The 72,089-nt window shown below is 38.3% G+C and overlaps 4 protein-coding genes and 1 pseudogene across 4 annotated transcripts; 2 read left to right on the top strand and 3 right to left on the bottom strand.

Annotated features, from left to right (window-relative positions):
* Positions 1-17,381: 17,381 nt before the first annotated feature.
* Or51t1 (olfactory receptor family 51 subfamily T member 1) lies at positions 17,382-18,389 on the top strand. Its single transcript, XM_048429446.3, has one exon. It carries the CDS (start codon positions 17,382-17,384, stop codon positions 18,387-18,389), a length of 1,008 nt encoding a protein of 335 aa, XP_048285403.1.
* A 4,693-nt stretch (positions 18,390-23,082) lies between these two features.
* On the bottom strand, positions 23,083-23,966 carry LOC125397262 (olfactory receptor 51A7-like; annotated as a pseudogene).
* A 10,637-nt stretch (positions 23,967-34,603) lies between these two features.
* Or51a7 (olfactory receptor family 51 subfamily A member 7) lies at positions 34,604-35,542 on the top strand. The gene has a single exon (XM_048429544.3). It carries the CDS (start codon positions 34,604-34,606, stop codon positions 35,540-35,542), a length of 939 nt encoding a protein of 312 aa, XP_048285501.3.
* A 6,410-nt stretch (positions 35,543-41,952) lies between these two features.
* Positions 41,953-42,891, bottom strand: Or51g2 (olfactory receptor family 51 subfamily G member 2). Its single transcript, XM_048429529.3, has one exon. The coding sequence runs from the start codon at positions 42,889-42,891 to the stop codon at positions 41,953-41,955; it is 939 nt and encodes a 312-aa protein (XP_048285486.2).
* A 7,955-nt stretch (positions 42,892-50,846) lies between these two features.
* Positions 50,847-51,806, bottom strand: Or51g1 (olfactory receptor family 51 subfamily G member 1). The gene has a single exon (XM_048429543.3). The coding sequence runs from the start codon at positions 51,804-51,806 to the stop codon at positions 50,847-50,849; it is 960 nt and encodes a 319-aa protein (XP_048285500.1).
* Between the last annotated feature and the right edge of the window lie 20,283 nt (positions 51,807-72,089).

The raw sequence follows: 72,089 nt of genomic DNA, 5'->3' as shown, positions 1-72,089 counted from the left end.
CAGTCCTGTGCTCCAATGTGGGTCTCCGTCTGTATCGCCATCCAACGCCAGATGAAGGATCTATGGTGATAAGCAAAATATTCATCAGTATGGTTATGGGCCAAGGTCGGTTCAGGCACCCTCTCCTCTGTCCAGAGAACAATCTGGGGATCTCTCCTTGGACCTGGGATCCCATATATAATCAAGTTTCCTGTAAACTCTAAAATGACTCCCTTAGTTGAAATATATTCTTCCCTGATCCCATATTCATCCTTCCTCCTTTCCCCCTATCCCGGTCAACCGAGCTTTCTCCATTCCTCCCCTGCTCCCTTCTCTCTAACCCTCTCCCCTTCCAATAACCCTCCCACCCCCCCATGCACCCAAGGTTACCTGGGACTCTTGACTATTTCCTACCTCCTGGCGGATAGCTAAATAATCTTCATCAGGTTCGTCTTCTTATTTAGCTTCTCTAGGATCACGAATAATAGGCTCAAAGACCTTTAATTATGGTTAGAATCCACTTATGAGTGAATACATACCATGTTCCTCTTTTTGGGTCTGGCTTACCTCACTCAGTAAAGCGTTTTCTATGTCCATCCATTTGCATGCAAAATTCAAGATGTCATTATTTTTTACCGCTGAGTAAAACTCTAATGTGTATATGTTCCACACCTTTTTTAACCATTCTTCTATTGAGGGGCACCTAGGCTGTTTCCAGGTTCTGGCTATTACAAATAGTGCTGCTATGAACATAGTTGAACAAACACTTTTGTAGTATGTTCGGGAATCTCTAGGGTATATTCCCAAGAGAGGAATTGCTGGGTCCTGAGGGAGGTTGACTCCCAGTTTCCTGAGAAACCGCCACACTGATTTCCACAGTGGCTGCACAAGTTTGCATTCCCACCAACAATGTTCCCCTCATTCCACATCCTCTCCAGCATAGGCTATCATTGGTGTTTTTGACTTTAGCTATTCTGACAGGTGTAAGATGGTATCTCAAAGTGGTTTTGATTTGCATTTCCCTGATCGCTAAGGAGGTTGAGCATGACCTTAAGTGTCTTCTGGCCATTCGAAGTTCATCTGTTGAGAATTCTCTGTTCAGATCAGTACCCATTGTTTAATTGGGTTAATTAGAGTTTTAGTGTCTAGTTTCTTGAGTTCTTTGTATATTTTGGAGATCAGACCTTTGTCTGATGAGGGGTTGGTGAAGATCTTCTCCCAGTCAGAAGGCAGCCTTTTTGTCTTACTGACAGTGTCCTTTGCTTTACAGAAACTTCTCAGTTTCAGCAGGTCCCATTTATTCATTGTTTCTCTTATTGTCTGTGCTACTGGGGTCCTACTTAGGAAGTGGCCTCCTGTGCCTATATCTTGTAGACTACTTCCCAATTTCTCTTCTATCAGGTTCAAAGTGGACAGATTGATGTTGATGTCTTTAATCCATTTGGACTTGAGTTTTGTGCATGGTGATAGATATGGATCTATTTTCATTCTTCTACAGGTTGACATTCAGTTATGCCAGCACCATTTGTTAAAGACGCTTTCCTTCTTCCATTGTATACCTTTAGCTCCCTTGTCAAAAATTAGGTGTTCATAGGTTTGAGGGTTAGTATCTGGGTCTTCTATTCGATTCCATAGGTCAACTTCTCTGTTCTTATGCCAATACCAAGCTATTTTCAATACTGTAGCTCTATAATAGAGTTTGAAGTCAGGGATAGTAATGCCTCCAGAAGTTCTTTTATTGTATAAGATTGTTTTGGCTATCCTGGGTTTTTTGTTTTTCCATATAAACTTGATTATTGTTCTCTCAAGGTCTGTGAAGAAGTTTGATGGGATTTTGATGGGGATTGCATTGAATCTGTAGATTGCTTTTGGTAGAATTGCCATTTTTACTATGTTGATTCTCCCAATCCAAGAGCAGGGGAGGTCTTTCCATTTTCTGGTATCCTCCTCAATTTATCTTTTCAAAGGCTTAAAGTTCTTGTCAAATAGGTCTTTCACATCCTTGGTTAGAGTAACCCCAAGATATTTTATGGTGTTTGTGGCTATCGTGAAAGGTGATGTTTCTCTGATTTCCCTCTCTGCTTCTTTATCCTTTGTGTATAGGAGTGCCACTGATTTTTTGAAGTTGATCTTGTATCCTGCCACGTTACTAAAGGCGTTTATCAGCTGTAGGAGTTCTTTGGTAGAGTTTTTGGGGTCGCTTATGTACACTATCATATCGTCAGCAAATAACTAAAGTTTAACTTCATCCTTTCCAATTCGAATCCCCTTGATCCCCTTATGTTGTCTTATTGCTATTGCTAGAACTTCAAGCACTATATTGAAGAGGTATGGAGAGAGTGAACAGCCTTGTCGTGTTCCTGATGTTAGTGGAAAGGCTTTGAGTTTCTCTCCATTCAATTTGATGTTAGCTGTCGGCTTGCTGTATATTGCTTTTATTATATTTAGGTATGATCCTTGTATCCCCAGTCTCTCCAACACCTTTATCATAAATAGGTGTTGAATTTTGTCAAACGCTTTTTCAGCATCCAATGAAATGATCATATGGTTTTTTTCTTTCAGTTTATTGATTCAATACCTCCAATAGATCTCTCAGTTCTCTGTTTGGTTTCTGTCTGATTGACCAGTCCATTGGTGAGAGAGGAGTGTTGAAGTCTCCTACTATTAGTGTGTGTGGTTTGATGACCGCCTTGAGTTCTAGAAGAGTTTCTTTTACATATGTGGGTGCCTTTATATTAGGAGCATAGATATTCAGGATTGAGACTTCCTCCTGATGAATTGTTCCAGTTATGAGTATGAAATGTCCATCTCCATTTCTTCTGATTGATTTTAGTTTGAAGCCGATTTTGTTAGATATTAGAATGGCCACGCCCGCTTGTTTCTTAGGTCCATTTGCTTGGAAAACCTTTTCCCAACCCTTTACTCTGAGTAGGTGTCTGTCTTTGTGGTTGAGGTGTGTTTCTTGTAAACAGCAGAATGTTGGATCCTGTTTTCGTATCCAATCTCTAAGTCTGTGCCTCTTTATAGGTGAACTGATGGTGCAGGAGAATTATCTGTATTCTGTCAATCATATTTTAATAAAACGCTGATTGGCCAGGCAGGCAGTATAGGCGGGAAAGCCAGACAGGAAGTAGGGGTGGAGCAAAGAGACTGGGAGTATTCTGGAAGCAGAAACTCTCTCAGCACTCCTGCGCAGATAACTGAAGAAGCAACATGTAAGCTGCCCCTGCTGGAAAAGGTACTGAGCCATTATGGCTAACATAGATGAGAATAATGGGTTAATATAAGTTATAAGAGTTAACAAGAAGCCTGACCTAATGAGCCAATCAGTTTATAACCTTATGGAGTCCTGTGTGTAATTTCTCTTTGGGATTTGCCGGCTGTTGGGGTACCGGGCGGGACGGAAATCCCAACAAGCCGGCCCTCATGTTACAAACTGAGTCCATTGATATTAAGTGATATTAATGACCAGTGGTTGTTGACTCCGGTCATTTTTTTTTTTTTTTTTTTTTTTTTTTTAGGTAGTAGAGTGTATGTGTTTTTCTTCTTTGATTTGTGCTTGTGAATGGTCGCTAGATGTTCGAGTTATTGTAGGCCGTGTTGGGAATGTTGGATTCCTACGGTAGTGATTTTCCTTCTAATATTCTCTGTAAGGCTGGATTAGTAGCTACGTATTGTTTAAATTTGTTTTTATCCTGGAATATTTTGTTTTCTCCGTTGATAGTGAACAATAGCTTGGCTGGGTATAGTAGTCTGGGTTTGCATCCATGGTCTCTTAGTTTCTGCAGTACCTCTATCCAGGATCTTCTGGCTTTCATGGTTTCCATAGAGAAATCCGGTGTAAGCCTGATAGGTTTACTTTTATAAGTTACTTGACCTTTTTCCTTTGCAGCTCTTAAAATTTTTTCTTTAATATTTATGTTTTGTGTTTTGATTATTATATGGCGAGGGGATGTTTTTTTCTGATCCAGTCTATTCGGTGTTCTGTATGCTTCTTGAACCTTCATAGGAATATCGTTCTTTAGGATGGGAAAGTTTTCTTCTATAATTTTGTTGAGTATATTTTCTGGACCTTTGAAATGCAATTCTTCTCCTTCTTCTACTCCTATTATTCTTAGATTTGGTTTTTTTTATTGTGTCCCACAGTTCCTGAATGTTTTGTGATGAGAATTTGTTGGATTTGCTGTTTTCTTTGGTCAGAGTGTTTAATTTCTCTATGGTGTCCTCAGAGTCTGAGATTCTTTCTTCTATCTCTTGTATTCTATTGGTTAAGCTTGTTTCTGAAGTCTCTGTTCGTTTACCCAGATTTTCCATAGCCAGCCGGCCCTCGGTTTGTGATTTCTTCATTGACTCCATTTCAGTTTTCAAATCTTTAACTGTTTCTATTACCTGTTTGATTGTTTTTTCTTGGTTTCCCAGAATTTCATTTACGGATTTACTCATTTCTTCAAACTTTTTGGTATATTTCTCTTCCATTTCTTTACTCATTTCCTCAATTTTTTTGTTATACTTATCTTCCATTTCTTTACGGCAGATTTTCACCTCCTGTTTAAGTTCCTCTATTATTTTCATAAAGAAGCGCTTAGAGTCAATATCTTCTATTTCTTCTGGAGTAGGGTGTTCAATTCTTCTAGTTTCGAGCTCCCTGGATTCTGGCGATGTCATGTTGCCTTTCAGGTTGTTGGAGGAATTCTTGCATTGGCACCTGCCCATCTCCCCCACTCTGGATGAAACTCCTCAGCACTTTCTGGATAGAACTCCTCAGCACTCTCTGGGTAGGACTTCACAGCACTCTCTGGATAGAGCTCCTCAGCCCTCTCTGGGAAGAACTCCTCAGCAGGGCAACAGGGCTAGCTGGTCTTCCCAGGACCCGGGAGACAAAGGGCCCGCAGCAGTGGGGGGAGGGGAGGGGTCCCTTGGAACACTGAAGACCCTGACGCAGAAGCTGAGGGGGGAAGGGCTGTGCTCCCTTCCCGGACAGGCAGGCAGGCTGCCCAGGCTAGCACCCACTCAGCTCTCTGGGAAGAGCGCCTCAGCAGTGCAACAGGGCTAGCTGGTCTTTCCAGGACCCGGGAGGCAAAGGGCCTGCAGCAGTGGGGGGGAGGGGAGGGGTCCCTTGGAACACTGAAGACCCTGCTGCAGAAGCTGGGGGGGCTGTGCTCTGTTCCTGGGCAGGCAGGCTGCCCAGGTGAGCACCCACTCACCTCTCTGGGAAGAACTCCTCAGCAGGGCAACAGGGCTAGCTGGTCTTCCCAGGACCCACGAGACCGACCCACCGCACTCTTAAGGCTTATCTGCACAAAACTAAAAGGGGGGATTACAGTTCTACCCCCAGAGAGCATCTATCTTTCATTTTATACATTTTAAACTTTCTGACTGTAAATGCTGGCTCCCGTACGGCGGCTGAGAATCATTGGCAGCCTAGCTCCCCCAGGAAGCCCTTAGTGAAGTGGAAAAATCTGGCAAACGGCACTTGGTGTGGTCCGGACCGGGTCTTAATTTGGGGCAGAGGGGCGGTTTGCATATTTCCACAGGATGCAGAGCTCCCGATCTGGGTCCCTGAACGTCTGGTGCGGACCGTGGATTCCTCTGTTCAGAAACCTGAGGACGAGGCGAGATCTAGAGATCCCACGGACATGACGGCAGAGGCGGCAGCGGAGTTGGCAGATTCCTGAGAGATGATCCAGCGCCTGATTTTATCCCTTTCCCAGCTTTCTGTCTCTCTGCCTGATCTGTCCCTTTCAGCCAAGGCTGCTTGACCCCCTGAGGGGAAAACTGGTATTTCCCCTGCCCTGATAGCAGCTTTGGATGCTCAAGGCTAAAACCTTGCCAGATACATAGAATTACCATACTATTCTAGTATCTAAATTCACAATTGGACGTTGTAGTCAATCTTTACAACTGGGTGTGGATTTTAACCTCTGCTGGTCACAGGTTAAGATTTTGCTGCTTTTTCTTGGACCCCGGAATACAAAATTGCTAATTGGCTCTAATTTAGTTTGGCTAGTCATACCAGGGGTCCCATTTGCCGGTGCTGTAGCCGTACCCAAGGGCGCTATACTGAGCCAACGTTTCAGATATTGTGCAAGCACTGTCTCTTCCAGGAATGCTTATGCATGCATACGCTGGAGTGTCTTCTCCTGGCCAGTGGCTTCAGGTCTGCCACGGCCTGGCCCTAGTAGGCGTTTGCCTTGGAATATCTTTCAGCAAAATCTAGCTGGACTCAATGTATGACTAATAACCAAAGACGGGTAAGGATTGAATGGGAGGAGACTCTGACCTAAGACAGAAAGGTATTTTGACCTGGAATACTTTTTCCAAGACGGGTAAAGAATCTGCCTGGCCATCACCACCTAAGACAAGGTGCTAGTCATCATATTTTATATAAAAAGGGAGACTTGTAGCTACCAAGGTTTTTCCCTTCTCCTGGCGATTTGCAGGGCCGTGTGACCTCCGGCTTCCTGGAGACTCTGCACTAGCTCTGGCTTGAGGGGATAACTTAGCAAGAACCTGGTTCTCTTTGTTATGGTGATTCCACTTGTATTCAAGGTCTTAGCAGTGGGCCAATAGCCTGCCTCCCCTAGCTGACCCTGCCCGAGGGGCCGGGAAGCTTTAATCTTCTTCTCCTGCTCCTGGATGGGAGGAGGCTTTGCATTTTCGATCCTTCTAGCCCACTGGTATATATACCCGACTTGAGTTTAATAAAGTGGCCATTTACTCTGGTAAATGAGCAAAGGTCTCTTTTGTGTGTGTGTCTCTTTTCCAACCCTCAGGACAATCGTCCATTCTCGTGGGCTCGAGTTTGGGAAAGCGCACAGCCTGAACCGGGTGTGGGTATCCATTGGGAAGTGCAGACTCTTACACATAATAGACAATCTTTTTAATGTATTCTTGGAACCAGTTTGTAAGTATGTTATTGAGAATTTTCCAACTATGTTCATAAGGGAAATGGGTTTATAATATCTCTTCTTTGCTGTGTATTTTTGTGATTTGAGTATCAGGATACTGCTCCTTAAGTTTCTTTTTTGTGGAATGATTTGAGGAATATAATATTGTCATTAACACTTCTTTGAAAGTCTGATAGAATTATGTGCTAAAACTATCTGGACTTGGGCTTTTTTTGTTTGGGAGGCTTTTCCTGACTACTTTTATTTCACTGGGGTTTTTAGGTCTGTTTAAATTTCTTACCTGGTCTTGATTTAACTTTGGTAAGTGGTATTCAACATGAAAATTACACATTTATTTTGGATTTTCCAATTTGGTGGAGTACAGGTTTTTAAAGTATGTCTTTATGATTCTCTGAATTTCTTCAGTGTTTGTTGTTTTTTCCCCCTTTCATTTCTAATTTTTAAAATTTAGACATTCTCTCTCCACCTTTTAGTTAATTTTGGCAGGGGTTTGTCAATCTTATTGATTTTCTCAAATAATCAACTTGTTTCATTGACTCTTTGTATTCTTCTTTCTATTTTATTGATTTCAGTACTGAGTTTGATTATTTCTTACCATTTACTCTTTTTGAATATGATTTACACTTTGAGTTCCATAATTTTGATTACATTATATATGTATTTTCACTCAATTCTAGAAAGTCTTTAATTTCTGTCTTGACTCATTTTTCACACAATATTGGTATGTGAGGGTCAATATGAGATTTAAGCTGTAATAGTGTTTCTTTTACAAACACGGGTACCCTTGTGTTGGAGGCACAGATATTAAAAATTGTAATGTCCTCATTATAGATTTTTCTTTGATGAGTATTTAGTGTACTTTCTCATCTCTTCTGAATAGTTTTACTTTGATAGTAAAACAGTTGCTTCTTAGGCCCATTTTTCTTGGAATATCTTTTTTATCCTTTAACCTCAAGGTGATGTCTATCATTAATGTTAAGCCGTGTTTCTGGTTGCATCCATTCTGTTAGTCTGTGTCTTTTTATTGGGGAGTACATACTGCTGATATTAAAAGATGCTGATGAACAGTTTGTTTGTTCCTGTTACTTTTTTTTGTTGATGATGATGATGATGATGATGTATGTGTGTGCGTGCGTGTGCGTGCACGTGTGTGTGTGTGTGTGTTTTCTTTTGTTTTGATTACCTGGTCTGGGATTATTTATTCCCAGTTTACTTGTTTGTATTTAACCTCTTTAGGTTAAAATTTTTCTTTCAGTACCTTCTGTATGGATACATTTGTAGATAGAAATTACTTTGTTGCAAGGAGAGGCCTGCTTGTTTGTCCCAGTCACCCAGACAGCTTACACCAAAAAGAACCACACAGAAACTGTATTAATTAAATCACTGCTTGGCCCATTAGTTCTAGCTTCTTATTGGCTAACTCTTATATTACTTTAGCCCATTTCTGTTAATCTGTGTATTGTCATGTAGCAGTGACTTATCAGGTAAAATTCCCAGGTCTGTCTCTGGTGGATACATGGTGTCTCTCTACTCTGCTTTCTTCCTCCTAGAATTCAGTTCTGTCTTCTTTGTCTTTCTAAGTTTTGCCCTATCAGGCCAAAATATTTCTTTATTAACCAATAAAAGCAACCCAAAGACAAAAGGACCTCCTACACCATTACTTAAATGTGGTTTTGTTATAAGATGTCTTATTTTCTCATCCTATTGTCATAGAATGTTTCATTGGGTTTAGTATTCTGAATTGATATCTGTGGTTTCTTAAAATATGTTGACTATCTGTCCAGGTCCTTCTGGCCATTAGAGTGTCCATTGAGAAGTTAAATGTAATTCTAATAGATTTTCCTTTAACTATTACTTGGTCTTTCCCTCCTTGCTTTCTTTGTTTATTGTTTTGATTGGTATGTGGTGAGGGGACTTTTTTTTTATTAGTTCAGTCTATTTTGTATTCTGTATGCTTCTTGTACTTAGATAGACATCTTCTTCTTCTTCAGGTTAGGGATATTTTTTTAATGAGTTTATTGAACATATTTTCTGTCCCTTTGACCTGGATTTCCTCTTCTTCCTCTATTTCCATTATTTTTAGATTTGGTCTTTTCATGGTGTCACAGATCTCCTGGATGTTTTGTGCCAGGAGTATTTTAGATTTAACATTTCCTTTGACCAATGTATCCATTTCTTCTATCATGTCTTCAATGCCATATCCATTATTCTGTTAGGCTTGCCTATGTGGTTTCTGTTCAGTTCCTAAATTTTTTATTTTCAGATTTTCCTCGGTTGGGTTTTCTTTATTGACTCTGTTTACATTTCAGGTTTTAAACTGTTTTATTCATGTCCTTCCAGTGTTTGCGTTCTTTAAGGGTTCATTCATTTCCTCTTTAAGAATCTCTATCATATTCATAAAGGCTCTTTGAAGGTCTTTTCTTGTGACTAAGCTGTATTAGAATACTTGTCTTGCTGTGGTAGGATTGTTTGTCTCATGGAGACATATTGTCCCAACTGCTATTGATTTTGTTATTTTTTTATTGATTATGTTTTTATGTTAGTGTCTAGGCATCTGGAATTTGGAAGATTGTAATTCTAGGTGTTGATATCTTGTCTTGTCTTTGCTGGGTGAGTGGGTGTTTTGTTTCCGTTTCCTCTCTGGTTCTCAAGAGTGTGGTGACTGTGTGTTGTCTGGTAGGAAATTATTCTGGGATCTTGATTGGTGTGTCTAGTAGGGATTCAAGGTGAAATTTCTTTTTCTGGATTTGAGAGCCTAGGAATGGAGTTTCTGAATTTAGGAATGTGGATGAACTGGTGGTGTGCTGAGTTTGTGCACAGCAGAAAGCAGAATAGGGCCTTACACCGGGGTCTACTTATTCTCCTGATAATGGAACACCGAGTGAGGAGAGGCCACAGCAGAATGTCTTCTATGGAGCTCAGAATAAGACTGTGAGATTGGACTTTGAGGAATGCAGGGAGAGGTGGAGATTTTCAGTTTGCCTACCTACTTCCTTAGCTGGATTAGCCTGTGGGTTCCAAGGGAGTGTCTTCTGGAGTTGGGGGCTGGGGTAAAGCAAGCAGTAGGGGGATGGAGGGTAGAAGAGGGAGCCCTGAGGGATCCACTGGAAATGGGGCATGGGGAAAAGGTGGCCACCCTTGGTTGTCTGCTGTAGAGCTGGGGATGAGAATGGGGTGCTAGATTTGGAGCAGCCGGGGGAAAAGTAAAGAATCTATGGGTAGCTTAACTGCTTCTCTGGTCAGAGTCAGAAATCTGTAATAATTACCGAGAGAGGGAGAGAGAGAGAGAGAGAGAGAGAGAGAGAGAGAGAGAAGTTTCTCTTGTGTATCTCTCTGGGAGAGACACTCACACTCACTAGCTTGTGGCTATAAGGATAAAAATGTAGGTGACACTTCAGTACTACGTTCATTTGTCAGAATAACAGTACTAGGCCCTCACCTGGAGCCTGTGTTCAAACAGCCTCAGCCTTAGGTGGTTTTTTTTTTTAACCAGATATATAGGTTTTATCTTGTGGAGTAGGCTTTATATCCAGCAAGATTGGTTACTCCCCTAACAATAATGGCCCCACTCTGACCTGACACAACAGAAAGATTTAAGCCTCTGCTTGGTAGAGTAGTATATGGATTAAAACTCATAGTGAGTGGATTCAGTTTTATTGAATGATCTGACATATCCAAAGAAGAAAATTCAACACTATTTCAATGTTCTTCTAAGTGTCTCAGTCTCACAAGAGAGAAAGGAATGCTAATATCAGGAAGTATGAAGTACTGATAGATTCTGTTAAAATAAAGGGTGATTTGGTCCAGGACATGGCAACATAAAAATACAGCTTTGAAAGATGAGGTAAATAAATGCAAGTAAATTTCTATTATTTTTTTCTCTTAGATCAATGGAGTAAAATAATTTCTGACATTTTCTTTGAGGCTTGTTTCCCACTCATATTGCATCAATATTGAGTCCTTGCTTAAAGTAGAATAATGTTTAATAATCTCCATACACATACAATCAAAATCTTTGTGAATCAGGCATTGTTAGATAAATTTGGTGCCATCATAAACTCAACACTTCAGGATTACCCTTAACTGACTCTGCCTAGTTTATCTAGTTGAGGTGAAGCTATTGCCTAAAGCTTCAGCAGTGTGACTGCTCTTGCTTCTCTGCCATTTATCGTAGGGCCAGAAGGTCCTTTTTCTCTTTGGAATATGCTTGTGAGTCCTGGAAACCCTGAGGCATGGGCCAAATCTCAGCTCACAGATTTCAGGGCAGTAGCTCGGCATTTGAATCCAGCTATGCCACTTAGAAGTGGCATGACCTGACAAGTTACTGCTCTGGATCTCATTTTCTTCTGTAGAAAATGCTTGTCACAACTCTTTCAAAGACTGTTGAAGAATTCAGTGAGATAACAGGTAAATGATGTAGCTGTATTAGTTAACTACACATCAAATGCAGAATTCTAATATGATCTTGTTTGCATTGGAATCGTCTGAGTGCACTTGTTTACAGAGAAACATTACAGAATTGAGAAGAAAATTGGGTACGTTTCTTTGTATCCTTGGGGTCCAGCATAATTACTGGTATTTCTTAGTGTTAAATACATATTAATTTATGGTTAGATGGCCTAACAAATTAGTTGCCTGATATTGAAGTACTGTTAAAACAGATATTAGCATAAACACAAGAACATGCAGCATATTCTTCTGAAAATGTGAACACTGCGTTTTAAATCTTTCATTTATGTTCAGTATTTCCACTAGACTTACGCAAGTCCTGAAGTGGCTTTATTCTTTCAACTTTTATCAAAACCTCAGTACACAGTAATATTGTCAACAGTCTTGCTAGGTTGAAAGAATTCTGTTTGATTGTATTAAATATGTAAAGGAAATTATATATTTTTAAAGAAAAGGTATGTACTAGGAATAATATGTCTGATTTAATTTTATCACAGAACCCTTTGAAAACATAAATACCTAGACATAAAGGTAATTGAATTGCTGTGTTATGATATTATAGCAATTTTTTATTCAAATATAATATTTCATAACCTAGTTATTCAGTAGCATTGTGGGAATTATTAAATCATTCTTGATGCAACTATTGCTTAACTAATACATCAAATATTACTTAACATTGAAAGAATAAATGATCAAATACCTAACAGAAAGGACAAAGAAAACACTTATAAGTGTAAACAGTAATGATTGGTGCTCATCCCCACTTTTATGGACAAAAGTATAATATCACCAAATTAAATTTAATTTATGATGGCAGATATATAAATACATGCTTTCTAAATTGAATACAACTATGACAAAAATGATGTGTTTTATCTTTGCCTACAGCCTCGTTCACTCCTACACTATATTCTAATCAGATTTTAAAATTTGATTGTATCATAGCTGCTGAAAGTGGAAATATGAATTACTCCAGTGTTAACTTAATTTTTATTTTATTTATGATTCCATTTGACTAGGCTCTGCTCTTTCTCACCTGGAACATTCTCAGGACCCGACCTCTTATCTGTTTCTTCACACTGTACACAATGGGACTCAGCACAGGGGGAGAAGGTAGAGTGCAATAAAATAATTAAAAACGAGAAAAAGGAAGATATGAAGGCAAAGAAGGAAGGTTTTAAGGGTCCCAGAGGGAGTAGGAAAGGGATTTGGGATGTAAATGATGAAGATACAGTGTATATAAAATCTTCAAAGAATAAATAAAAATATCCTTTTAAAATAAAAAAGGGAGTATTTATATCAGCCAAATTTAAAGACAGTGTGAGGAAATAAAGTATACAGTGTCTCTGCGTGGCCCACACAGGAGCTCTACCCCATATCTAGTCCATATCTAGCTTTTGATGTTTTGCAAGATTGCTTGCAAATGAGTTGCAGATTTCTCATTTAGCTCCCATGATCTTTAATTTGTGTTTCTTACTCCAAACCCATCATCTAAACATCTCTGCTGTTTGATTTGCATTCCTTTACTATGACACACCTGCCTCCTCACTCCTTTCTGTGTTCCCTGCTTTCTCTTCCTTCCATCTCACTTTTCAACAGTCTTTCCCCAACGTGCTTGGTCTACCTGGTCCTCGCATCTTACCTGGCTCTGACCTCTGCTCGATCACTGTCCAGTCAAGTATATGTGCACATGGCTCCTGCTTGTCTATAGGAACCAAGAACACAGGGAACACCGTCGCTAGATGTCCTTGGTATAGTAAACTAGGTATGGCAATTAGACATTCCCCAGATGCTTCATACACTATTCTGAAGAAAGTCAAAATAATAGATTAACATCTTCAATTTAGTTACCTTTTCTTTATAATAGTTTTCAGAATCTGATTAATATGTCTTAATTGGCACACTAATGGGATTTAATGGGCTACTTCAACACATGCCATAGTGTATGCTGATTAGGTAAGGGCTGGAAGCAACAACCTTTTACAATTGGTATGGAGGCTTTAAGATGTCTCTCTTCCAGATTTTCACAAAGCAGATAAAATAATATTTTAAGTTATGATCATCCCACTGGGGTGTGGAATATTAATATAGTAGTTTCCTCCCTCTCTTCCTTTTCCATGCAGTCAAACCTATTCCACATTTGAGCTGGCGTCACTCCATCATAACCACGCTGCATTCAGTGGTTAATGTAGCTCTTTGTTTTCTCGTGTCTTCATTTATCTGGAACATAGATATTATAAAGCTTGTGGTGTAGAGGGAGTTATAAACAAGAGACAAAAATGTTTTAAAAAATGCATGAGCAAAGGACAGCTCATGCACTGAGCTAGAAGAAGCTGTATCTCCACACTTTGATGGGTTTGTTTTTATGCCGATGCCATACCCTTTTTATTACTATAGTTCCTTAGTGCAATCTCAGTTTGAGGATGATGATACCTTCCTCAGGTCTTTTGTTATTCAGGATTATTTTTGTTATCCTATGTTTTTTGAATTTTTATATTCCAGGCTGGCCTTGAACTCACAGAGATCCTCCTGCTTCTGCCTCTAAAGTGCTGATATGATATTTTTGTTAGGTTAATCTAACTGATCCATGAGCATGGAAAATCTTCCCATCTTCTGATATCCTTTTTAATTTCTTTCTTCAAAGGCTGGAACTTTTTCATACAAGTCTTTCATTTGTTTGGTTAGAGTATAATATAAACAAGACAGTGTATATTATTTGAGGCTATTGTGAAAGGTGCTGCTTCCCTGATTCCTTTATCAATCCAATTGTAGTTTGCATATAAAAAGCTGTTACTTTATTAAGACAGATGAGACATATTTTTTTATATATTTCCTTTCTTTTCTGGAATCAATATTTTAAGTCTAGTTTGAAATCTCAGTATTTGTGGGGAATCATGCATTTTCACACAAATTGTGACTTTTCCTAATGTGTAATATGTGAAATTATTCATTTCTAGGTTCTTATTGTGACACAACTTTTTATTGTGTATTCATCATGCAAGAAACTATGAAAATGTTTAAAAGAAGCAAAATCCAGGAAAAATTAGTTATTGTAAAGATTATTAATTTATTCGCAGCTATAGAAAGTCAAATTCTAGTCAGAATAAGACTTAAATTGAATGTGTTCTTGCATCTGGAATCAGGGGAGCTAAAGAATGGGTCAGTTGAGAATGAAGCATTGAAACCTTACTTGATGTGGATAAAACAGTTCACTGAAGAGGGTGTCAAAGCTGACCGAGGAAGCGCCAGAACCTTGCAATAAGGTGTGCACCTACATTCCTGCTCTGTAATGTGCTAGCTTTTGCATAAAGTTTGTCAAACCCTCTGTGGTCTTTAATTCCCTCAGATGTGACAAAATGAAGAATACCTCTTGACCCACCAGGCTGATGACAAATGCACATAACAATGTATATAAAGTTATGGTATAGTTTCTGTACTCATCAAATAGTAAGTTGCTTATACTTCTAAGCTTAGTAGAAAGCAGGCATGAGTCGAGTATTATGGATTCTCAGGAAGCGTTCCAGTATTAGAGGAAAGACCAGGTAATTGTTAGTGAGGCATTAGAACCTGTTAGACAAAAGGTGTATTAGCATCATAGAAGAGAGGGACTGCGTTTTCAACCATGTCCTAATTAATCTCTGACATTTAGGGTGCTTCTTTGGCTGATAATCTGTAGCCCAGAGCTGGGTGAAGAGAAATAGATGCAGTTATCTGACACAGGCAGGCTGTTTCTGTAGACATTTATTACAGTCAGCCTCCAGGGCTAGGCCTTTGCTCTCCGCTTTGATAGATGGGGTTTGCTGGAGCCTGAAAGCCATGTGTTAAGTTATGCCTGAGCTGCTTTGGGGGGAACATTTCATATTGATCTCATCATTCTTGTTTTCATCTAGTGTGCTTCAGTAATCAAGATTACTGCAGTCTGGTGACTCTATGAGACTCCCTATATAGTCTCCTCCTTGGCAACTGGTTTATCTCAGCTATGTGAAGAGACTCAAGAGATGTGACCAGGTAAGTGGAGTGTGCATATGGGGAAGGATTGAAGTGAAAAAAATGAAAGAGTTAAAGATGGGAGGAGGGAGATTAAAGAAAACTCAAGAAAAATGGTGAAGAAACAGAGGGATATTGTTAAATACTCATAGAAATTGAGACAAAGAGACAGTACAGGGAGACAATAAAGAAAGAGAAAAGGAGCTAGAAGCCAGAACTCTTTATTGTGATCATAATTATTCTGCAATTGGCATTATTAATCAAAGTTTTCTGTTGTTCCAGATTGTGTATCACTATCTAGCATTGAAAGATGTATGACACACATGCCATAATTATCAAGAAACTCACACCCCAGATTGAAAGAATGGCACTTGCTTATACCAATTTTCAGTTTTATTTCTGCCTTATAATTAAAAATTTAATTCAATGCCCAAGCATTGTGGGACAGTTTTTAGTAGCAAAGGAGAATTTCCAGTTTAGCATGCTCTGGTGCTGTCTAAGTATGTTGTGGATTGTGAAATAAATATAGAGTATTGACAAATGAAATTTCATGTAGTGTCTGAGAACCACGGAGGTTGGGGTCTGTCACTGTTGGTGCTGGAGGCAGTGATTTAAGCCTTTGGATTACTAAAGAATAGAGTGGATCATAACCAAGTCATTGTTTCCTGTCTCTTGTATGGGCCACTGTTACCTCCAGTATGGTTGGTCAGATAGAGACTTGTGCATGCAATTAGAAAGCACTAATCTTTTTTCTGGTTAGTTGTCCATGTAGGGAAAATGAGAATGCTTCTAGAATAGTGTTCAAGTCTTCACAGGGCTCTTTAAAACAGTACTTGCAGTAAGTGAGTTTAAAGTCACATGCTGGATTTCAAAGGAAAGACAGAAATAACAGTGCAAAGGTGTACTAGGGAGAAGAGAACAGAAGCTGGTGGTTTAGCGGGGCTGGGAAGTCACACAGAGAAACAGAAGCAGAGACCAGTGAGGACAACTTACAAATACGAGAGGTGGGCAAAGGAAGACTTACTGGAATTCTTCCAGGTGTAGGAAATGAAGCAAAGAATCGATGATACTAACAGTAGACTGGGAGAGTAGAGAAGAATGTGACCCATGATTCAGGTACAAGGATTCCACTGCACGGCAACATCTCAAAGCATACACTAACAAGGACATCACGCTGTGTGCATCATAGCAGTGTGGCACTGAGGTGCTTCCCTCGTATTCGAGAGCTAGCTCTAGAAAACCTCAGCGAAGGCTTAACAACTCAACACAAAGTTCTATCTATCAGGTTACAATTATGGCTATTGCTATTTTATAGTCTACATTTGTGTGATAGATATCTATACCATTTTATTTCAAGGTAGGATTAATCTTGAAAATAAGATGAGAATAAACCTAAGATAAATAATTTATACAGGGCGAAGACTTATTTAGTCTTATGACGACATCTATGATACTTGACTTGGTTGCTTATATCTGTGGCAAGGCAGTACACCATGTTAAAAGCCCAAGATGAAGAAAAATGGCTCATTTGATGGCAACCATGGGACAGAGAAAGGGAGGAATAGGCAGGGATCAAGCTGCATCCCTCCATGGCATATCCTCCGTGACTAACTTCCTTCAAGTAGATCTCATTATCTAAATTTTCCTAAACTTCTTTATGTCTTATTAATCTAAGTGGATTAATACATACATGATTTCAGAGATTTTTATGATTCAATCAATTTTCAAAAGCTCAACTATAAATAGTGTGTCCTTGGGATCAAGAATTCAGCACACGAGCTTTTGAAGATATTTGGAGTCTAAAATTCGAGAGACAGTTATATATAGAGGGAGCAGAGGCAAGAAAATGAGGCTAGACTCTAACAAGAATGGTTCAAGGTGCTGCAGAAATTAGATTAGGGGTTTTAATTCATATTATGGAGATTTGGGAGTTCTAAACGCAGAATATAGCTGTGTAATTTGAGAGAGATGTATAAATGCTTGGGGGATTGCCAAAAGGATCTGATGACACACAGTAGTATTACTTTTTCTTTTCAGAGTATATTTCAACTCGCCATGCTGATCTTCAATAACACTACGTCCTCCTCTTCCGGTTTTCTTCTTACTGCCTTTCCTGGACTGGAACTTGCTCATGTCTGGATCTCCATTCCCGTTTGTGGTCTCTACACCATTGCACTCCTGGGAAACAGTATTATCTTGTTTGCTATTATCATTGAACGGAGTCTCCACAAGCCCATGTACTATTTTCTCTCCATGCTCTCTGTTGTTGACCTGGGTCTGACCATCACAACGCTTCCCACTGTCCTTGGCGTCCTTTGGTTTCATGCCCGGGAGATCAGCATTAACACTTGCCTCATTCAAATGTTCTTTGTGCACAGCTTTTCATTCCTGGAGTCGTCAGTGTTGGTGGCTATGGCCTTTGACCGCTACCTAGCCATCTGCAGCCCTCTGAAGTACGCTACTTTCCTCACTGACACCATGAGCTGGGTGATTGGACTGATCATCTGCATAAGACAAGTTCTTTTCATGTTTCCCTCAATTATAGTTGTGAACAGTGTGTCCTTCCAGGGAGGCCAAGAGCTTTCCCACCCATTTTGTTTCCATCCAGACGTGATCAAATTCACATACACCAACCCCTGGATCAGTAGTTTTTGGGGAATGTTTCTTCAGCTCTACCTGAATGGTACTGATTTGCTGTTCATTCTTTTCTCCTACATCTTGATCCTTCGTACTGTTCTGAGCATTGTGGCCCCCAAAAAGCAGCAGAAAGCTCTCAGCACATGTGTCTGCCACATCTGTGCTGTGACTATTTTCTATGTGCCAATGATCACACTGTCTTTGGCACACCGTCTCTTCAGTTCTACCCCCAGAGTGATCTGTAGTGTTTTGGCCAATATGTATCTACTCCTGCCTCCTGTGCTGAATCCAATCATTTACAGCTTGAAGACCAAGGTTATTCGACGGGCCATATACCGGCTGCTCCGAATCAAGAGCTCAAGGGACTATAGCGTGAGGAGCCTCAGAGAAAGGTGGGAAAGAAGGAGACAATTTTCTAGTACATGAATTAAGGTTGAAAGGGAAGATGATTGGTTAGTGTTATCTCCAGGCATTATGATTAATAAGCAAATCCCAACTGAGTTACAGGAGAAAGACCATATAACCTTGAGTTTATGAGCGTTTTAAAAAACACATTTCAAAGTCAGTTTGTGAGCAAATGTGTAAAATGATGATGCTTGAAACACTTATATGGACTCTCATATGCAGAATGATATTTTCCTAACCCATGAGGTGGCACCATAAGTAGACACACCTGCTGTTAAGTCTGAAGACCTGGATTTGATCCCCTGGACCCACCCTGGGGAGAAGATAACTGACTCCCGAAAATTGCTCTCTTACCCGGGTCAACACCATGGCACATATGCGTGTGTGCTCATGCGTGCACACACACACATACACACAATGTGACTAAAAACCACTCAAAATCCTTTTGGTGGAATTGCTATCTCACTGTAAAGCAGGAATAGTTAGAGCAGAACAAATGACAATGTTGATATTTTTGTGTTTTACTAAATAAGCGCTTCTTTTTTCTCACTGAGGTTCGCATTCTCCAGAGTGAGGAGGAAGCTTTTTTCTCCCACTCCTGCTGGTGAGAAGAAAGATCACTCATATGTACAAAGACACAGACATAGACACATGTAATTAAAGAGTCTAGAAAAGGCTTGAATGCTGTTTGCCATTCAAATCAGAGTCCTGTTTCCTTGCACGAACACTCTTCTTTTCTTAACCCGTTTAATTTTCTTAGCAAACGCGATGCCTTTCCTATTTAAATTGCTTATATATTTCCCTTTAGTACAACACATCAAGTTACGTACTGCCTTTGATTGCTGCTGCATGGCCCAGACATGTCAGGATGGTTCTTACTCTCTAGCTCTTCTTCAGTGCATCCAGACACTAGCCTTTGGAAGTGTTTGCTGGTTATACTTGGCTGTTTCCATCCCCCACTGCTCTAGACACAGCAGTGCTACACAGTGACTGCAGTCTTGCTTAATTCTGGCATCTTGAGATCACCTTAATTAAGGATATTTGTTTTGTAACAAAATAGCCTTTGGTGTGGTGTTGGACATTAGAATTTTCTAAAATCTTCTTCCACTTATGGAATGAGAAAACTTTATTTCCACCTAGAATAATCCATGTCTGAACACAGGAAAACAACAGATAGTCTGATCTGAGCCACCTGATTCTTTGAAAAGCAAAGAACACGAGCCCTAAACTCTGGTGTCTGAGTTTTCCAGAGCCCTCCACAGTGCTACAGAAACACTGGTGGAGAGGGACTCTGATTTGCTTACTCACTGTATCTATCTTTTCAGATAAGCACTGCCAAGCAATAGTCACATTACTCATGGCTAAAATTAATATGTATTAGTTCCCTTTAAGCAACACATTCAAGCGCGTTAGCTATTCCAGCAGGTTCATGTTCCATCAGAATAAGTCATTTATTACTCATGTATGTGTACTTAAAGTTTCCACATTCCGTCAGTAAACTTAATTATTAATTTAGTGCTCTTTCCACAAGGCTGTGAGAACTTTGATATCAAGACTTTACCTTTAGGTAATCCCTAACATTTAATTTAGTGAACATCACTTAGTTAATACTGTGTGGCAAATATATAAACATAATTTATGTTACTAGTTGCTATGTTCAATACTTCAGTAATTCTCTAAATAAGTTTTCACCAACATGTATCTGATATTACCATCCATTATATTCTTAGACTCTTAGACATTTAAATCTTAATTTTAGAAGGAAATATAATTATTGAAAGTCCAATATAGTGTCTAAAGTTGCATACTTTGGATTTATGAATTCTGGGCTTAGATTCAAAGACTAAATACTTTAGAAATATAGGTATTCAAAAAGTTTTTTAGATCAATTTTTAATGCTGTAACTTCTTACTGTAGAACAGGAGTGATGATGACTCTTCCCCTTTCACATGCTCACACCGAGTCCTGGAGCTCACACCGTAGACCTGGTTGGCCTTGAACTCACAGAGCTCCACCTGCCTCTGTTTCCCAAGTGCCGGGATTAAAGGCATGTGCCAACACCACCCAGCTCAGTTTATGATCATAATCTAAATAAAATTTAGTTATCTCAACATATTTTATGTCCTTGTGAGGAAATATCAAACCTGCACTTACTAGACTTAGATTGCTATTTGCCTTTTCAGTGTTGTTTCACTGGTCAGTCTATTTTGTAACATGCTGTGATATTTCTCAGTGTGTTAAACTTTATAGGATTTAATAACATATTGAAGTTTTTTTTTGCTTGTTCTCCTCATTGATTTATTAAGGAAACACAGAAGTTTTAGCTGGATTGACAGTGAGGGGAAACCTGCATAGGACCAAACTAGGCCCTCTGAATGTGGATGTATGTGGTTGGGGAAGACCGAGGGGCAGTGAGACAAGGATTTATCCCTACTGCTTGAGCTGACTTTGGAGCCCATTCTCTTTGGAGGGATACCAGCTTGGCCTAAATATAGAGGGGAGGACCTTGGTCCTGCCTCAAAGTGATGTGCTAGACTTTGTTGACTCCCCACAGAAAGTCTTGCCCTCTCTGAGGAGTGGATGGGGGGTGGTGTGGAGGGGAGGAGTGGGACTGGAATAGGCATGTAAAATAAGAAAAGATCGTTTAAAATAAATTAATTAATAATAAAAATAAATAAATGTCATCAAATAAACTCAGCATCTATTTGTTATTATTGTTTATTCACTGATACACTTCTGTAAATTCAGTTTTAGAATTCCTTGGGCAAATTCTAAAAGAATTAATATTGTAAGCTTGATAGGAAATGTATGGAATCTATAAAAAGACTGAGAGGAAAAGATTTTTTTAAGTCTATTTACTCTTTTAGTGCAAAAATATTCTACTTGATAAGGATTTGAATTTCTGAATTCAGATAAAAGATTAAGAGAGGCATAAATATTCTTTTTTGATTTTTTATGGCAATATCACTTCTATATAGTATAATAGAACATGAATTTTTTTAGGAACAAATTCATTGAGTTTAAGATTAATCTATCTGTCTCTCAATTGTACCAATATGGATTTTTTAATATGAGTGTGGTGGTTCAGGCCTGTTATCCCTACTATAAGAATGTAGAATTAGAGATATAACAGTTAGAGGCTGACCTGAGTTACATGGTGAAATCAAGGTCATCTTGAGCACACACTGTAGCCAAGCCTTAGAAAAGTAAGGTCTGAGAATGTAGTTGGTGGGGGAACATTCACCCATCACCCAAAAGACCGTCAGTTTGATCCCCACAACAATTTGTGAAGAATTAAATCTTTTCTGCATATGTGTTTCTTTCTCAATCTGATTATGATTTTAGCCAATCATTGGAGATACAGTAGTAAATATAACCTGTCTAATTTTTTAATTGAGACAAAACACAAATTAAAAAGTTGAAACTAAATATTCTAAACTAGAGAATATTTGGAGCCACTAAGAAACAATTGAGAATTGTAGCCTAGCCTAGGAAGAGGCGCAAAAGGTTTGGCTCCAGGTGATCCAGGTAATGTCAGTCATGTTCAGATACCCAACAATAAGAACTCCAGCAAACTGCTTTGGGGCATAATACCAGGAATATTTAACCATTAGAAAATAACTTTGTTAAAATTGCTCTTTAGAACAAAAATTATTTGCAATTCTACTTAAATAGCAAAACATTAAAATTTGTTGACAATTATTTTCTTCTAATTTATATACAATTTTTCAAAGTATTGAATTATCTTGGATATTTTTAACTTTGTGTAGCAGTGAATAAACATAAATAAAGATAGAATGGGAAACAAAATTATTTGAGATAGAGACCCAATCATCTTTAGTTAGCTTCTTATCTTGTTCAAATATGGAACCATGGATATGTGTATCTCACACAGACACACACATGATCTTTTACTACTAACATATGAATACTTTTGATCATTTGAAAACTATTTCTAGCTCATTAGGTGCACTTGACTACATCGTAACTTGAAATACAAAATATTAAAACCCTACAAAATCTTTTAGCTTATTACAGGTATTTTGGATCAGTTAATGAAAATTCCAGGTGTTTTAAAAATGCCATATTCTTTACATCTTTTCTAACTCTTACCAATAATGTAGTCCTTTTTCTTTATCCTAATTTTGGCTATTACTGATAGCAACTCAAAAATAATGTAGAGAAAAATGTTTTTCTTTATTTCTTAAAGAATAATATATTGGGAATACAAAAAATAATCTGAAATAAAATCTTAAATTGAAATAATAGCATCTTATAATTCTCAATTATTCTGATATTCATTATTTTCAAAGGGACAGTTAATAAAGCCAAAATATCATACAAGTGAGTTTCAATCATATTGTAAAACTGTTCCAGACAAACCTGTCAATTCTCACATTAAGTTTTATGTTCACATAGTATTAATTATAAAAAAATGATGAAGGAAGCCTTACCCTCTCTGAGGAGTGAATGAGGGATTGGTATGTAAAATTTCAATTAAATAATAAATAATAAAAGATGATTAAAAAAGATGATGATGCATCTCTAGTTAGACCACCTTGAATTCATCTGATTTTGGTAGCTAGGGAGATTGAGTCTGCTTCAAATCTGAGAGAATGGTGTTGATGAATTCTTGACAATCCTTTGCTTAAAAAAAATTATCTTCTTGGTGATTTTGACTAAACTGACTCAGGTTCCTACCCCCATCACGTGTTCACTTTAGACCCAGTTTTCCTAGAGCCTTTTCACATATTTGCCATGTCTTTGGACAGTATCTGAGGCGGCACTAGCAAGTAGATGTCAGCAATGATGATCATGGCCATGGGTGCCGTGTGCTTACCAAAGTGATGCAAGGATGCTAAAGCAATGGTGTGGGAGACACAGGTACTGAGGGCCTTGGGGCGCTTTTTTTGGGATCCAATTCCTGTCACAGTCTTCAGGATGAGCACATAGGAGACAGCAATGAACACACTGCCTAACATCATACAGAGTGCAACAAAGAAACCGGGAAAAAAGTTGACTGTGTTGTCAGAGCAGGTCAGCTTCCTGACATTTTGATGGGGACAGGAAGGGTGAGAAAGAAGGCTTTTCCTGCAATAGTCCAGTCTGTTAAGAGTGAAATGAAACAGGAGCACAAGGAGTATGCTTTTAGTGAGAAACACCAATCCCGCTTTGGCAACTCTAGCACTGGTGGGAATAAAGCTGTACCTCAGAGGGTTGTGTATGGCCAAATTGTGGTCAAAAGACACACAAGACCAGGAGCACTGAGGACTCCATGTCTGTGAAGCCATGGGTAAAGAATTCGTGAGCATAGCAGGCATTTGGGGAGATTCCCGTGGCTTTGAACACAAAGATCTGGAACGTGGTGGGCAGGGAGGAGAGGGACAGACCTAAGTCAGAGGTGGCAAGCTCAGAACAGGGGTGTATGGAGCTAGGGTTCTGATCCGGTCACAAAGAGATTGGCACAGTTGCCAAGATGGCTACGAGGTACATGAGGCAGATGGGAATGGAGATCCACACATGAACATGCTCCAGGCCTGGGATTCGAAACAGGAAGAAGGCAGTGATCTCGATTTCTGAAGAACTGAGAATGGACATGGTGGAAGTTTTCAGAAGCTTCTACTTAGAGACTTGAATTGACACTTCCATCATGAGCTTGTGGTACTTATTTCCCCTGTTTTAGCACGTATGCTTGAGAGACAGAGAAATTGTAGTTAAAAACAAATGACAGCTATTTTTTAAGTAAGCTGGGAGAGAGCTGGTTCATGCTAATTGACAATAAGCACATAATCACTGCCTCAGCCAATCCCATGGCTCCATTGTACATTCAGGGGAAAACGTATACAGAGAAATAACTTGCAACTTTATTTCCTTTGCCATATTGAGCCTTGTTTATTTCCAGTGAAGAATTATACACAATCAGGGTAGACTCTGGGATAATTCATTTTCTTCTGCTTGGGACATAGAGATCCTGGAGGGAGGAAGAAGAGATGGGAAGAGTGAGAGAGATGAATAGATAGATAAGTGAATAGGTAAATAAGTATATAGACAGACATGATGAACACTATCAACCTCTAATTGTAATGAGAATTCCTCTTTGTTGTAGAATAGCATATACAAGAAAGTCATGTCGTATACTATGTCTGTGTCCTAGGGTGGTAAATTACTGCATATATTCTCATCTTTCAAAGGCATAGAAAATTTAGTGAGTTTCAAGTTTAGAAACAAGATATCAAGAAGGAAGAGAGTGATGTCAGTACTCAGATTATTTTCTGATACCCAATAAGACAAGAAAATCCATTCAGATGCAGAATATTTTCAAAGACAGCTGAATTAACAACACATTTCTGAGATATTTTCTTTGTTGATTTCAGCAAGGAAAATGAATATCCAACAGATACAGAACATTTTAATACTTATTTTTGGTCTAAAGAATGTAAGGGCCTCTTTACATTTTTAGGTCTTCTTATAGAACTCATCAAAACTACAAGCCAATCACAAGCTTTTGGATTGTCCTGTTGTGGGATATGCAGCTACACTGTGAACCCCAAGTTTGTACTTGTATTAATTAAATAAAATCAAGCTTTGTTCAGGGAGTGTAGCCAGCAGCTAGTTGACCTTAATTTGCCATAAGAGTCTGAAGGAACAAGGAATATGGATAGAGAGATGCATAGGAAAAAGTAGGGCAGGAACTTGGAGTTTCCAGCTTCTTTTTTGTTTGGGATGAGTGAGAGCTATGTTTCTTGTTGGGTCTCAAGTCAAAAGGGAAGGCCAGCTCTTTGCTTCTTGGCCTCTCTGATCTAGAAGCTTTTCACCCCCACATCTGTCTTCTGAGTCTTTGCTGGTAGATAGAATGACAGAGACGTAGTTGAAACTTACATATAATGGTTGCATTAGAGTAGGTTGTGGGACTGGACGTATCTCCAGGCTGAGGCCTGAGAACGTCCTGACTGCTGACTGAGGCCCAGAGATGGTAATGAAAACATCAGGAGATTAATGTGCAGTTGATAAGTCGATAGAAAAACATCATTGTTCCTTCTTCTTAATGAGTCACTGAATACAAACTCTCTTCTAGTAGATCTGAACTACCTTCCCAAAAGGATGAAGCAGTGGGTAAGCCATGATCTGGTTATTATCCACTCCCTCTCCCCTAAAATGGTCCTTTCCGGACAGTGTAACAAGCTCTTCAGCAACTGCAGCGGAAGGAGCTCAGGAGTGACTTGCTTCTGAAAGTCTTTGCTCTTCATCCCTCCCAGCAGTGCACCTATACCCCAGCTGCTACTTATAGTGTTACTATATTACAGCACCTCAACCATTTTGTGATTGTGCCAATGAGGTTGCTTAAAGAAGAGCTGCTACTTCAATGATTGTGACGTTTTCACGATTGAGCCCAGTTTATGGCAAATAGTACATATATGATTATGTTGAATAGGACACATCTCATCTTATTAAATAGTACACATCCCATCTAATTGAATACCTAAATGATACTGACTTTCACTTCTTCGTAATTACCTGACTCTGAGTAGGTGAAGATCAATGATCATTTTCATGAGTTAAGAATTAGCCTAAATTCTTATATATAAAGTGTTAAAATAAATCAGTTTGTATATATGCATATACATATATACAAAACACATGAAATAGATAAATATGAAAATCCTAGGATTGTTAATTAGTTTATCTTATCATATGAAACATGTAAATAAATGAGTGGGTAAACAATACTATTATTTGTGTTTTCCCAGATACTAAATCTTGGAGAGAAGAGACTGTTGGAGAGTGGAGTTGTTGGATCCTAAAGTTCATGATGCTGTAGCACATGTGAGCTTCTCTGAATCTAGTATCTCATTCTGTCTTCCCATCAAGGCATTATTTCTGATGCAAAATTTTGAAAACTGAAGCCAAAGATCCACCAATTTCTCAACATCTCATGAATCTATATGAGGATAATATTCTGTTTAAATTTGAGCTTTGTCAATTATGTCCTAATTTCCCTTCCATCTTAGTTAATATACTAAAATTGCTTAAGCTGCAATGTATTCTGTTTCTGGATACATAAATATTGATGTTGCTATAGAGAATGTGGCAAGAAAGGCTGTTGTCTTGAACTTTATTATGAACAAGTTATACATCCTCCTCCCGAGTTATGTTAGTCAGTACACATCATTTCAATATAATTTCTGATTAAATGGGTCAAATAATGTAGCACCAGTTGGGATTATTGGTAGCAAAACCCACCAAGCAGTGCCTACTCTGAATCAGTGAGACAAAGGCATGAAATAAATTTCTGCCTAGGGAAATCAGGGGTGAGCAAGTAAGACAAGGACTGGACTTTAGTGTTCTGAGAGGGTAGAAAAGAGTGAGTAGATGTTTTGAAAACACACATACACACACATGTAGAGAGACACATAGAGAGACTAAGAGACAGGTGGAGCTCAGTCAGTTCAAGGCCATCCTGGTCTACAGAACAAGTTTCAGGACAGCCAGGGCTATTACATATAGAAAACCTGTCTCAAAAAAAAAAAAAAGAAAGAGTAGGCAGAGTCCTACTTTAATCCAACATATACCAAGCTTCTTATCATCCATATTTATAATCAGAATGCTCCAGAATATTTTTTTTCAAATACTGTGCCTGATAATGAAAAAAATGTGAATGTTTGAAAAAGAAAACCTGGCATTCTTAAAAGAATATCTCAAATTTTGCTATTAACAAGAATTAAAACTCAGGTAGGTTTTCTCTTAGATGGTGCCTTGAGTTCTTTACACCTATCCTTTTTAGTTATAGAAGAACCTCTTTGAAGCAAATGCTATCATTTACCCTTCTACTAACTAGAAAGAAGATACCTAGCAACAGGCTCACAACTGCAGCTCCACCTTGGGTCTCCCTTTTGCTCTGCTGAAGACTCAGTACTTTCCTATGCTGCTTCTGTTATAACTGTTTACAGCTCATAGGCATCACTAGTGTTCCTGCCCCAAAGTTTTTTCTCCAATAACTTGAAACTATAAAACCATCTGACTTGCCATTTCTTCCAGTAAGAAAGCTTTTCTCTGTAACTCCAGTGTAGCAATCAGGATTCTGTTTTGACAAACTGAATTTTGTATTTGGGGATGTCTGCCTTCCTATCTTTCTTAGGAAAATGAATTTTATCCTTTTGTAGATGAACTTTCCTATTTCCCAGTACCTACACTATACATAGTTATGCATGCAGCCATCATTTTGTCTAACTGGGCCTGAGTAACTGGATTATACTGGAGGTGATCTCTCTGCATAGCTGAAGTGACTATGGTTCGTATCAAGGAACTGCTAAAAGGAATTTATTTCTTCTCTGTTTGATTCTCATCAAAAGAATCAAAAGTTAACTTTTCTAACTTCAAGTTAAACTCAGGCACACAGCTCAAGGCAAGGCCTATTCCTTTAATTTTATGTTTGTGTTTGATTTTTTTTTGTTTTATTTACCTCTGAGCTATTTCTATACTAAATCTTTGAAGCTTCTGCTCTAGTCATTCTTATTTGCAGACTCCTTTGATTTCTGGTTCTTGGGATTGTTGTTTTTGTTTCAAATATGACACAGGCTTTTAAGCCATATTCTAACACAATGTGTTGTTATGACCACTCAACCAAAATGTGATGTTATGATCACTCAACCAAACAGCAAAACAAATGAACTTCTCAGTTTGGTGTCCCAGATCTGCCAGCCCAGTCTCTTATCTATACATTGCAGATATCTGGAGGTATATCTGGGATTTGCTCTCATGGGACACCTATTACATCAACTTCTTGACCCTCTAGAAATAAATGATTTCTTTGACCAATAGACTAGGACAGAGTAACTGGAAATAAAATGACAAAACTATGTCCACTTAATTTTGTCAAAGGAGGCAAAAGTACTGAGTGGAAAAAATAGAGCCACTGAACAAACGGTGCTGGCATAACTAATTGTCTACTTGAAGAAGAATGAAATTAGATTTTTATCTTTCACTTTGTATAAAAATCGATTGCAAATGGATCAAAGACCTAAGTTTAAAAGCAGAAACACTGAAACTTCTAGTAGAATGAAATACAAAGTTGGGAATACTCTTCAAGGCTTTGGGGTTGACGAGAACTTTCTAAACAGATTGCTAGCAGCACAAAGACTAACCCCAAGTATCGAAATATGAAACCACCCGGAAATGAAAAGTTTCTGCACAATACTGAAACTATCACCAGAGCAAGCAACCCACAGAATAGAAAAAAAAAATCTTTACCAGCTACAGTTCAGACAAGGGGCTAATATCCAGAATTTACAAAGAATTGCAGAAATTAAATACCAGGAAGTAAAAGCATAAGTCAATAACTAGACAAATTAATTAAATTGACAGTTTTCAAAAAGAGAAAAAGAAAAAAATAAACACAGATTACCAATAACTATTTTACAAGTGTTCAATATTCATAGTCATCAAAGGAAAGCAAATGAATACTTCTTTGAGAGACTACCCCATCCCAGTCAGAATGACGGCCATCAACAAATGGCAGCAAATGGCTGAGAGGATTTGAGGAAAGAGAACACTTGTTCACTCTTGGTATGGGTACAAATTAATATAACCATTGTAGGAATCAGATCGGAGAGTTCTCAAAATTAAAATAAGACACAGATAATTCACTCCTGGGCATATACACAGAGAAGTTCACACCCTACCACAGAGGTATCTGCACAGAGGTATCCATGTTTATTGTGTGATATTCACTATAGAAAGGATATGGAGCTGCTACGGACCGGCTCAGGGGAGCCACTCAGACCGTGAGGGAATCAGGGCGAAGGATGGAAGATTTCAGGATACGGCGGAGGAATTTGACAGACAGCCACTCTCAATGTATTTTGAAAATGCTGCTGTGTTTTACTTATTCAGTGTGAGGTTTTTATATTATTACAAACAAAGAACTTGGCAAAGGCATACATCATCAGATCATAAAAAAAGGCATAGAATAGTTTACAAAAAGAATCTTTGAAAATGCTTTGACTTGGGCAAAAGGACTTTCGCCCAGTCTGTACCAGGCGGCTGGCAGGGCTAAGTGACCTTGTGCTCAGAATATCTTGGGGTGTGAGAGGAGAAGGCCACTATCTTCCTGGGAAAACTTTCTGCTAGGAAATTTTAGACATGATCTCAAACTTGTCTGAATCTGGTTTCATACCATAAATCTCAAATTTCTTCCCTCCCCGACTCTCAGGGTCAGATGTTGTAATTAGCCTAGGTTTGTTCTGGCCATAATGAAGGCTGCATAGGCCTCCTGCACGCAATTCTCAGGCAAACATCTAGTGTTGCTGCAGCTGTTTTCCTACAGAAGGCTTCTAAGGTTTCTCCTGATAAGAGCAACTCCTTTTGCTCCACATCATTAAGGAATTATTTTAACGATGACGTCCCTATTTCCAGAACTGGCTATTTCTTTAAAGGCTTTAATGAATAGGGGTGCAAAACTCAAAAGTGTCCTCAGCAGTCTTGTTTGTATCCACAACTGCCTGGAATAGTCTGATCTGTTAGCAATATGCAAGGATCACAAAGAACACACAGACAAGGGAAAAGACAGACATATAGCACCAAGTACAGTCAGGTCGAGTCAGTACAAATGGCAACTCAGGTAGCATTACACCACAACTGGTTGCCAAGGGACAGCCCAGGACTCAACTCCGAGAAGCGCGGATCCTGATCCTTCCGGCAATATTTGCCCATCCAGTCAGCATTTTTGCTACACTGGCGAGGCAGCCGTGGATGTAGCATGGAGCCAACTTTGTTGTTCATCATATGGTGAATGAGTAATGAAAATGTGGTTCACATAAGGACATGCTCAACTATGTTCATAGCAGCATTGTTTGTCATACCAGAAACTGGAAACAACCTAATGTCCCTAAATGGATAAGGAAATGTGGTACATTTACACAATGGAGTACTACACAGCAGAAAAAATAGCAACATCTTGAAATATGCAGGCAAATGGATGGAGCTAGAAAACATCATATTGAGTGAGGTAATCCAGACTCAGAAAGACAAATATCATATATTCTTATTTAAAAGTGCTTTTTAGACATAAAATAAAGAAAACCAGCCTACAAATCACAATCCCAGAGAACCTAGACAACAATGAGGACCCTAAGAGAGACATACATAGATCTAATCTACATGGGAAGTAGAAAAAGACAAGACCTGCTGAGTAAATTGGGAGCATGGGTCCCATGGGAGAGGGTTGAAGGGGAGGAGAAAGGAAGGGAGGAGAGAAAAGAAAAGTATATAGCTCAATAAAATCAATAAAAAGAAAAAAATATGAAATATTGAAGGAGCATAAAAGAGGCAGCTGAAGTAAGCACACACCTATAATCCCTACACTCAGCAACCAATGCAGGGAGGTCATGAGTACAAGGCCAACTTGGGTGCAGAGTGAGACCCAGTCCAGAGGGAGGGAGGGAGAGAGATTGAATGAAATGACAAAACAACAAAAGACAGGAGAGTAAAAATGACAAATGATGCATCTTATCAGTAATACCAACATGCTCAAAAACAGGCTATAAAACCAAACTTATTTAAAATAGTGGTCATATAATTGTATTTCAAGATATCAGCAAATCGATATGTATTATGATTATGCAGCAGTTACTTTGAAATTTACAAGAAAATCACCAAAACATGGATGAGGGTGTGGTTCAGCCAATGTTTTCACATTAAAAAAAATAAATAAAAAGAATATGTGGTACATATATAAAATAGAATATTACTCAACTCTGAAGAAAGATGAAGCCACATAATTTATAGGAAAACTATGAACTTAGGATCTGTATTAAGTGAGGTCACACAGTCTCAGAAAGAAGAAAACCTCATATTCTTCCTCATATATGAATCCTGCTCTATAGTGTGTGTGTGTGTGTGTGTGTGTGTGTGTGTGTGTGATAGAGAGAGAAAGAGATATGTAGTATACATTTAAGCAAATGCACATGTAGGTGCACTATGACATAAAGAAAGGAGAACAAGAAAGGATAAATATTAAGTGACAAGGGAGCACCTAATTTTTGAATAGTAATGAATAAACACATAAGCTATAGAAGAAGCTATAGATCTAATTATTTTCCTGGGTTTAGTTCTGTCATGGATTTTTCATTTTTTAGGTGGTGGATAAGCGCATAAAATATCTTTGATAGTGAAGTATAAAATCTGAGATCATGATCCCCTTCAGAATGTTCTAACAAGTTCATTGAAATCGGTAGAGTTTGGATCTGGTTAATTTTCATGTATGATTTTTATTGGTAAATTATTTATAATAAAATTTTAATGAATATTTAAAAAGAAATAGCCCAAACTTAAATGTTTATAGGCAATTAAGCATTTCTAGAGACGATGGGCTCAGGAGACCCCATTCATCTTTGAGATCTGTAGACAGGTGGCAGGCACTGGGGAAAGAACAGATATTTTGTTCAAAGATATAACCACTTGCAAGTTACCCATATGCCTTTAAATAAATCCTCACCCTTGCTCCTGTGAGCAACTTTAATTCAGGCCATTGGGCTGTTTAAAATAAAACGATATGAAGGTAGAAGTGTTGAGAAGAGAAAGGAGATTAGTGGGAATAAAAGGTCTCAAAAGGAAGTATCAAGTGCGGGTGACTAGGCTAAAAGTACATTATATACATGGATGAAATGTCATAATGAAGCTCATTATTATATATTATTAATATACTTAGAAAACAAATATTCCAACATGATTACTGAAATTTGCTATGATGGCTGCCTACAGCAATTTTCTCTCTTTGTCCTTTTAATTTATATATAAACATTACCATCGTCTTCGTGCTGCCTCATAGTTCTCAGTGACTTTTCTTTACTCAGCATAAACTCTTACAGTCTTGATCAAAGCATTAGGAAACTATGGCGGAAGCCCAAAGTGCCCATCAAATAGACTATAAGAAATATAGTAAGCAGTATAAGAGGGATGTAATTCTGAGATGTCTGGGGAGAGATAGCTAATTAGGTGTGCCTTGCTGTTTGCCAACAGCTCTGTGAATTATCGGAAAATCATTGCGTGCTTGTAAAGTGGTTGCAGTATTTGATCCTTGTGTATCACTTCTTATTTTTTGAATGATGGAACCATTCTGAAGGAAAGTCCAGTTGTCTGGCTTGGAATTAGAGTTAGAATATTTGATTAAACGAAGTTCACTATTTTAATTATATTTCCAGACCTATGTGAATGTCATTTTAATTCTCACTGCTTAACTTTCACATATGTAACCATCCAGTTGTTAACCTGTCCTTAGTTCCTCCTGAGACCCGGAAACCAAGGAGTTAACCTGCAACCCACCATGTTCTTCATAAGTGCACTGACAGGTTCCCCCAGGACTTTCCTGTTCTCCCAGTGGTCTGTACTCCAGAACAAACAGGAGAGACTGATCTAGATAAGGCCAAGGACAAAGCAGAGGCTCTCGCTCTCGCCTTTCAGAGAAGGGAGCTTCTAGTTCTGGTAAGGACAAGAAGTCAATTATTCCATTGAAAACTAAAAATTAAGACTCTGTTTAACACCTTATATCTGAATAAATAATTATGGAAGTAAGAGGAAGCAACTTTGGCCTATGTCTGTGTGGGAATATTTATGTGAATAAGTGTATTGTGTGATTTGTAAGTTTATACATGTGTGCATATGTGTTTGTGTGTATTGGTGTGCATGTATGCATGTGTGTGTGTGTGTGTGTGTGTGTGTTAGATGGTATGATGGTCAAGTAGCAAGGTTAATTACCAGAATATTTAGCAATATTCTGACACTCATAATATCTCATTTACTTGATAAAATTTAAATAAAAGTAACCCTTATGGTCAATGAAAACAGCAGCATCTGCACAGTCAAATATGTAATGTCATAAAGAAAGGCCAGTCATTTTTTTCTTGAAATGTTTGTGAAAATAAGTGCTATTGCTGATTATCTGCATTGTGTTAGAGACCACATAACACTGCTGTGATACCTCTGAGAAGAAATTCTTATGTACAACATTCAAGGTACAGGATAATACATTGGGTGTCTTAGATTTATAGAAATAAGTTGACTGACTGAGCTTTATGTCCAGATATTCATGCAACTCATCTGAGCTCTTATTTCTTAATGAAACTATAGACTTTCTAAGTGCTCTGGGAAATGCTTGATTATGTATCATCCTTCATCTTTCTGGGAACCTCCAACATCCATTAAACTAATCTTCTTCCAACTCTCTGTTTCTAATGCAGGATACTCTCAAAAATCTTGCAACTCCTAAGGTTCTGTGAGATTCAAATTTGTATTTTGTGCATTTTTCCCATCTTTGATGATCTCATTTGTTCTCACAGTCCCAGATACCAACGCCTCTTAATCTAGTGTTTGGGGGGCTGTAAAATTATTTTATAGCAGTCCTGAAGTATAAGAATTTATTAAATGAAGGTTAATTAACATGTCCTTGTTGCTCTGGCCTTTCCTTGGTTCTTCCTCACTGTTTTATAATTATATATATATGAAACCAGTGTGTAAACAATGTTAATATTTAAAAATAGTTGTAAAATGTTATAAATTTAGATGTGTCTTTGATTCTTCACAAATATCTATAACATAAAAATATACATAGATTAGATAAAATTTACTGATATAAAATGAGGCTCAGATCAGTCAGATAGAATAAATAAATTAATACCAATTAAAGTTGTGGCAATTATGCTTGAACCACTTTCTTATTTTCATTCTTATAAAATTCCTAATGTATTTATTCATGTATATTATGTGCATAATGAAAACTTACCTCTTAAGAGTAAGACATTAATTACTTAAACTTGCTTTCTAGAAGTTATTGCTTTCCAAGCTATTTTCAGTGATCAATGAGCATTTTAGTAGACTATTGTTTCAGACTTTCTTCTGTGAAATTCAGGGATTTGTTGTAAAGCTAACATGGAAGTTATTTAAGATTGTGTGCGGAAAGCAGTGCAAAGGATTCTGAAAATTTTTTAAACTGATATAACAAAACAGTTGAATTGTTAGCAATTTAGAAAAGTTGTGATTTTGTTGCATTGGAGGATATAAGCAGGAAGGACTTATAGTAACTTTGGAAGAATGCTCTAGCTGCTTATGCTAAATACACATATGCTTTAATGCAACGTATAGAACTCATTTCTGTAAAACTGAATATCACCTAAAAGAATGATTGCTTTTTTTCTCACATGGTTTCAGATATAGTTAATAAGCTTCTAGTCCTCCACATCCACATGTCTGTTCTTAACAACTCCGAAGTCAAGCATTTTCTTCTAATTGGGATCCCAGGACTGGAATATGCTCATACATGGATCTCCATCCCCATCTTCCTCATGTACCTCATTGCCATCACGGGTAACTGCATTATCGTTTTTGTCATCAAGACAGAGCCCTCCCTTCATGAGCCCATGTATTATTTCCTTACCATGTTGGCTGTCTCTGATATGGGCTTGTCCTTCTCTTCCCTTCCTACCATGTTTAGGATCTTCTTTCTCAATGCTATGGGAATCTCACCCAATGCCTGCTTTGCTCAAGAGTTCTTTATCCATGGGTTCACTGTCATGGAATCCTCTGTGCTTCTAATTATGTCTTTGGACCGCTTTCTTGCCATACACAATCCCTTAAGATACAGTTCTATCCTCACCGGCAGCAGAGTTGCTAAGATGGGACTAATGCTAGCCTTCAGGAGCACAGCTTTAGTGCTTCCGTTTCCTTTCACTCTAAGGAGATTGAAATACTGTCAGAAGAATCTCCTCTCTCATTCATACTGCCTTCATCAGGATGTCATGAAACTGGCCTGCACTGATAACAAGGTCAATTTCATCTATGGCTTCTTTGTGGCTCTCTGTACCATGCTGGACTTTGCCTTGATTGTTGTATCTTACCTGCTGATCTTAAAGACAGTCCTCAGCATTGCCTCTCTGGCAGAAAGACTCAAGGCCCTAAATACCTGCGTCTCCCACATCTGTGCTGTGCTTATCTTCTATGTGCCCATCATCACCCTGGCTGCCATCCATCGCTTTGCCAAGCACAAAAGCCCCCTAGTTGTAATCCTTATTGCAGATATGTTCTTGTTGGTGCCACCCCTGATGAACCCCATTGTGTACTGCATAAAGACTCGGCAAATCAGGGAGAAGGTCTTGGGAAAGATGGTTAACTTATGTATGAGATAGGACTTGATGATATAAGTAATAGATTATCTGCCAGTGGGTACTTACTGGTACTCAGTGTCATAGTGGTTATAATCTAGTTAGGGATTCAAGCAGGACACCAAAGTTCTGTGAAGCATAGAATGTGGAGTTGTGAACATTCTGAATAAGGGTAGAGGAAACCATGGAGAGATACGGCATGATTTAGAGAGGCTTAACTAACATTTGAAAAGGAGTTTAAATAGAAACTTTTATGTGATTGAACTGTTAAATCAGTCTTTAAAGAATTTTTAAGATTTTAGTAGACATGTTATAGTTCAATTAATATTTATAAAATATTTCTGTAGTGCATAATATTTGTACCATAAAGGAAAGCAAATTAGCAGAACACATGGTACTAATTTGGCAAACATTGAGAGAGTTTTGGGTGAAATAATAGATAGGAGTTTAGGAGTATCTAAAAAGAGTTGAACCTAAATACATCTGAAAGTCTTTTGGGCTGAAGGACAGCAACATGTCTGAACCATGTTCAAGATAAACTGAATCTGGGAGAGACAAGGAGATTAACACTTTGCCTGCTGTGACGTGTTAGTTCCAGAATGGTAGAGAGAGCAGAAGGATGTAGTTTTTGCTGCTGTTAGTTTGTTCTCATTTTGGTTGTTATAAAATAAACATGTAACTTATATAAAATTGACACATTCCAGAAAGTGCCTAAGAAATCATTTTTAACCCTGTGGTGTTACTGTTTAGTCTTTTATGTCAGAGTATGTGTGCCTTTCTCAAAATAAATGTAGTTCTTAAAAATAAGATTTCTACAGCCCACAGAATTTGGTACCAATACACACCTTCATCAAAATTTATTTATTAATGTTTTTCATGAAATAAGAACTATTTTAAGGAATGATTAAAAGGTTGATTCTGTACTTGAAAGTTCAGTTGGAAGGAAAGCTAGATGTTAAGATTGTCATGAAATTCTATCTAGGGTGCTGAGGCCACAATTTTGCTATGAACTCACACAAACTTTCAAAGATGCTAGAAGTTTAGATGATGGGTCTAAATTCTTTTGAGAATTTGTCTTGGGTGACTGAATATTAAATATAGTATCTGAGAGAAATCTTGAAACATGAGGCTGGGGTGCTGCTTACCAGTTACTAATGAAAATTAGCTTGGGTCCCTTTTGGAAGACAACAACAACACTTTTGTGTAGATGTGGATGTAAGCTTGTATACACGGTTCAGTCTTCAAACTATGAAGACCCTCCTTTACTGAGGGGCATCTCTAATGTGCTTCTTCACTCATTGATGCCTATTGCTATGTTCTTAGTTCATACTCAATTAGTCTTCATTTTAAATCTTAAAATAGTTCTCAGTAATTTGTACCGCAACGGCTTGTATCCACACAGTCATTTCTATCATTTACGGATGTTTTTCTCTTCTCTATGCTAACACTGTCTGCCTTGCTCTTCTGCACAGCAGCATAAATGCCCCTCACTGCTAGTTAATTTGCTCCTTAGCCTCTTCTTGTAGTAAACTCTGCCATGTTATATTTGTTTTCTCTTACTTCATAACAAGACATCATACATTAAATGGTCAAATACAATAGACATGCTTTCATCCTTTAGTCTCTTAGTTCAAAATACTCACATGAGTCTAATAAGGTTAAAATCAAAAATTAGCAAGCCCATATTTCTTTCTGAGCTCCCTGAAAATAGTATCTTTCCTCACCCTTCTCAGCTTCTAGAAATCACCTGCATTTTAGGGCTCACAGATCTTCCCTCCCTCCTTGAAACAAACAACATCTCATCTCAACATGCACTCAAAACAGTCCATAGCCATGTTTTCAACACTGGTCACTGTCAGAAAACATTCTAAGAATTTGTGCTCATCAAAATAATATCCTACTCTCAATAGCTGTAGCTGTAATTATATCTGCAGAGCATCAGCATACTCACAATTCAGGAGCTAGAGTGCTGAAAACATTGGAGAGTGTGTTTTTCTGCTTACTATAAGTGTTTTTCCTTGGCTTATTTTTCTTTCTTTCATTCTGTAAAAGGGAATCATGGGAATGATTAAAACTTACACTAAAAATGGATTAGTGAATTTTTGAAAATCATGATAATGGCAATAAATTCATATTAACACACATGACACCTTTCAGAAAGAAGGGACAATAAAATGAAACTAAGACAATTTATTGAAAGGGGGCTATTAAACATTTTTTAACATAGTGCATTAATTTTCCAATTCAGTAGAAGAAAGATGGAAGAAAGATCAAATATTACACATGTGTTTAATCTATTGCAATAGTACATGTCCTATATCATTTGGAAAAACCCTGAGTGTGAGTGTGACTGATTGCAAAAGAAACTTTAAATAAATCCAAATCATCTTAATACTGTTACAGAAATAACTGCGATTTCAGAAACTGCCAGAAATTGTCTATAAACCACCCAGGAATACCATAAAACACTTTCATCTTCTATGTGAATCCAAAGCTTATGAAAGAAATGAAAGAGTGATGGCGTATGAACAGGAGAGACTTCAGCCTCCTCCCTTAAGACAGTCCACACGCTTCTGTCAGGGTAGAGCACTGCCCGTCCGCCCAGTCATGCGTCTATGGCAGGTCTGGTTTGGAAGCTGAACCGAATAGGGGCTGTCAAGGTGATTCTGAGCCACAGGCAGGACTTAAGGCACCACACCTTCACACAACATGTTTTTGCCTGCACGTACTGTCACAAGCTGAATAGGCCCTCCCATTGCTCCCAGACAGGTGAGAATGACTTCTTCCAATTGCTTAGATATATTTTCCAAGTCATGCTTATTACAAACCAGTTAGCTATATACAAACTAGGAATGAATTCCATGTTGAGTTAAAGGAATAATGTAGGGGCTTAGGATATGCTCCACTCCTTCTATCCTCTCTGCTTCCTTCACCTTCAGTTTTCCTTCTAGGAACCATAGAGATCCTTGTACATGGCTTAATAAAGAACAATATTCCTCCATAATGATGTGAAAATTCTTAATGTCAACTTTTCAACTAAATTCATCATGTTTACCTGGAAGACATAATCATTTACCTATGCTGCTATTTTACCCTTTGCTCCCAACCAGAACCCTCTATTTCCCGGATTGTTACAATAACCTCCCGTTTCCTCCCAAAGGTTATTCTTTATGTATCATATTCATGACAGCAGTTTTCAGTGATTTCCCAACTCATTGTGATTGAAATTCAAAATGTGTCCATGACTTATTTGCATCATAAGGAAACAGCATCTCTCTTCCTTTCCTGCTATGCTCTTCCTCCTAATGGTGCTATATACAGTGGTATTCTTGACACAAACCCATTCGAACTTCAGATTTGCCACATAGTCTTCTTGCCATCTGAAACCCTCTCCCCTTCATCAATAGCCTCATGCCACATGCCACATATCCTTGAAATATTTCCTTCTCAGTGAAACTTTCCTTGGCCCTTATAAAACTGCAACCTTCCAGGGCCAGTCTTACCCTTCTTTTCCATATAAGATTTTCTGTCTCTACCATAGTATGCTTTTTCTTCATTTTCATATTTGCTGATGGCCTAACGCTACGAGAAGTTCACAAGGGCAGAGTTTTGTCTGCTCTGTCCACTGTTCTGTTCCTAAATCCAGGGAAACTGGTTGGTAGGAGTAGCCACTCAATGTATACCAAACCTATACTCCTTCAAGTGCTGATCCATGAGTTCCTGGCCGTAGCTCAATATGTCCTCCCCATCTCATTTTACCACTTTTCCTTATTTTGTCTTTTGTAGTATTAGGAATCACCTAGGGCCTCCCAAGAACTAAGGAGGGACTGCCAGCGAGTTAGAAGTCCAGCCTTGGATAGTTCTTAACAAAAATTACAATAGTACCATTTGTTGCATTTTGGCCTTTTTTTTTTTTAAAAAAAGGGAATTCTTACTTTATTTAGAATATCACTTCTTTTCCATCTTACCTGGATCATATCAACATTATGTACAAGACTCAAGCTAGAGGGCATTCTAAAGGAAAAAAGTGCCAGATCCACTCATTTACAAATGTCACTCTGGAAGTTCAACTCTGGCCCTTTTTCTCAGGGTCATTTCTGGCCTGTCTTGTTTATCACACATTTTCTATGCTATGTTTGATTTTATGCTTCCATAGTTTGTGTTTATCTAATAAATAAAAGAAACTGAAGTTTGTTGCAAGTCAAAGAAATCGGCTAAGAATTTCCTTTGAAACTTTCTTTTCTTTAAGTTTCAAACTTAGCAGTCTCAGTGTGCCCTGATTCTTTTTTCTCTTATTTTTCTAAGGAAAAAATTATATATATTTAGTATATTATTGTTTTAAATAGTATATACATTGTGAAATAGCTAAATTAAACTAGCATGCATTATCTTCTCTATGTTTAGATCTTAAGAACTCTTAAGATCTAAATTTTAGAAATTTGTCCTGTAATTTATGGAAAACAGTTTTGCAAGATGAAAATTGTTAGCTATGTTTTAACAGAAAATTGAACTCAAACCATCTCAACACAATTTTGTCAAATATGCTACTACAATTTACCCAAGTTAAGTAGAAGCTAAAGCCTTCTAAACATGACTGCAACTTATCCGTGTGACTCTTTAATTCATTAAAAGGTATCAGAGGCCAGGACTCTCGGTGTCCTCATGGTACTGGAATTACAAGCCCACACCACAAATATGGAGTTCAATGTTAGAATTACACACAAACCTCAGAAATCTCAGGCTTCCCGTTTCTGTGAAGTTTGTGTGTTTACAGACACCTATGATCTAAACCACTTTGAATGTTCCATCTCATAGTTTTCTATGCACTGATGGTCTTAAGTTCCACACATGATGATGCTTAAAGTACAGCCATAGGCACCGTTGTAGAGTGGTTTTCTCATGCTAGAAAAGATGAGGCCCTGGTGGTGAATGGTGCGGGTGTGGTGACAAGCGTGAGGGAAACAGTAGGTGCTCTTGGCCTTGAAAGGGACCAATCATGAGTGAGATGTGGTTCCACTTTCTGTTTAGCCAGTCTTTGTTTGAAATCTGTGCTATGGACTACTGTGCAGGGGCATGCCGTGCCTGTACTCCCTCTGTGCTCCAAAATCCCCTCCATAGCATCTTATTCAGGCCCATTTCCTCCAAAAATAACTCCAGTCAAGGGTTCCATTAATATGTATTTCTCAGAAAGTTACTTTTAATATCTAGCAATGTTTTGGTATAATCATGATGCACATATGAGAGGGTGTAAGAAACACTTTAATTGGTGCATTTATTTATAACTTTTATGATGTTATCTATGATTGGCCACTTTCCACTTCTCTACCCTTGTCCTCAATCTTCCTAGCTATACAAGGGAACAGCAACAGCAGCAACAACGTTAACAAAAATGCCTGGAGAAATGATTCAGTGGTAAACAGCACTTAACTACTTAATTATGAGAACTTGAATTTGGATCTCACCACCTAACAAGATGGACATCCCGTAAACACCCTAAATGTCAGCTCTGAGGGACCTGATATCCTTTGTATACATAGGAATGAGTGTGTATGTGTGCACATTTACACTTTCACTAATTCTCAGGTAAATAAATAAAAATTAAAAATAAAAATCAATCCAGTTAATTTTCTGGATACACTGTTTCTTGTTCATCTCTACTCAGCTTTGGACATGCTGTTCCAGCAGCGTGGGAGACATTAGCCCCTCCCTCTGCAATCGTCAATGATCCATGTCCCACATGTTTTCTAAGGCTGACTGCTGTCACTCCAAACAAAGATTTCTTTATCCTCTCTTTCCTGAAATATCATCTGATTGAAGATCATGTCTCATTTCTGTTGCTAATCAATCACACTTTACTTTGAGCAACAAAATTAAAAACTGATCCAAAATTTAATTCTTATTCTTAAAATTCTTTTCTTTACTAACATGGGTTCACAGTAGAACTGATTCTGTCACTGATCGCCCACTGGAAAGGCGAGACAGGTAAGGGCTGGGATAGTCTGAATTATTTCCACTCACTGGTGTTGACACTGATTTAACTAACGCTCTTATATGAGCTTTGTAGATGGAACATCTACATGTGATCAGCCCATGGGACTTGGTCTCAGTGTGGTGTCTGGGTTCCACAAGAAGGCTCCAAGCAGAACGTTTACAAATAAAGGTATAAATGAATGAATAGGGGGAGAGAATAGTAGCTTCCACCTCTTAATGTTAAGAATTTCCATTTCTTGTGTGGAAAGTAGGATTAGCCATACTTCTGCTGACATAATGGGGCAATATGATTTACCACACAATATTATACTAATCAACATCCACCTATAAAAAGATAATTTTGTGAGAGATGTGATTTATTCAGTCTTCTATATTTCTTGATTAAACAAAAATTTATCTTCTCTATTTCAAGCCTTGGCAGAAAGAGCAAATTATGAACTGATCTAGTTACAAAAGGCATGAGTTACCCTATCCCGGATCTGTTTGGTCTTGACACTGTAAACAATGGGGTTCATCACAGGAGGGAAGAGAAGATACACAAAGCCCATGACCACTTGCACCAGATGGGGTGCCTGCTTTCCAAAGCGGTGGATTACAGACAAGCCAATCATGGGAGTGTAGAACAGAAGTACAGCACAGATGTGAGAAACACATGTGTTGAGAGCTTTGAGTCTCTCAGCCCGGGAGGCAATGGACAACACTGTGCGCAGGATGAGTGCATAGGAGAAAAGGATGAGCAGGGAGTCCACCCCCACTGTAGAAACAATGACGAACATGCCGTAGATGCTGTTGGCCTTGATGTCGGCACAGGCCAACTTCATCACCTCTTGGTGGAGACAGTAGGAATGTGAGAGGACTAGGGAGCCACAATAAGGAAACCGCTTGAGCATAAAGGGCAATGGGAAAATGAGTGCAACGCTGCGGCCCAGAGAGGCCAGGCCTATTCGGCCAATCACCGTGTGCGTGAGAATGGAAGCATAGTGCAAAGGGCGACAGATGGCCACAAAGCGATCAAAGGCCATAGAGAGAAGCACAGAGGATTCCAAGAAAGACAAGCAGTGGATGAAAAAGAGCTGGGTAAAGCAAGCATCATGACTAATGTCTCGTGCCCCCACCCAAAAGATGCCGAGCACTGTAGGAAGGGTGCAGAGAGACAGACCCAGGTCAGTCAGAGCCAGCATGGACAGGAAGAGGTACATAGGCTCGTGGAGGGAGGGCTCTGTCTTGATGATAAAGAGAATTGTGCAGTTGCCCAGGATGGAAACTAGATACAGGAGGCAGAGTGGGAGGGAGATCCAGATGTGCATGTGTTCCAGCCCGGGGATGCCACTCAGCAAGAAGGTAGAGGACATGCTGCCATTTTCTAGGGGTCCTGGCGTCATTGCAAATGGAGAAATGGGTCAGTTGGAATCTTTCCAAAATTCTGAAATGAATTGTAGAAACGTTAGTGATGGATTGAAACTGGCAAAATCGAAATTCAGAACTAAAAAGATTAGAACCAAATAATTCTAGGACTGTATAGCTCACTCAAGAGATTATTTCAGTCTTTCTGGTTTCCTCTTTTGATTAAGACAGGGTCTCATGTGTACCAGGCTGGCCTCAAACACGCTGTATAGCTGATGATGACATTCAACTCCTCATCTTCCTGCCCCACCACTCCAGCGCTGAAATTATGGGCATGAGCCACCCTCCTCAGTTTATCAACATCTATTTGAAGAAAATAGTTTGCAGCCTCACAGTTTCGATGAGTAACAAAGACGCAGTAGTGAGACTTTATTAGCCTGTGCAACTCCTAAGAGCTGGAGTAGAGACCTTTTGTGTTGATGAAGCTCCTCTCCCTTTCTCTCACTCTGCTCTGGCTTTCAGATCTGCCCTCTTAAACCACGGAGTTTTACTTTTTGAATTATAACATTGTTATGTCCCAGACTAGCTGGTCTTGTCTCTTGAGCTGAGGCAATCCTCCTGCCTTGAGATCTTGAGTATCTGGCTGTTAGGACTGTGCCGCTGTGCCTGTGGAATTTTTCTTATGTGTGGGGAACTGGAAGCGCCTTGGGGAAAGGATTATGAAGCAGAGAAAAGTCAGTTCCTTCCCTTAGTGTTGTGGTATTTTACAATGAAGACCATGGATATTTGGGGGGGGGGGTTACAGTGCCCACCTCCTTGGTTCTAGGAACGTCTTTGCTTTTCCAGAGTAAGTGGTAAGTTTCCTTTCCCACACTTCTGTTGAGCCTGCACCCTCTGAACGCACCTCACACATCTTTCCTGTCAGGTCTTTTACTAAGGTTCCCCCTTTTCTCTGATCTTCTGTTTCCTTCACTTACATTACTATGCTTTCTTTCCTGTATTTTGATGGTTTTATTTCCTGTCTCTTCTCTGTTGCAGTTTCAGCATAGAGGTTATGGTACATACAGTCCTTCACTTGTTTCTGCTCTCTGCTCTTGCTAACATGGAAGTCTCACCAGCTCTAGCTCATAAATCCTGCTCAATTCACAGAACTCTAGATAGACCTGGAGGGTGTGTGGCAGGGTTTGCCAGACTATGCCTGACTTCTACAGTGTGAAACCAGAGTCCTTCACTCAGTCAGCAGCTGGATAAACTATAAATTCAGGAATTTGAGTGATGTGGACCTAGGTTTAAGATATGACTTTATCCCATCTTGCACACTGAGTGTTTAAAGTCTATAGAATAAAATCCAATGATGCTGGTAGACAGAAAAATAACCATATAGGAGTTCAGTCACTGAGCACAGGTCTATTTCCAGTTGGTTCCTTGACTTTTACTGTAGCGATACCCCATTCCTAATGTCGATAAAATATAAGCTTAGGCAGAGTGGGGCTTTGCTTTAATCACCTCTGTGAAATATGACAGGTGATCAATATATTTTCCTTTCTGATTGAAAGTTAACTTTTTTAGTTAATGATTAGTAACTTAGAGAAAGTTACAACTGTTTCTGGGATTATAGAGAAAAATGGGATGGAGCAACACTTTCTTTTGAGTGTGAGTTCTGAATAGCTGTCATGCTTTCCGTTACAGAATGACAAGTTGGAGACAAACAACAGCAGTTAGCATGGAGCAAAGGGTCTAACAGACCTTTACAAATACTGGTTCTTTAAAAAAATTTAAGAAATTGATACCAGATGTATCAGCTTTGGGACCCTGTGCTGAGTTCTCTAGACTTTCCTGCTCCATAATTAGCTCATGTTATTTATCAAAGTGAACTCAAAAGAGTTGCAATAGAAGCTTCCTTGTCATCGACAGCAAACCTTTGACACCCAAAGCTCATCAGGTGAGGACTGTTGAGGTAGGGAGAGTGAGTTTTCTCCAGGAAAATGGCTCCTGTTAGGTGGCCCATTCTCCAACAGATGGCTGGCTCTACATCCATGTATACAAAGACAGCATTGATTAAACTCGATGGACTATGATAGAAAAAAAAAAAACCAAGTGACTGGGAGAAGGATGTGGACACGGCAGTTTGGAGCTGGAGGAGGAGTATGGTTTGAACTAAAACCTTGCAGCCTATTTCTACTTTTTCAAATTAAGACAACTTACAAAACTTTCTAAGATTCCATGGAGATTATTTGTAGACTGTTCTTGGCAAAAATTAGATATTCACCAGGGATTTCTTTCTTCGTCATTCTGTTCTATTTTAACATCAAAAAATACATTGTTTGGTTTTTTTTCTTAGTTGCAAGTTTTATCCAGTTAGAATTCTTAAGTCATTAATTTTTGGAAAATCACATACATGTATATAACGTATTATGATCATATCAAACCCTACATCACATATCTGCCCAGAAAAGCAATGAAACTCAAATCTCTAGAACTAAAATGTTCATAGTGAAAGCTGAAAAGAAAAACTAGATCAGTGAACATTTCCAGGTAGATGTTTAGCAGCCTGGAATGACTAGAGGCTAAATAACAGAGGACATAGAGTTACATCAAAACTTTCCCATTCCTCCCTTCTATTTGTTACCAGCTGAAGCTAGATACACTTCGCAATTAGAAATTGCTCTTTTAATTGTAAGTGGGTATCACTGAATAAAAATCAGCAAAAATGATGAGGGTAGGTTGGAGCAGGGGGAGTAGAAATAAAATAAAATCCAGAAAATGAAGCCAAAATACATTAACTTCAGAGTGAACATCTTTTGGCTGACTTGGGGTTTGGTAGGGATTGAGACTTAGTAAAATAACTCTTAAGAGCTCAAGGAACGACTGTCAGAGTATACACTTCCCAGCGGAGGGAGGGTTTATTGTTCTCCATCATTACCAGAACAGTTGCTATAGGCAAGGTTGGGAGTGGGAATAGATTTAACCTATGACTTGCAGTTTTTCTGCTTGGCAATCTCTTTCTGAATGAAATTTAGCAACTTTGATGATGTCTATTATTGCTACTCTGTAGTCGCTCAGAGAGCAGTTATTTCATGTCACAGGAAAGATTTTCTTCCAGGAGGCCAGTCAGCTTCCTGGACACCTGTACTTTTCTTTCTTAGACAATTCCTTCAGGTGCATTAACTTTGTTTGTAGATGAAGTGGTAGATGCTGAACTCAGAAAAGCTAGTCCATCTCATCTCAGTTTTACTGTCTCAACTTGTCTCTCCTTTCTCATCACTATTTCTGCTAGTACCATATAAAAGGCAACTTCCTGAGCAGGAAGCTGGAGGAATGGAGAAAGCTGTTATTTGCTTTCTGAGAATGCTTTGATATCAGACCTGGGATTCCACACAGTCAGGAAGACTGGTTGCTGCAGCTGTCATATTCAGGAGACATCCTTGCCAGTGTTTTGTGGTCAAAATCAAGGCCAGAGTGAATCTTCCAGGGTCTCTTGGTGCCACAGCTGAACGCTAAACACCTGTCTACTGAACTGAATCATCACAATACCAAGGTTCAGTCCAGAGGCTGCACAGTTCACACCAAGGAAGAAGGAAGCTGAAGCTAGGAGCCATGAGCTTAGAGAGAGACTGGAGATACAGAAATCTCCAACTTTTAGTAACTGAGGTGCCATTGAGACGTTTTCAATTGCTTTTAATCAGCTCCCTACTGAGACTGGACTCTTGGGCCTCATTATCTCAGACTCTGGAAGGGAAAAGAAAGGGAGTTGGGGGCTCTTGTGAGGTAAGCATCTCAGTGTGTCCCAGGCACTTGAACCCAGCCCTACAGGATATGGAGAAGCTTTACACATACTCCACTACTCCAGCAAAGCAGAGTAGGTGCTGCTGGTAATATTTTATTTATGATAGAGCACAGTTCAATTTAAATACATTAGACATGGTGTGTGCTAAGGATAGATGAACACACATGCTATTTATAAAGAAAAGTTTTGCTATAAATGGGCAAAATAGGAGAGGGACTTAACTGAAGAGTGGTAAAGAGTAACAGAGAAGGAGAGTGAGGAAGGAGGGATAAATAACACCAAGGGTCTTTGGAAAGGAAGAAACATTATTTTATAAGCTTGTTTAAAATCACATTATACATATAAAATGGAGTTACTCCACACAGGTGATAATGTCCCACCCAAGAGCATAAACTGACAGATACTCAGTGCCAAAAAAGGGAAGTCTCCCTTTAGTAGTGACTATAGGGTTCCAAGGAATCCCAAACAATATTGCATCCTAGCATGTGACTGTAAGTCCCTGTTGCTGAAGACACCACAAATGTTGGACATAACTTGGAGGAATTGAACTTGCATTGACCTGGAAGACTCTTCCTTGAGGGCTAGCTCTTATGTATAAGAAGATGCTGTGTAAGTTGTCAAAGGAAAAAAGTAATCAGCGGTCTTGCCCAGCAGTAAAGTTTATAAAGCTTTATAAACAAAGTTTATAAACAATGATCACCCCAGAAGATCCTCACAATGGTTCAATAGTGATACTTAAATCCTGGGATTAACCAATAGCTGTCTAATTGGACTATGAGTCTAATCAGTACACAATACTCATCCTGGCACTGTAAAGCTAGCCAACTACCCACGGATGGAGAGGTCAGAGACCCTAGAGAAGAACCTACTACTGCTGTTTTCCTAAATAAATACAGCTTCTCACTCTATTCTAAATATATCCTTATACCTGCATGTAAGTATGGCTATCATCTCTTAACAAAGGAGCTTCTTTTAAAGCAGTTGGAGGCTGCTACATAGATCTATAACTAGAAAAATGCATAGAATAAGTAAATGTGAAGTGTCTAGCCCCAACTTATAATGTAACCCCTACACCCAAGGCTTGGAAGACATTGTGGAAGACAGGGATAGAAAGATTCTAAGAGGCAAAGGTCTTTTTTTTTTTGGTAGATTGTGTCTTCTAGGCCTATCATGGATGCAGAACCCATGAAACATTGATGATATAGTCCACTAGATTTTTGATTGAGCACACTGTTTGTAAGAGGGTGTTATGAAGCCATGTGTGTTCAAATTACAGTCCTGCAGGTGATCTAGACTAGAACTGCCTCTCATGCTTGCACTCATGCAAATGTCTGAGCCTCACCCTTAGCACAGTGAATCAGAAAACTCAACATTAAAGATCATTACAAAGGCTTGGGTGTCTTTATCTTTGTGATTTTCTTTACAAAAAAAAATAGTATCTTCACAATCTTCACATTTAGTCTGGAGTTACTTCCAAACCCAATTGCCTGCTATATTAATTGAAGGATGACATAACTAAAGACTGCAGATTAGGGAACTTTACAGCAGCAGGTTCTTTCCCCACAGTCTGAAAGGTATCAACATCCAAGAATAGAGTGTATACAGCTTGATCTTCCCTTCTGGGTGTGCATGGGTCATCTTCAAACAATAGTCCTTATGTTTCACCCTTTGTATATGCAAACATGGCTTCTCTTTAAGTGTTAAAATCACTTCTTGCAGTACATTATTTATCAGATGTTGGCCCTACGTTATTGACTTCGTTTTATCTCATGACCTTGTGTCTAAATATAGTTCCATAATCAATTCTTGTAAGTTAGAAATGATCCAACCTACAACACTTATTTGTCCTCAATTCTGATAACTATTTTTTATATATTTAACACATTTTATAACAAAAGTATTTTATGTACAATAAAATAATACATTTTATTCTTCACTTCCTGGGACAATACTTTATCAACTCTAAATCTGAGCTCTTGAATAATAAAATTAGTCTTAGAAATATTTTGTCTAAGTTTGAATGCCACATTTTAAAGTGGGAGGGAAAAAAGAAATGGAGATAAAGAGACAGAAAGAAAAAAAAGAGGTGTGATTAATCTTTGATTTACTTTTAACAATCTTAATCAGAAAGAACATAGAGAATAATTTATATTAAAGACAAGCCTATTCTGTCAACTTTAAGTCTCCATGAAGTTTTGTAAGTAAAAAATAGAGTATGATGTGGAGAAACTAGAGTTCATTAAACCTAAAGTGCCAGTTATAAGAAGTACAGCTTTTTAAATAAGGCAGATTTTGGCATGGTTCTAAGCACTATTTTATTAGATATATGTAATATTTATTACAATAGTTGATCTCACTGTTTCTTGTCTCTAAAAGGCTTATGTAATAATTGGAAAGGAAATAATTCCTTTCATGGTTGTAGATGTTGTCAAATAAAAATAATTTGAGAAAATTACAATAAAATTATTGTTTTTTGACATTTTATTACATGAACATTATGACCATTTAAAAATTACAAGCATACTTTTAGTTAGAATTAAGATTAATAACTTCCACTAAAAGATTGAAACGTCAGAGCCATTCAAAACAAGACATGGTAAAAATACTAATAAATTAATTAATTTGAGGAGTAAGAGTCTCCATGTACCTCAAGAGTAGTGTAGAAGGATTAGACATGAAGATTAGTGCCAGAGGCCATAATATGCACAAAGAATTATTCTAGCTCCAGAATTATTAAAAGGAAGAAAAAGAAGTAGCTCCTAGGTACTGCCATGCAGGCACTCTCTGTAAGAACGAAGGAGTGAGAAGAAGGGAAGCAAACATACCACGCATGCAGCAGTGCTGTAAGACCTGTTTTTGGAGTTGACAGCTGTGTCAGAGCTAAGCTCATGTGAAACTGCTGTAGGCAGAGGGCTAGGTGTTTGCTTATTGGTCAGGGAGGACTAATACAAACTTCTGAATCAAAGCTGTCCTATCTATGGAATTCTGATAATTATGAGCATGCAATATATCTCAAATGGTGGGAAGTGATCACTTGATGGTCTTAGGCCTTCATGAGAACTGAAGAAACAGTCAGTATAAATAAAGAAACGCTGACTCCACCAGGCATTCGCAGTAATGACATGATGATTGACCAGAAACAGTTGGGCCACATGAAGAGTGAAATCCATCAGGATGTGTGTTCATAGGAATCTATATTTTTTAAGTGCGTAGGCTCTGCATTTGTTTATGTTGCCACATGTGCTTATGCATACCATGAAAACATAACTACTTTCGTAGTTTTATATTCTGTTGTCTTCCCTACACGTGGAGGGCGAGAACCTAAAACTGATCATGTTTTAAATGTAGTAAACCTTCTTTTACTGTTGCTAGTTTTATTTATTTTCTCTTCATAATGAAATGTTACATCTTTTTGTTTCCATTACAATAGCTTCCTTTATTGCTTCTAGAATTAAGACACTGGACAGAAAGAGATTGTTGAACCAAACCTTTATAGTTCTCATGACTCTAAGTGAAGTTTGTGAAGATGATACTTTGTTCTGTGTCAGAATATAAAATACCATAGTTTATTACTTATTTATCTAGACAAAGGTGATAATAAACAAACTGACACAAACTGGACAGCAACAACATACATACCAAATACAAATAAGCAAGACACAGAAAACATGCAAACATAGAAACAATAAGAACAAAAGCAGTGTGAGTGTGCATGCACACACATGTGCCTGTGCATATAAGAGATATCCTCACGAAAATTCACTACTGTGGATATGGGTTCAGATGTGTGCAAATGAATAAAAATTGTCATGATAATAAGTCAATAAAATGCATCAAAATGTAAATTAAAAAGAACCACTAGTTAAATTCCATAGACAGAGGGGATTGAAGGAGGAAACACGTGTCCGTTTGCACTTTCTCACATTATGAACATCAGTAAACATGGAGAAATATATATTTGCCAAGTTCTGCTAGAGATTTCCATGAATTGCCTCATTAAACCTTTGCAGCATCCCCATGGGAAAGGAAGGGATATTTATTTTTATGCTCTTTCAATTGTGACAACTAAAGAGACAGAGAGGTAGGTAACTCCCTCAATGCCACACAGACTGTCAATTGCACACCTATTTTTTTCCCACAGCATAGGTGAACCTATTTAAAAAAGTGCCCTATATGGCCAAACTTTTTTTTCAATTTAACCTAATTCTACTGAAAACACCTAGGTGACTTTACAAACTCAAACTTCTTGATAATACGCTGGCGTATTTGCTTGGTCTTGATGCTGTAGACAATGGGGTTCATGAGGGGTGGTACTAAAAGATACACGTAAGACATCAGAAGGTGTACAATGCGGGGAAGATGCTCACCAAAACGATGAACAAGGGATAAGCCGATCATGGGGATGTAGAATAGCAGCACCGCACAGATATGAGAGATGCAGGTGTTGAGGGCACGGAGGCGCTCCTGTCGGGAGGCTTTGCCTAGTACAGCATGGAGGATGAGGGTATATGAGAGGAAGATGAGCAGGGAGTCCACACCCACAGTGCAGGCCACAACAAAGAGTCCGTAGATATGATTGACAATAATGCTGGAGCAGGCCAGTTTCATGATCTCCAGATGCAGGCAGTAGGCATGGGCGAGCACATGAGAGCGGCAATAATGAAAGCGCTTAAGTAGAAATGGTAACGGGAGAATGAGGAGTGCACTTCGCAGCACTGAGCTTAGTCCCATCTTCACAATCCTTCTGGGTGTCAGGATGGTAGAATAGCGCAGTGGGTTGCAGATTGCCACGTAACGGTCAAAGGACATAGAGAGCAGAACCGACGACTCCACTAAAGACAAGGTGTGAATGAAGAAGAGCTGAGTAAAGCAGGCAGGGATGCCGATCTCTCTGGCATCAAACCAGAAGATTCCCAGCACGGTGGGCAGTGTGGAGAGGCAGAGACCCAAGTCTGTGAGGGCTAACATGGCCAAGAAATAGTACATGGGCTCATGGAGGGTGGCGTCTGTTCGAATGACATGGAGAATGGTAAGATTCCCTAAAATCACTGTCAAGTAGATGGAGAAGAAGGGAATGGAGATCCAGCCATGGAGCTCTTCCAGACCTTGAAAGCCTGTCAGAAAGAAAGTGGCCTTTTGGAGACTGCTGTTGTAAAAGATGACCATGGCTTTATAATCTTATATCCGCCAACCTAAGGCATAAAATATAGTCCACATAAATGAGTGACAGTACTGAATCCCCTGTCATCTAAAAGTTCAGGGCTAGGGAGTCAGAACAAATGTGCAGGCAGGGGACTTCATCTGTCATACCCTTTCTACAGTGGCAGAGTGGGGGATCATAGTGGATCTCTATAGTCTATAGATTCTATGAAACTTAGCCTCCAGTGTTGACCTCTCTAATATTCAATGAGATAACCACATATAATACTTTGTGGTGTATTTATCCTTTAGAAATATTTTCTATTTAATAACTGAAGCAATCATAATCACCTCATATGCATGATAAACTCAAACTAAAAGTACCATGAAGGATTATCTACTAGATATGGTGCAGAAAAGGTGAGCAACAACTCTGCACAAAGAACAGAGGAAAAGAGGCCTTAAATCTATTGCCTAGACTCTACTGCCTAGAACTCAGCTCACAGTGGACTATGTGTCTTGGCTAGGATTGATATGACATCTTGGCATAGTTGCCTATAATGGCTGAATAGGATTGCTTTGCTATTTCTTCATAGCCAGTACATTGAAAAGCAGTTGTGTCTTATGCACAGTGTACAGGGACGAGTTACTATCCATCACAGCCAAAGAAAGTTTGAAGTGGTGTTTGCCATGTTATTATACTAGATGCACGCCATTCAGTGACGGCACTAATTCTGCCACAGAAGCTCTATTGTTAGGGGCCAAATGCTGATGAGGGAACAATGACAAAGAGGTCAAATGATCTGGTTAAGTTTCCTGGCCAGGAAAGTACTAAACATAAAATCCAAACCATGATTCCGTCCAGAGTTAATGCTGTTGTTTCTCTGCATTGATGTTGCTGCTGCACAGAAAATTAGTTGTACAAGAACCAAGCAGTTCAAAATAAATTTAGTGCACAGTGAATTCTCTATTTTGGATGTGTCTGCGTGGCAATTGGCAATTTATATCATAATAGTAAATGAACCAATACATAAAGTAATAGTGAGGAAACACATTTGCTAGATGCAGTTAAGTCTGGGGCACATTGAATGCAAGATTGAAAAGGGATTCTAGAATTTCTAGAAGAATTAATGGAAATATCTAGAATTTTATCTATCTATCTATCTATCTGTCTATCTACCTATCTATATTTCTGTCTATATTTCTCTCTCTCTCTCTTTCTGTGTGTGTGTGTGTGTGTGTGTATGTGTGTGTGTATGCTTGGTTTGAGTGAGAGTGTATACTATAGGGCAGCTGCCATCTGTATGGAAAAATTGGTAGGAGATACAATGTGGAAAGCAGAGTTTGGGGCTTATGTTATAGCTCTGGAAGTGCTAAAATAAAGAAGGTACATAAGATTAGATTAATTTTATTAATGGATATAATAGAGAATCACAAGGAAAAATGAGACAATATAAATAAGATCTGGTTACTGCCAGTAATTGTATAAAAGATAAAGAAGGTTGTTTTAAAAATATTCTAGTGTGAAGTCCATAGTGACTCACAGAAGGTTTTCATAAATTGGAGATAATTAAAGAACTTGTTCCTGTTGGATTTTGGAGATTAAGAGAAAAGTTAACATTCTTTATGATTTTTTTCATTAAAAAAATCTATAGGTATGATGTCAGAAGCATTTTAAGGAAAAAGTATAGAAAGTTAATGATAGTCTTACTTTCTTTCAAAACTCTTCTTTTTTGTAATGCAGAAGAGCATGAAAAATAATTAAAAACATATAATTCTCTCTCCATCTTTGTCACCCGTAATGTAAATTAAAAGAAGCAATAATGGAAACGTCAATTTGATAATAACCCATTATTTTATGATTCTTAAAGAAAAAGAGGATCACTATAAGAAAGAAGAAAAGCTAGGGTCAATAGCATGAATTCAAGGGAGAAGTGAAGCCTTCGGGAGGGAGGAGATGAGGAGCAGACAAATGAATAGGGGATTTGGAGAGTCTAGTGCCAGTAGCTGGACCATGGTGCAAAATCATCCTGAGAATGGGAATGCGGACCAGGAGAGAAAATAGCCAAATGGAAATCTGCCACCAGTTAGAAAGGGATGTACAGATTCCCAGTGAAGTTTGTTCTCATCCACTTGACTCCAGTTCATTTCAGAGTCTGAGAAATAAGGGCTATTAAAGGCCATCTTCATCATCCCTCCGTCTTCAGACACAGAGGGTGTTTCACCCAAGGCATTCTATTCTAGTATGATATTGATTTCCAAACATTTTTCCTTGCATCTTTTATTTTTGTCATTATTTATATTCAATTGTGCCGAGGGAGAGCAGGAAACAGAAAAAGGAGAGGAAATCTTGGCTCACACCAGAAGGACAGGTTGGCTTCAACCTGGAGCTCTCAACTCTGGCACAGGCATGGAACCTAGTTACAGACTTGCTGCACAAATTTTTAAGAAGATGAGGAAGATGGGACAGAGTAGAAATAAAAAGGAATAATTCTTAGTGCTGGTCACTGTCACTTCAGATCAGTGGGTCAGCTGATTCCTCTAACTCACTCCTACAAAGGGATGTCATCCAAGTCTGTAACAGAACCTGCCCCTCTAAACTGAATTCTTTGTATCGTTATATGCAAATATATCAATTTTTAAATTAATGAAGCATTTTATCATTAATTATAGTACTTTTTTGGCTTTTGCTGTTGTCATCGATCTTTAGTGATGTCACATAACAGAGTTTTTGTTATTTTCCTTTGACTAACACAGTCCTCTCTGGTTTCCAGCATTCTCATTCTCTTACCGAATGTGAAGTGGACAGAGCTGTTAACTAATGACAGGCTTCCTTTCTACCTAGGGAGCTAGGACACAGCAGGAGCAGGTGATGTGTACAAGGCTGTCTGTGTTAGTGCTCTCTTTCTCTCTCTCTTCTTCATCCCTGCTCCTCTCCTATTCTGCTCTTCCTCTGCCTCCTCTCATTCATTCCTTTTCATTCTTTCCTCCTTAGTATCTACCATTTACAACATTAAAGAACTACAAAATTTCTCCCAAGGAATATCATAACCTAGTGTGGAGCTTGAATACTCCAAGTCGTTACAAAATTCACTGTAGTCATTAACTATCATAATATGAGTTTAAATAAGAATGATATCAATTACACTTGCAATTTTTAATGATCAAAGAACTACATTCTGACAAAAAGAGCAATGAGAGATTAAGTAGAAAAGTGAACATTCCTTTTATAAAAACATTCACAGTAGCTAAGAAAGGACTATGCCTCTAAGTTTCCTGTTCCCATGTTCACCCATCAAAACCTTGATGGTGTGGGGACATGGCTAGGAGGCAAAGTTCAGTATATCATCTAGGAGTGCAGTTTTCTCTTCTCCTAACTGCTCCATGTGACTCTGCTTGTAACGTACCTGAGCAGTAATAGCTGGTGAGAAAAGGACTTGGATGGCATGCTTCAATTCAAACCTCTAATTCAATGGCAGATTAGCTACAAGAATAGTAAGCAGTTTCTGTTTGAAATGCCTGGTCCTTTTAAAGTGTCCGAAGCTTCTTCTCAGGGGACTCAGCTGTCACTAACAAGTCCCCAAACAGCTCTCATGCTGTTAACAGAGCACTCAGGGAGGGGACCGGAGTCAGTATCAACAGAAGAGGCCAATGTTGAGAAGATCACGTTAGAACAACTTCAAGATTTGATACTGACAGTGAAAGCAAGACCCTCTGAGAACAAGAGTCTTATATTTAGAAAACACTCCTCTTTTTGCTAGTATATTTTGATTCCATCAAACATTCTTCTATGTCCTGGCATCAACTGGCAGGATTCTAGGTGAGTGATTGTAGACTGAAGCCCACACTGCACAGACTATGTGCTGGAGAGACCCACTTGTGTCCCTCCCTTCTCATACCAGACAATCAGATTAGCATGACTTTTGCAATAATATTTTGCAAAATTAATGAATTTAACAGGAATAAAGGAGTCTGGAGCTGAAGCTGATGGATGAGCTGATACAAAACGCTTTAACTCTCTATATCAAAAGGAGTTGCTGATAAAGAACTCTGCCGGGCCTGGAATGTGTGGGAATCATCCATCCCACATAATTGCTTTTCATTCTTTTTCAAAGTGGAGGTTCATTAAGACTCCAGTTTCTTACAACCAGACTCAACACATCATCATCAATAGCAATAACAGCAGCTGCAGCAGCAACAACAGTCTGTTTTTAGTGACAATCACAGCAATGATAGCTGCCATTTACTGGGAGATTAAATTGCTAGGCCCAGTATAAGATATTTTAAAACAAACTGTTAATTTAATTCTCATAACAACCCTGGTTATTATTTAGTATTATTTGTATCTTAGGGAAAATGAAACAGAAACAGAACAACCAAACTTAACTAGGTTTATACTTCCTGAAAGAGGCACTCCTGTCGTTGGAGAGTTAGTCTATGTTGGGTCCAGGGGGATCACGCAAAGATGAGAACACCACCAAGTCTAATAAACCAGAAGCAAACTTTATTCCAGAAACCAGATCCTTGGAAAACCAGAAGCAAACTTAAAAAAACAAAACAAACAAAAAAACACTGCAGGGCACAGAAGCTTATCAGCTAGCTGAGACCACAGCCAGAGATGGTGTTTGTTAGGCTGTGGCAAAAGGTCGGTTTCTGAACCACTTTTTATAGTAGGGGCACCAAGCATTATCTCTGAACAAAGGAATTTTTACGATCTTGCCCTGACCTTGTGGGTCAGTCAGCATAGGCCCTAAGGAGGGGAGTGAGTTTTAACGTCAATGGCTAACTAGGCAGCTATCATGAAATATATTTTAGAGTAGATTAGAGCGAAAGTAACTAATTGCAAGAAAACAGATGTCTTTAGCAATTAGTCAGAAAAGGGACTGCTAGTAATACCAGAAGGTCAATAAATTAACTGATTCTTAGGCTGAGAACTTAGGAGATAGCAGAAAGCTTTTCACACTATCTCAAGGTAAAACTCAGATACAGACTGCCATACTTTACAATCTCCATTACCAGAGATCATTAGTCAAATCTGTGTTTATACCTTGTCCAGTGTGTCTCCTGACACCTCCAGGCAATGTATACTGAAGCCCCTTGCCTCCCCGTTAATGGTACCAGTTTTCCATAACAGAGACAGTGCCTAACCCAGAGTTCAGTATCTCTGTCTCCTAAAGGTTAACTCAGTTCACATCTGTCATTTATCAAAGATGGCCAGAACACTACTCTCAATTTGCAGGAAGAAGCGCTGGCCTTGAAAATAAAAGAGTCAGTTGTAAAAATGAAATGACCTAAGCTAATAGAGGCTTCCCAGGCATCTGAGAAAATAGCTCACTGTGAATGACTGATCTGTGATCTGCTGAGAAAGCTGCTGATAGTCTGTTCTCATTCTCCTAGACTTATAACTTTATACATTTTTTTATTTTTACATTTTTATTTTTTGGAATCTATATTTTTATTTTCTTATTTTTAGACTCTTCAGTCTGCATGACAAACGCCTCTGCTAAAGATAACAGTGACCTCTTATCTTTCTCTATGTTAGATTTTCTTTTGGAAAACTATATAATTGACCTAGCTCCATGCTGTGGAACAATGGTCTTTTATCCTGTCACTTGTATTATTTTTAATAAAATGCTGATTGGCCAGTAGTCAGGCAGGAAGTAGGTAGAGGTGGGGTAACCAGGCAGGAAGTAGAGGTGGGGTGATTAGAACAGAAGAATTCTGGGAAGAGGAAAGATTTGGTCGGTAATTGTCACCCAGACAGAATGGAAGCAAGATGAGAATGCCTTGCTGATGAAAGGTACCAAGCCACGTGGCTAACACAGAATAATGGGTTAATGTAAGATGCAAGAATTAGTTTATAAGAAGCCTGAGCTAATAGAACAACCAGTTTATAATTAATGTAGTCCTCCATGTGTTTCTTTGGGACTGAAAGGCTGTGGGACCAGGTGAGACAGAAACTTCTGTCAACTATTCCATTCAGGAAAACAGATTTTTTTAAAAAATAATTTGGGCTATAACACATGATTGTAACATGGAGGGGCCTGCTTGTTGGGGTATCTGTCCCACCTGGTACCCCACAGGTGGCAAGCCTCAAAGAAAATCACACAGAGGACTCCGTAAGATTATAAACTGATTGACCCATTAGCTCAGGCTTCTTGCTAACTCTTATAAGTTAAATTAACCCATTATTTTTATCTATGTTAGCCACATGACTCAGTACCTTTCTCTGCAGGGCAGCTTAAATCTTGCCTCTTTGGTGGTCTGGGCAGAACTGCAGAGGGAACTTCCTGCTTCCCAGAATACTCCCATTCTCTTTGCTCCACCTCTACTTCCTGTCTGGTTTTCTCACCTGTACTTCCTGCCTGGTCAATCAGCGTTTATTCAAAATAAACAGATTGACAGAATACAGACAATTCTCCTGCACCCGTTTGGAGAGAAAAAACTGTGCCCATATTTCCAAATATTGTTTATAAATGTTCTTTTACATTTAAAGGGGGATAGGATATAGATAAGGATAATTTGCACTGGTATGGATTTTAAGGTCAATTTTGTTATATGTATATGTATTTTTGAACTTGATTAAGCTATTGTGATTGTGTAGATCATTTAAAAATGTAATGTATAATTAGAAAACATAGGTTGTTAATGGATAATCATCAATATTAGTCAAGCTTGTAGTCATGTTAATTAGATTTTCTAGATATATAGAGATATATTTCATTAGACAGGCATTCTTCATATCTTTCAAAGACTACAGAATATGGCATTTAATGTTTTAATAACTGAGGGCTTTTTATGACAATGAGACACGTCTGCTCCTGGCAGCACCAGCTACTTCAAGAGGAAGATGGGCATTGAAGAGGCTTCTTATGGAGTTTGTTAGCCATTTGGGCAAGAAAATGCTCTTGCCTGGACTGTTGAATAAACTGGACACAAAGAACCAGCAGAGAGAGAATTGCTGAACTTGCCTAAAGGTGAGATGGTCTTTTGGGGTTTCTGATTCATGAGTCTGTGAGACATTCTGCAGGACACAGCAGATAGTGACTGAACTGTCTTTGAAATTTCCTGCTTTATGGAAATGTCTGTTGGATACTATGGACCTGTAGGCAGAAGATGGATGCCCCAATGGTACAGGAAATCTTTGGGTGACTGTACAGGTAGCAAGATGTCTGTCATTTCTAGAGTTTTGGAAGTTGCTTACTTCTTCTTTACTTAGGTAATATTATATCCTTATTGTGTCTTTGATGGAGTTGAAGAATAGATAGATAGTTATAGTTTTCCTTAGTTATGATAAAAGATAAAGTAGATATAAATATTGTAACTATAATTCTTGCTTGATACCTGTTTTGTTATATGTAATTTTACTAAGTAAAAATGAAAACTTTCTTTTTTGTTTAAACAGAAAAAGGGGAAATGATGTAGGAGAATCATCTGTCTATGTGTTACTTTCATTGGTTAATAAAGAAACTGCCTTGGCTTTTTGATAGGGCAGGATTTAAGTAGGTGGAGTAGACCAAACAGAATGCTGGGAGAAAGAAGCAGAGTCAGGCAGACACCATGATTTCCCTTCCTGAAATGGATGCTGGCTAGACTCATGCCGGTAAGCCACAACCTTGTGGTGGCGTACGGATTATTAGATATGGGTTAATTAAGATGTGAGAGTTAGTCACGAAGAGGCTAGATATAATGGACCAGGCAGTGTTTCAATGAATACAGTTTCCGTGTAATTACTTTGGTAAAGCTAGCCAGGAGCCAGGTGGCCAGACGTAGCCCGCTGCTCCTTTTACACATGATATCTAAGGATTATTTGGGTTTTAATGGTGCAGTATTAGTGATAAAAGAGTACCATAAAATAAGAAAGTGGGAATGAATTAAAACCTCAGGGTCACCTGTATCCTACCAATGAATTCATTTTCTGAAACTGAGGGACCCAGAATGAAGATAACCAGGTCATCCATTGGTCAGGAACTGATCTACTGAAAGAATAGAGAAGTGAACCATTCCTTTGGCATATAAAACCTCCCCATTCCCCTGTTACACAGTATAGACAGAACTGATTGAAGCTAATGAGGCCCCATGTTAATGGGCAGTAGATGGAGTGGTCATAAAGCCAAGTAGCTGTGGATAAAACTCTTGTCCCTGATTGCCGGGAAGATGTGATGAGAAGGTTAATGAAGGCGAAACAAAAGCTGAGCTCGATGTGAATGTTTCCTTCTGAGACTATCAGAACAGAGATTATGTGCACCTCTCACCCAAGATGTGTAAGAGGGGAACTCTGGACTAGGTGAGGAATGGAGCCAATCCGTGCATGACAAAGAGACCAGCTTCCCAGGGAGTACTCCTTTGGTCTCTCTGTGATGCCTGGCTCTATTCCTCACTATGCCAAAAAAATATAATAAGATAAAACAAAAATTATAACATTGAAGTTCGACAAGACCAATAAAAGGAAAAGACCCCAGGAGAAGGCATAGAAATCAGAAACTACTTGGTTTGCACGCAGACTCGGGAATCCCATAAAAACACTAGCAGGAAGTCTTAATATAAACTAAGAGGACCTGGTATAGAGCTGTGCAGGTCCTATGAATGCTATTTCAGTTCCTGTGAACTTAAATGAACTTTAGCAATGTTGATTTAGAGGGCCTTATTTATTTTGGGTGTCCTCCATCCCTTCTGGCTCTTAAATTCTTCCTGCCTCTTCTTCTGGGGTGTTCCTATGCTCTGAGGGAAGGATTTGATGGAGACATCCCATTTAGGGTTGAGTGTTCTGAGGTCTCTTACTCTCTGTGTAGTGTCTGGATGTGTGTCTCTACTTGTTTTCATCTGGTACAGGAAGAAGCTTCTCTGATGATAGCTGAACAAGGCACCAATCTATGAGTATAGCAGAATACCTTTAGGAGTCACTTCAACACTATTTTTTTAGAACAGTATTATTTGATTTTACTCTAGTTCTGACTTGTCTCAGACTCTTGGCCACCCGAGCAGTGCTGAGTATGGGTTCCATCTCATAGAATGGTCCTCATGTCAAATCAGATATTGGTTGATTACTCCCATAAACTTTGTGCCATCATTGCCCTAGCATATCTTGCAGGTAGAACATTGTTATAGATAAAGGGTTTGTGGCTCACTTGGTGTTTACTTTCTCTTTTGATCATGTACAGAGTACCTTTCTATACTGAATAGGCTGGAATATAGTGGTGAAAGCACCAGCTAGACATTTCCATGTTCAGGGAGTTGTACAGGTACAAGTGGTGTGGACCATATAGCGACCATTGCTGCTTTACAAAGTTCCAGCATTTCAATATCCCAGCCCACACTTCTCCAACACCTTTTTACTTTCATTTTTCGTGGTTCTCAGTATCAATGCCTTTCCCTTTGGGGAATTTTGTTTGGGCTTTGGTAAAGGACAAAAATGTGTGCAACGTTGGCCTCCCTGAACAAAATAATTCTTTTGAAAAAAAAAATCCCTGTCACTGTGGAATCAGGAATTCCAATATACCCCCTACTTACACCAAGAACAGGAAAGTTAGAGATTTAATAGACACACTTGATCCCAAGGAAGAAATGCCTACAATTCAGATCCTCAGCCTGAGTCCACTAAGGGTAAGAGCTCGTTAATAAACACAGAGAAATCAGAATGGTATGGTATAATGGGAAAAGAGTAAGTAAGACATCAGGACCTTCCCTTTTGGGAACTTTATGAGGTGAATATGCCTGTATAGTAAGACTAAGACACTGTAGTGTAGTGTCTGCTCCTCAGGAGACCTTTACCAAGGAAAAAGTCCTTTTCCATTTGAATAAGGCTCTCTATTTCCTTGGGGGTTTGAGGAAAATTCCTGCCTGATAAAACTGTCACTCTTCTTATCTCTAACAAAAGGAATTTGTGACCCCTTCATTAACATATGACTAGTGCCTATTGTCTAGGTCAAGGCTGGCATCCTCAATCCCTGATTTCAAGCTACCCCGCCCCAGAAGCAGGTCTTTGGCCCAGTGGTGTTATGTTCAGTACTGGGGTCTTGTGTCAGTTTGTGGAGAGTGCTGCACACTCTTGGCAACAGCCTTGGTTGTTTCCCCAGAGAACCTATTGGGTGCCTTTGGCTAGGTGTTCTGAGCAGCAACTGTCTAAGAGGAAAAATGCAAAAGGAATGTCAGAGTCAAAGTAGTAGGAGCCTGTGGAACACTGATTTCTAGGCCTGCTGTTAGAGTTGCGCTCTTGAATTCACACAACATATGCACAAGTGGGGGTCTTCAACTTCTTACCCCTGAGAGCGAAAATGCTCACAAGGGTCTACCTCTCCATGAGGATTTACAGATGGTTATTGGTTGGTAGGATAAGGAGAGCATTTATAAACAACTTTCATGAAACTAATCAGGCTACATTTGTGTGTGCACTCACACACACACCACCACCACCACCACCACCACCAAAAATGACATGAAAGTGAAAAAAAAAAAGACATCTAGTTGGGGAAAAGGAAGGGGAGTTTCAGGAGTGGGAAGATAAGAGAAGACAATGAGGGTGAATGTTAGCTAAACAGAGCATGTGAAATTATAACATGTCATAATGAGACGTATTACTAGATATAATAAATGCATGCTAATAAAAACATTAAAAATACCGTCAGAAACAGTATGGTACCCTTTTCTCCCAAGCAAAGGACCAATTAACCTATTTAGTAAACTTGCATATGTTTTAGCCTTTGTCTCATGGTTTGAGGTTAGTAAGAAGGAAGTGTTTTGCTGGGAAAAAGTGGTACATTCCAAAGATGTATGGGTAAAAGTATTTGCTTATTATAGAGCAAATTGTTCCCTGAGAAGGGCTCTGTATAGGTAGGTGAGCATCTCACTGTCTTGTTATGTATTAAATTTCACCATGTCTGTTCTCTTTCTTGTAATACACAGAAATACATATCACATGTTTTTGTTTTGTTTCTTGAATTTTTCTTCCCTCATCTCTGCTGTCTAGATGTGAGCAAGCCACCTTATCTCTTCAAGTAACCAGTATTAACAGGTAAGAAACTACATTTAAAATGGGACAGTGCAGGTGGGTATTCATCAATCTAGAAACAAATACTAATAGCTTCCTCAGGCCCTTGACAAAGGTGGTCAATATAGCCTTTGGTTGAGAACTTTTCTAGAATTGTATCTTTTATAATTGTATTAGGAGATTTGTAGAGTGATATATTAGTTCATGAAACTCCTCATATTAAAGTTTGTGGTTTCCCAAATAACTCAGGATCACAGATATCTCTCTCTCTGCCTCTCTCTCCCTCTCTTTTCTGCAAATATTTTAATATATGTTTGAGATAGTCTGTTTGGTTTAAGGTGCCATGCATCATTTGGGCTTTAGTTCATTTGATAGTTAAACCATATAAGGAAAAGTATGAGACTCTTTAGCACAAAGCAAGGCTACAAAAGGAAATCAAGTTTTGTATGAGAACCATCTTGGGAGATTCTCTGTACGTTTGACACTATGTGGCAAAAAAAGTATCAACAATCAGTTTCATTTCCTTAAAGGATGAAGCATGAGTATGCACAGTAGAATAGGAGGGAACCTGGAAAGAGATTGGTTGCTCTGCACGCTTTACTCATAGCCTCTTACTTCCTCAATCACTGAGAGGAAAGAGATATCTTAACAGAGAGAGCTGTTACGGAGTTAGGGAGAAACCTGGTGCTAGGGACATTCCCAGGAACCCACAAGGTGATCCCAGCTAAGAAGTGCAGCAATAGTGGAGAAGGTGTCTGAACTGCCTACTGTTAAGAATATTTTCTACCAGAGTCTCTCCATTGGCGCAAAGAATTCCAATCAGACCAGATAAAGACAAATTAAATGCCCGAATTTAATAGATGGTGGACTTCAGGATGGCCAGGAGTATGGCAGGGGGAAGACAGATGGAGCACACTCGCAAAGCCAAAACCGCCCAGCGTGTTCCTTCTCCGGGCAGCTGCCCAAATACCCTGTGGGAGGGGTCAGCACTTGGCAGTCTGGGAGTTGGAGTTCAAGTGCTTGGCAGGCTGGGAGTTGGAGTCCGGACCAACACCTTGGCCTGTAATCAGATTGGTCACTATCATAATTGTCATCATAGAGCAATCATCCAGTAACTGAAGGAACCAGATGCATAGATCCACAGCCAAGCACCAAGTCGAGCTCTGAGAATCTAGTAGAAGAGAGGGAGGAGGGATTATCTGAGCAAAGAGGGTCAAGATCAGGATGAGGAAATCAACAGAGAACTGAACCACGCTCATGGGAACTCACTAACTCTACATGGAGAGCTTTGAAGCCTGCATGGAACTGAACTAGGCCCTATGCATTTGGGAGACAGTTGTGTAGCTTGGTCTGTTTGAGGAATCCCTGGTAGTGGGACTAGGATCTATCCCTGGTGCATGAACTGACTTTTTGGAGCCCATTTTCTATTGTGGGATGTCTTGCTGAGCCTGGATTCAGGGGAAAGGGGCTTAGTCCTGCCACAACTTAATGTACCTAATGTACCAGGCTTTGTAGGCTCACCATGGGAGGCCTTACACTTTTAGAGAAGTGTGGGGGAGGGGTACTAGAAAAGGAAGCTGGAGGGTGGGGCAGCAGGAGGAGAAATGGGAGGGGGAATTGTGACTGGTATGTAAAATAAGTAAAAATAAATAAAAAGATCTTTAAGATAAGTAAATAATAAAATAAAAACGAAAGGATACTTTTGGTGATTGTCTGAAACAGACATGTAGACATAGAATTATGTATAAAGAGTACATGAATGAGTCACAAGAAAAGTATTTGTTTTTGTTGTAAAAATGTGTATCTTTCCAATAAACACTAATAATGCTTATACAGAGTATTAGAAGGGGAAATATGAAGATATATAGGGAAAAGCTAAATATTTGGAATGAGCATTTCAATGGAGTGGGAGAAAGAACTTTGGAGGATTCTGTGAATGGTAGCCTAATGTTTACTAAGTTTTCACTAATTTATTTATTCAAAAGATATTTGAGTGTATAGTACAGACAATTTCTGTGGTAACAACTCATCTGGAACTCATATTCTGTCACTGAATAATTATCTAGAATATTATAGAAAATATGTTAGGCCATCAGAAATGAGTGGAGAACAAGAACCAAATCTAGCAGTCAAGAAAGGATATGTAATCTTTATGTCTGCATTTATAGTACAAGATCACACTGAAGTGGTCTGGTATCTTAAAGACTATTGACTGAGGAGTTTCTACACTTCCCCCTTTTGTCTAAATAAGAGAGTTCTAAACCTAATAAAAAACTATATATAATAAGAACTAATATTAAATATAAAAATAGAATTACGACCAGCATAAACAATATCAAGCAAAAAAATATGCTAAATGTTATCCTAAGAAGTCTAAATCCTGTATTAGAAATGACTTGACTAAGTCATGAGAGGACTATGACTATCTAATCTTCAACCCCATTGAAGACCTGAGAAGGGAAGTAATATTTCATAAGTAAACAGGAAGTGCAATCAAGCAACTTCCTGAAGGCAGATGTCACAAAATAATCCCACACTAGTTCAGAATTATGAATAATAAAGTATTATTTATTTAGGGGAAACTTACAGATAACTGTTCTAGATAACAGTCCTCTGCATGAACAGGAAACAGGAACAGATTCTAGCACTCAGAAGTGAGAGCCAGAAACAAGAGAACAAGCACATGTTTTATAGCTGCATTTATAGTATAAAAGACCTTGCCCAAGTGGGCTGGTATCTTAAATGTTATTGGCTTAAGGAGTGGAATATGTTCTCACAGCACCTCCCCCTTTTGTTTAAATAAGAGAGTTCCAAACCCAATTCAAAACTATATACACAAGGAACAGATATCAAGTATAATTAGAATTACAACCAGCATAAACAATATTAAGCAAGGAACATATGCTAAATGTTTTAATAAACATTCTATTCTAAGGAATCTAAGTCTTGTATAGGAAATGGCTTGGCTAGTGCATAAGAGGACAGTAATTATGACTATCTAATCTTTAATCCCATTGAAGTCTTGAGAAGGGAGATAATATTACTTGAACAGGCAGGAAGTACAATCAATCAGCTCCCAAAGCAAGCAATATATGGCAGAGACAATCAGCTACCTTAGCAATCACCCAAAGACTCATTTGCAATGCTGAAGCAACCAACTTTGGCTATGGCCTAGCATGACTGACAGGCCATTTTCAGAGGCAGGAAAATTTTTAGAACCATCTTACCCTGTCTTGGCAAGATTTGACAATTTTTTCCTTGTGTCCTGCTTATTCATTTCCAGATATCATGCACTTTGTCAGTGCTTGAGGTATAGGCAGTTCCTTGCCCAAAAGTCAATTGTGCCAAGAAGAAAACAAACTTCAAGTGGAGTGGCTTTGGTGCTCAACATTCTCTCTGGAATAGATTGGTGCTGTCAGGAGCAGTCATGTCTCATATCAGCAGAACCCTAAGTTATTTAAATGCCATGTTCTACAGATCATTGAAGTGGTTGAAGATTACCTATCTAGACAGAATACAATCTCTATGTATATAAAAAAATCTAATTGATCTGACTGTATGTACAACAAACATGAATAATGATTGACCTATAATATTTAATACCTGTATAAATTAAAGATGAAGACTTCATGAGAAATATAATCTCTATGTATCTAAAGAACCTGATTATTCTAACTATGACAAACATGACTATTGACCTATAATTCTTAATACCTATATAGCTTAAAGACTAAGACTTCATATTACAATATTAAACAATCTTTAAACAACTGTGCAGCAAATGAGGACAATGACAAAAATGTAAACAATGTTTATATATCTTGATCACAGGTAGAAAATATATAGTGCAATATAATAAATATATCCTAAAATTTTGTATTAGTAAGCAAAATGACTTAAGCAGAGGTAGAAGCATTCATGCATATAATATGACAGAATAACTTTGCATAGATATACAAATATTATAAATAGAAATACAAGCATATTCAATATAGCAAATATAATTTGAAATTGTATCAATATACAAGAATCTATACCAATGCAAATTGTCTATAAATAATAGCTCATAAGTATTTACTCTATTACTCACTATTATTAGTGTGAGTAGCTAATACTAATCTACCTATTATCCTATTCATTTTCCCTTTTATTTTTCAAAGGAGATCCCTGAGCCTACAAAATTTCCACTCCAACCCCCAACCCTAAATCAGTTATAATCATCCCATAATTGATGTCCCTAACCCTGAAAACAAACTTTTTTGGGAGAGGAGATGTCGTCTTCTAGAATTACTTCTAGATATCTTGGGGGTGATGTTCTTTCTATGGGATACTGTAAAATATAAGTGATGGTTAATTTTCCAGATTACTGTCTAATATAATTGGGAATAGTCTGATTATTTGCTAGGATTTTTCTAAAGTTCTTATTTGAAGCTCTGGCCACAACATTGTAAAAATGTACACCATTTCAACTAACTATGTTGTAATCATTTTGAGTAGCTGGTACTCAAAATCAGTCTTAAAATAGTGCTCTCAGCATCATGATGGCATGTCAACCAGGTGAAATTGTTGTGGGGCCCCATTTTCTTCCTGGAAACTTCAAAGATTACTTCAGGAAAATTTATTGTCCATTGTGAATTTTTTTTAAATATTTATTTATTTATTATGTATACAATATTCTGTCTGTGTGTATGCCTACAGGCCAGAAGAGGGCATCAGACCTCATTACAGATGGTTGTGAGCCACCATGTGGTTGCTGGGAATTGAACTCAGGACCTTTGGAAGAGCAGGCAATGCTCTTAACCTCTGAGCCATCTCTCCAGCCCCCCATTGTGAAAATTTTATCTTTAAAATTAAACTTAATGTTAAACTTAAATTAAATTTAACTCAAATGTTATAAATATAGACATAAATTTAATGAAAGGTATGATAGAGACAAAAATAGGTCTGGAGAGAAGTAAAATTTTTCTTTATTTTTTTCTGTTTCATACCATATGGTTGCTGACATGAGAAATTCTGAATTTTTCTTTTAACAATTTACTTGAAATTAGAGAAGATAGCCATTGTCCAAATCCAAATCCAGCTCTTTCCTTTTTTTTTAAAGTAGAGATACATACATGTTTAGGTAATGAAATTTTGCCTTGCTGATGGTATACCATCATAAGTCAGATTTCTCTTTGCTTGGTGATTCTTTCTGGATAGTTATCTTTTCTCTTTTAGGCATCTAGATGAGCAAGGTCTCTCAATATTTTGAAGATGAGTATTTCCTGCAAAGACAAGAACAGAATCCTGCCCCAACCCTTATGAGGTTTCCTTATCACCTGTATGGTTGTCACCTCTGTAGATGAACTGACATTTCTCTTTCTCAAGTGGTTTCTCTTTTTCAAAGTGAATATTTATTAATTTTTTTGGTATCCTTGGCTTTTCTTCTCCTGTGGAAGCAAGAGTAAAACCATTTCCCCAATGTAGCACATTTAGTTTCCATTGCGAGATCAACATATCCTTGATATGCACCAACTGATTTAATTCAGAAGTTTTTTTTTCTATTATCCAATGTCTTTCTGCAGGCATTTTTCCTTTCTCACTAGTGTTAAGAAAATACAAAATTAATAAAGCATTATGCAATTCATTTCTGGGGGTATTTTCTGTCCCTTTTATTTATTTAACATATTCTTTATAGTTAGATTTGATCTTTCTATAACCGCCTGACCTGTAGGATTGTTTGGTATACCTGTAATATGCTTTATATTATAATAAGAAAAATCTGTTTTATTTTCTTAAAGACATGTGCTGGACCATTATCTGTCTTTATTTGTGCAGGTATACCCATAATGACCACAACTTCTAATAAATGCATGATCACTGAATCAGCCTTTTCTGAGCTCAAAGCAGTTGTCCATTGAAAACCTGAGTAAGTGTCAATGGTGTGGTATACATATTTTAATTTTCCAAAATCTGCAAAGTGGAATACATCCATCTGCTATATTTAATTCCTTTTTATACCCTTTTGGGTTACTAACTACAGGCATCAGTGTTTGGTTATAGATAGAGCAAGTAGGACAATTCTTTATAATCTCCTTAGCTTTTCCCCATGTAATTGAAAACTTGTTCTTTAAACCTTTGCTATTGACATGATGTTTCTTATGAAATTCTGAAGCCTTCAGCAAATTTCTAATCAATAATAGATCAAATTCTGCATTACTTTGTGCTAGAGACCTATCAAATTCTTATGGGATCAGATGTGTGTTATGTGTATGGGACAAAGCCTATTCCTGATTATATCTTAAACCCTAATGAATAATAAAGTCAATTCTGCATCATTTGATATAAATTTAGTGGTTTCAATATGCAAAACAACTCTAATTTCATATTGTGAATCAGTAACTATATTGAGAAGTTCTTTAAAAATCTCTTAGTATAATGAGAATAGCATATAATTCTGTCTTTTGTACAGAAGTATAATGGCTATTCTACGTTACTTAAATCTTCTGATTTGTAACTTGCCTTTCCTGATTTATTTGTATCAGTATATTATATATGGGCTCCAGTTATTGGTGTATCATGCACAATGGAGGGAGAATCCAAGTAGTTCTCTTTATACAGATAATTCTACTGCTTTTGGGATAATTGCTATTAATCTCTCCTAAAAATAGCACAAGCTCTTTGCCAGGCTTCATTGTCTTCTGATAGTGTTTTAATTTCATCAGTAGCAAAAGGCACTACAATCTCTTCTTGGGCCTATTCCTGCTAGTTGACAAAGTCTCAATTTTTTTCTTATAATTAATTCAGAGACTTTTCCCAAAAAGTTTTTAATCTTTTACTCAGTTTATATGGTAAAAAGATCACTTCTAAGAAAATATTTTCCCTCTGCATTAAAATTTCTGTAGGGGAAATTCTGGAGGGCAATATGATTAAAATGCAGTTAAGATTTGGATCCTCCTGATCCACATGTGCCTCCTGTAACTTTTCTTCAAACAAAGTTAATACTTTCTCAGCATCAGTTGTTAATTTTCTAGGACTATTTAAGTCCTTGTCACCCTTCAAGGTTTTGTTTAAGTGAATTATTACATCAGGTGTTATTTCAACAATGGGTCATAGATCAGAAATGTCTCCTAGCAGACTTTGAAAGTCATTACAAGTCTGCAATCAGTCTCCCCTAATTTGAGCTTTTTTTTGTTCTAATTTTCTGTAAACCTATTTTATAACTTAGGTAATTGATAGAATCTCCTCTGTATTTTTTCAGAAACAATTTATAATTCCCATTTAGGCAAAACTTTCTTTACTTCTTCAAACATTCTTTCTAAATTATGTGCATTTGAATCAGATAGCAAAATGTCATCCATGTAATGGTAAATTTTAGATTTAGGAAATTGTTTATATATTATTTTCAATGGCTGACTTACAAAGTATTGGCACAGGGTGGCACTATTGAGCATTCCCTGTGGGAGGACAGTCACTGATATCTCCTAGTAGGCTGAGAATTTTTTCTGTTCTTTTCTTGTAATGGTATAGTGAAGAAACAATCTTTTAAATCGATGACTACAAAAGGCCATTCTTTAGGTAATCGGAAGGCAAAGGAATTCCAGATTGTAGAAGGCCCATAGGTTGAGTTACCTTGTTGACAGCTCTTAGATCTGTCACCATTCTTCATTTTCCAGAATTCTTTTTAACAACAAACACAGGAGAATTCCAAGAGTTGATTGATTCTTCAATATGCAATATGGTGAGCATCTAGATGCTTCTGTACTAGCTGTTTTAAAGCCTGCAGTTTGCCTTTTGTTAAAGGCCATTGTTTACAACATATTGGTTTCTCACTTAACCATTTTAAAGGTAGGGCATTGGTAACTCTGAAGGTTTGCTAGTTGTTTTGTGCTATTTTACAACCTGAATGGCTGGTGATTTTTTTTTTTTTTTGTAGAACCTTATAATATCCTTCCTAGAAAGAAACATGAGTTTCTGGAACTGCAGAAATGTTAATCTTTGTATTCCGTTGCTGTAGCAGCAGGTCACAATCCTATAAATTCACTGCAATATTAGCCATATAGGGCCTCAACCTTCCTCTCTGTACTTTTGACCCTAGGCATTAAACCCATCTTTTACTTTACTTCACTTGAGATTGGCTTCCAGTTCCTAGGAATTGAACATCCACCTCTTGAAGAAGTCAGTTTAGATGCAAAGGTTCTGGAGTAATGATAGTCACATTCACACCCATGACTAGTAATCTCTCAATTACAATGTTATTTATATACTATCTTATCATTGATCTTTGATCATTTATAGAAGTCTGCCAAAATGTACAATTCCTATTGGAATTTTTTTATTCATTCTCTATATTTAGTCCATTATCTAGAAAAATATGTTTTTTTTTAAATTTTTACTGCAGGTACTGGATTTTTTGTTTTCTTGGTGAGAAATGTTTTCTACAATGACAGGGAATGACTGGACTACATTTGACCTGGGGGCCTGTGAGAGGACCTCCAAGGAATTTCACTATGTTATCAGGTTTCTTTGTTTGTCTTTTGTTTATCTACATCATTGGTCCAATGGTGACCTTTGCTACATCTTCTACATAATCCAGAAGATTGAGACCTTCTATTTTTGTCATTCCCAGAGGAGACATTATTTCTCGGAATGCCTTCTCAGATGTCCAATTCTACCAAAATTAAAACATTTGGAATTTAGGTGTCTCCTCATACCTTTGGAAATTGTTTCTTCTACCCAAGTCTCAGTAATATTGTCAAATGTCTCTATGCTCATTATATGCAGGATCCATTCATTCATTGGTTCTGATCCAACCTTTAAAGGCCCAAGTGTTGAAAGGGGGCTGCTTGCTGTTTCCTGAAATAATCACACAGAAACTGTATTAATTAAATTGTTGCTTGGCCTATTAACTATAGCTTCTTATTGGCTAACTCTTACATATTAATTTAACCTGTATCCATTAATCTGTGTATTGCCACGTGGCAGTGTCTTACTGGCAAAGTTTTGGCATGCCTGACTCTGGCGACAGCTCCATGGCTTCTCCTTCACTCTGTACTCCTTTCTCCCAGTATTCAGTTTAGTTTTCCCTGCCTAGCTCTGTTTCCCTATAGCTCTGCTATAGGTCCAAAGCAGTTCCTATATTAAGCAGTGATATTCACAGCATACAGAGAAAAATCCCACATTATCTCCCCCTTTCTGTTTAAATAAAAAGGATGGTTTTTAACTTTAACAAAGAAAAATTACATATAACAAAACAGGTATCAAGCAAGAATTATAGTTACTAAACTGAATGATGGGAATACAGTTTCTATGTGATTATTTTGGGGCTGAGCAACTGGGAGCCA

This window comes from Myodes glareolus, chromosome 7, assembly GCF_982192425.1.
Source record: "Myodes glareolus chromosome 7, mMyoGla1.1, whole genome shotgun sequence".
In the NCBI taxonomy this organism is placed as follows: Eukaryota; Metazoa; Chordata; class Mammalia; order Rodentia; family Cricetidae; genus Myodes; species Myodes glareolus.
This window is presented reverse-complemented; position numbering and strand designations above follow the sequence as displayed.

Excerpts from the sequence above, each read along its gene's own strand:
- Or51t1 (XM_048429446.3), top strand. The coding sequence starts at position 17,382 with ATGCTGATCTTCAATAACACTACGTCCTCCTCTTCCGGTTTTCTTCTT.
- Or51a7 (XM_048429544.3), top strand. The coding sequence starts at position 34,604 with ATGTCTGTTCTTAACAACTCCGAAGTCAAGCATTTTCTTCTAATTGGG.
- Or51g2 (XM_048429529.3), bottom strand. The coding sequence starts at position 42,891 with ATGACGCCAGGACCCCTAGAAAATGGCAGCATGTCCTCTACCTTCTTG.
- Or51g1 (XM_048429543.3), bottom strand. The coding sequence starts at position 51,806 with ATGGTCATCTTTTACAACAGCAGTCTCCAAAAGGCCACTTTCTTTCTG.